The 72,089-nt window shown below is 43.0% G+C and overlaps 1 protein-coding gene across 1 annotated transcript; it reads right to left on the reverse strand.

Annotated features, from left to right (window-relative positions):
- Window positions 1-20,356: 20,356 nt before the first annotated feature.
- On the reverse strand, window positions 20,357-45,833 carry LOC126457667 (uncharacterized). The gene is made up of 2 exons (XM_050094167.1): window positions 45,691-45,833; window positions 20,357-22,250 (listed from the first exon to the last, which is right to left on the reverse strand). Exons 1-2 carry the CDS (start codon window positions 45,800-45,802, stop codon window positions 21,100-21,102), a joined length of 1,263 nt encoding a protein of 420 aa, XP_049950124.1. The 5' UTR covers window positions 45,803-45,833; the 3' UTR covers window positions 20,357-21,099.
- Window positions 45,834-72,089: the final 26,256 nt, after the last annotated feature.

A 72,089-nucleotide genomic window follows, 5' to 3' on the forward strand; every position in this document is an offset into this window, starting at 1 on the left:
GTTAGTTGGTTGGTGCTTATAGGCGCTCAACGGCGAGGTTATCAGCGACCGGTCAGAAATGTACCAGCATTTCACATTTGGAATGGCTTAACTCGCGCTTACATTACCCTGTGACGATGTAATATCAGTCCTTTAAATATGTTACCTAGACAAATCTATTCCTGAAATTTTATTACTGTGCGTTAATTATTTCTTGGTTCTGCGATTTTTTTTTTTCCGTCGACGTATAAATATTAGGTTGGTGCACAAGTTCGAGGCGTTGTTGTTTTGCATGTTGGTATTCCTGCTGCAATGCGTTTATTTACCGATTGTCATTTTTTAATTTCTAGTTCACTGTTGCTATTTGATTTCGCATATTGCCATTTTGTCGTATGGAGATAATAAGTGGAATTGTGGACGTTAGTAAATGTCGTGCCAATTGAAGAAATCGGAACAATTATTGAGATATTCTTCTGTTTGAGTTCGATAGAGACAGGCAGATACATTTGCGCCGTGTATGGCGATAATGGCATTGGACAGAGCACGACAAGAAAATGGTTTTCTCATTTTAGGGAGGATCTTTTTTAAATTAGTGACTCTCCACGTCCAGGGAGACCTGCGGGGTTCGATGTAGGTCGTTTAAATGTATTAATCCACAATGATCCACATCAGTGTACACGGGAATTGGCACACGTGATGAACTGAATGTCTCCATCATCGTGCGACCTTTACATGGAATGGGGAAGGTTCAAAAGTCGGGTGTATATGTACCGCATGTTCTAAACAAAGTCACAAAAAACAACACGTGGTCATGCGTGAATCTGTGCTTGCTCGTTATCAATTGGCTCGTGAACAACACCGACCATTCCTATGCTGCATCGTTACTGGTGACGAGAAATGGTACCCTAGATGACGGAAAAAAGTGGTGGTTGAGCCCAAGCAGCAACTCCCTGTACAAAGACCTGTGCGCCTCTAAAAAAGATAATTTTAAACGTCTGGTAGAACAGCGACGGCGTGACGTTCTATGAATACCTTTCTCGAAATGTAACCATCACTGCTAATATTTATTGTGAACATCTGAGACATCTTGCAGACGCAATCCAAGAACAACGACATGACGCACTTCTCAACAATACAGGGGTCTCTGCATCTACCAATGCCGTTGCGTAGCGCCAGTTCGAGACGAGACGACTGTGGAGCAACGTGAATGTGTCCATCTCCGGTCGGCAAAAGCTTAAGCAAACGGCAAATGGGAGTAGGAACACGGAGCAACGATACCAGTCAGAAGGTAAGTCATCAACAAACATATTAATTCCGCCAATATTTGGCAGCCACAGCACAGGCGTCAAATCGTTTTCACCCTCTTGCCGACGCGTAGCATAAATTATCGTGGGTAAGAACATTTAGTGAATATAGAGACCTTCGACACTGAAGTTATATTCAGGGAATTTGAGTCTGCTAACCAGTCATCTGTTCTGCTTGTTAATGTTTTGAGGTGGGTGAATTTTATAAAATTTGTAGTTACAGGAATATCGGAATACTACAAGTTATGCACTCTCATACGAAGTTCCCTTGCCAACTGATTTTTGTATTCGCTCGTATAAACAACGTTAGACAAGATGCATGTGTAACTATGGTGCTTTGACATGTGCGTATTCTATGCACGGATCAGAAGGCAATAGTTTTTATAAGAAAGTGTAACCATTATAGACGAATTTCAAACGTTCATCCATATTCTTGTCAGAAAAATAATCAGCCTTTTAAATCGAAGTTGTCTTATAATCGGGATGAACTGCAATTTGAAATTATCGCTTCCGATTGTGTGTAACTAAGTGATGTGGGCCAGCTTTCATCTTTGTGCAGGTGCAGTCAAAATCGTCAGTCCTAAGTACAGTGTGCCCAAATTTTCCTGGCGTGTCTTCTCCCACATACTGAATCGATAGAGGGTGCTAGAATTCGAGCCGCTAATATGACGACTGCTCTCGCTGTCAGCTTCAGCGATCGAACGGCAGTAGGTCTGACCGTGGCCTTTGATTTTGGTGCTGAGTAATTTGTACCTCTCACCTTTTGAACTGGCACAGTAAGTGCTAAATGGTCACTTTAAGAAGACTCTCGGAGCAATGGCTGACGAGAGTACTCGTAGGTCTTCGATAGAAGACGAAAGACTATGTACGACTTCGGACCGCTAGCAATCTTAGATTTCAATACTGTGGAGCAAAGAATATCTTCATTGAACGTATCAATAAATTTAAACAATTTTAAATTTCAACTGCACACAACATATCTGTGATCTACCACTCAGCATGTTACATATGTTTTCGTTTACACGTACGGAGGCGCACTGAATACATCATATGCCACCCAAATCTGACTAAATGATCCCCGTATATTTACGTCAGAATGATTTTCAAAACCGACTTCGACTTCGTTAATGTAAGAAACGATTTCCTTTGGCTGATCGATTTTAATAATTTTTCCATTTTATTTTCTCCTTTTTTCGTTTCTATCTTTCGAGTCCAAGGGTCCCATTATACTGAGGTGATGCCCCTGATGTCAGCCTGCAACCGACGAAATTTTTATCTTCAGTAATGAGATGACTGAGAGAGAACTGACACGGGGAAGACTACAAAAATATTTTTTCTGATCACGCTTGTCGTACAATTCTACAATGGAGTAGTGTCGAGAGCTACTGGAGTGACCGCTGTTAAGAAGGTCGTGACCACGGTAACAGGACTCAGTCCCCATTACAAAACGATGTCGAAGACAATGGAAAGGTTCCTCCAAATGCTTTATGAAATTTGACCAAGCCCAAAAGTTCGCAAAAGTGTGACACATTTGTAGGTGACATTGAAGACAGGTAAAAAGCCATGTTGGAAAGAGGCAAACCATGGCAAGAAGTGACCCTCTCGCTGTTCTCGGGATGAATTAGTAAACAAATGGTTCAAATGGCTCTGAGCACTATGGGACTTAACTTCTGAGGTCATCAGTCCCCTAGAACTTAGAACTACTTAAACCTAACCAACCTAAGGACATCACACACATCCATGCCCGAGGCAGGATTCGAAACTGCGACCGTAGCGGTCTCGCGGTTCCAGACTGAAGCGCCTAGAACCGCACGGCCACACCTGCCGACAATTAGTAAACAGAACGAATATTGTTTTTTTTTATGAAATTCAGTTCAAGGATACAGATGTCAGCGCAGTGATTATTTATCATAAACAGTTGTTAAATCTGTTACATAGCCGCCCGCTCATCCCCGAGCTCTGTGCAGTCGTGCAGGGACGAATGGTATGGAACTCTTATTTTGTGCTACAAGGTAGTTCAGTGGTCGTTGAACTTCTTTGCTCCACAACAAATACTGACATTGTGGGGCGCCACCACGGACCGCGTATGTACCGATCTTGTTATTAAAAGGCAGCACTCATAAATTAATATGTTATGAGCCTTCAGTAATCTACACTCCTGGAAATTGAAACAAGAACACCGTGAATTCATTGTACAAGGAAGGGGAAACTTTATTGACACATTCCTGGGGTCAGATACATCACATGATCACACTGACAGTACCACAGGCACATAGACACAGGCAACAGAGCATGCACAATGTCGGCACTAGTACAGTGTATATCCACCTTTCGCAGCAATGCAGGCTGCTATTCTCCCATGGAGACGATCGTAGAGATGCTGGATGTAGTCCTGTGGAACGGCTTGCCATGCCATTTCCACCTGGCGCCTCAGTTGGACCAGCGTTCGTGCTGGACGTGCAGACCGCGTTGGACGACGCTTCATCCAGTCCCAAACATGCTCAATGGGGGACAGATCCGGAGATCTTGCTGGCCAGGGTAGTTGACTTACACCTTCTAGAGCACGTTGGGTGGCACGGGATACATGCGGACGTGCATTGTCCTGTTGGAACAGCAAGTTCCCTTGCCGGTCTAGGAATGGTAGAACGATGGGTTCGATGAGGGTTGGGATGTACCGTGCACTATTCAGTGTCCCCTCGACGATCACCAGTGGTGTACGGCCAGTGTAGGAGATCGCTCCCCACACCATGATGCCGGGTGTTGGCCCTGTGTGCCTCGGACGTATGCAGTCCTGATTGTGGCGCTCACCTGCACGGCGCCAAACACGCATACGACCATCATTGGCACCAAGGCAGAAGCGACTCTCATCGCTGAAGACGACACGTCTCCATTCGTCCCTCCATTCACGCCTGTCGCGACACCACTGGAGGCGGGCTGCACGATGTTGGGGCGTGAGCGGAAGACGGCCTAACGGTGTGCGGGACCGTAGCCCAGCTTCATGGAGACGGTTGCGAATGGTCCTCGCCGATACCCCAGGAGCAACAGTGTCCCTAATTTGCTGGGAAGCGGCGGTGCGGTCCCCTACGGCACTGCGTAGGATCCTACGGTCTTGGCGTGCATCCGTGCGTCGCTGCGGTCCGGTCCCAGGTCGACGGGCACGTGCACCTTCCGCCGACCACTGGCGACAACATCGATGTACTGTGAAGACCTCACGCCCCACGTGTTGAGCAATTCGGCGGTACGTCCAGCCGGCCTCCCGCATGCCCACTATACGCCCTCGCTCAAAGTCCGTCAACTGCACATACGGTTCACGTCCACGCTGTCGCGGCATGCTACCAGTGTTAAAGACTGCGATGGAGCTCCGTATGCCACGGCAAACTGGCTGACACTGACGGCGGCGGTGCACAAATGCTGCGCAGCTAGCGCCATTCGACGGCCAACACCGCGGTTCCTGGTGTGTCCGCTGTGCCGTGCGTGTGATCATTGCTTGTACAGCCCTCTCGCAGTGTCCGGAGCAAGTATGGTGGGTCTGACACACCGGTGTCAATGTGTTCTTTTTTCCATTTCCAGGAGTGTAGTTGTGGTAAGGGAGTGAAAGCTTCGCAGTTGACCTCCATGTACCATGTACTATGGTTGAAAGCTGACATTATTCGAAAGAAACACTTCGATTTGACTGTTCTCTGTTTGAAATTGCTGCCTCCCTCACCGAGCTCAAAATTGTGACACTGTACCAGTCTGACGAAATGTTGTGTTGCCTTTGGGAGCGGATGATTAATTTGTTAACAACAGTGAAAAAAATGAAATGAAATGATCGTATGACATCGGCCGTCGTATTGCAAGTCCATTTTAGTTGACGCTACTTCGGCGACTTGCGAGTCAATAATGACGAAGGACACACAACACCTAGTCCCCTGCCGGGAATCGAACCCGGGCCCCATGCGTGGGAGGCGGTAACGCAACCGCTACGCTGCGGAGGCAGACATTAATAAAAGTAATTGCACCGAGATGTTGTGTGTGTCTCTTTGTTGACGAAGGCTGTGGTCGAAAGCTTTTGTGTCTTTTAATCGTGCCTGTCTGCAACCTGACGTGTTGTCTTTACGGTAAGTAGCAATCTGTCTTTTCCTACAGTGTTGATTATTCCTACCTGGAATTTCCGTTGTTTGGTTTGTGTAATTATACTTACATTTAAATGAATTATGTAATATGCGGCACGGTTACAAATGTATACCATACGTTATGAACGTCATTTTTGTTCTACTTACTGCGTTGTATCGCAATAGCCTTAATGTAATTTCATATTCTTTGCTACAAATTAGTACCTCTGTAACGTGCGTATGCGAATCTATGTTACTTCTGTGTCAAAATGTTTACCGTAGAAGCTGATCGGTACCAGTCGCGCACGTCCGTGAGTTGTCAGTACTGGAACACAATAAAACGTTCAACGATCACAGACGACAAAACAAACAACGATCACAGCTTGCAGCATCGAAAGAATCTACACGATGTGTACACTGACAATATATGCTGTGGCATTAGATGTCTACGCTCAGGTCACGTAATTCGGGTAAATAACGGGGCGCTGATGTGCGTAGACAATGAAGGCACGTGATAGCGATGCAGATGGGTTTCACAGGATTTACATCTGTCGAATTTGGTCGCCGAGACATCAACTTGAGTTCACTATAGTGCTCCTCAAATCTCTGTAGCGATGGTTCTGGCTCCGAGACACGGACAGTTATACTGCTGAAAGAAGACATCGCCGTCGGGGAAGACACTAAGCATGACGGGATGCAGGTGGTCCACAGCTGTCAGTGTGTCTTTGATTGCAACAGGTCCCATGCAAGGACAGGATAACGTCTCCTACTACATAATATAGTTCGAACCAGCCTGCTGACGATGCGTACTGCACGCTTCAAGCCGCCGTTCACCTCGATGACGGCGATGGTGGAGACGACTAGCGACCTATTGTAGCAAAAATGTGATTCGCTCGAAAATCCGCCACGTTTCCATTCATCGACGGTCGTATCCCAATCGTCCCGTGCCCACTGCAATCGTAACTGCCTATGTCGTTGGATTAACATGTGAACACGTAGAGATGGTCTGCTGTGGAGCTCATGGTCAATAATGTACGATGAATGGTGTGCACCGGAACACTTCTGCGTACGCCAGAATTGTGCTTCGTCGACAGAGATGCCACAGAGCACCATCTGTCCTATTTTACAGAGCAGACAGGCATCCGAACCCCATGTCCTGCGACGAGTCGTCACCGTCTAATCATTTAGCGCCTAGTGGTAGTTTCACGTCCTGCTACCTCTTTCCGTACATGCTCACGGCTGTAGCACATGAGCATTCCATCAGCTTCGCCGTTTCCGAGATACTCGTTTACAGTCTCTGCGTAATAATGATCTGCCCTTTTTCAGAGTCTCTTATCTCAATGGATTTGCCCATTTGCAGCCCGTATCTTTGCTGGAGTGATCCATCGTCCGTGTCTACTTTGCTTTCATACTTTTGTTACCGTGTCACGCGCCCCGAACACCACCAGGCGGCATCCGTCACGGTGGGTAGTGCTCATAATGTTTTGGCGTATAACTTTACTGTCGGTGAGGTGCAATGTTCTGAATATCGAGCGCCTATGTCTAAAGGAACATTAGGAAGCAAAAATACATGAGTAACCATTGCAGTTTAATAATGTTTAATAGTGGTAATGTAAAACTTGAGAAATATTTACCATCTTGAAAACAGATATGTAAGAGAAACCAGATTGTTACAACGACCACTGAAGATGCTTTGAAAGGTAGCGAAAGTCGTTTGGTCCAAATAACACTTTATTTACAGTCGAAAAGGATGGAACATAATGTATATTACCTGAATAAAACATTCCCCCTCTCAAATCACCTAACGACTCAGTGGCCACGGTATTTGCCTCTCTGCCCCTGAGGTAAGTGGCCAACCTCACGTAGCCCATGCCCACATTCTCCAAAGCTGATTAAAATTAGAAATAGTTTTATTACTATCTCTGCGAGTATTTTTATTTCTTACTTAGCAGGAAAATCACACTCGTAAGAAGCTCTTAATATTGCTTGACGTTTTTGGGCAATCTTGTTTTCAAATTTTGCTTTGCTGCCTGTCAGACGTTTTGTATCACTGCGTAAGAGATAGAAATTTTTGGATGCAGCATTGTGGATGCCTTTTTGTGCCAAGACAACCTTAATGTGAACTGATGAATCTCATTTCATCTTCTGGCATTCTAATTATGTACATCACCGTTCCTTTTGAAGTGCAATGAATTATTTTCAACGAAATTCATGAGGAAGCAAATATACTGTGAAACAGTAGTCAGAATGCCTAACTCCTTAAACAGACATCTACAAGAAGATCGTGGGTGAGCACCATATCTTATTCTTACAGGATGTTTTTGAGCAATGAAGACTTTCTTTCAAATGGTTCAAATGGCTCTGAGCACTATGGGACTTAACAGCTGAGGTCATCAGTCCACTAGAACTTAGACCTACTTCAATCTACATCTACATCTATATCTACATTTATACTCCGCAAGCCACCCAACGGTGTGTGGCGGAGGGCACGTTACGTGCCACTGTCATTACCTCCCTTTTCTGTTCCAGTCGCGTATGGTTCGCGGGAAGAACGACTGTTTGAAAGCCTCCGTGCGCGCTCGAATCTCTCTAATTTTACATTCGTGATCTCCTCGGGAGGTATAAGTAGGGGGAAGCAATATATTCGATACCTCATCCAGAAACGCACCCTCTCGAAACCTGGCCAGCAAGCTACACCGCGATGCAGAGCGCCTCTCTTGCAGAGTCTGCCACTTGAGTTTGCTAAACATCTCCGTAACGCTATCACGGTTACCAAATAACCCTGTGACGAAACGCGCCGCTCTTCTTTGGATCTTCTCTACCTCCTCCGTCAACCCGATCTGGTACGGATCCCACACTGTTGAGAAATACTCAAGTATAGGTCGAACGAGTGTTTTGTAAGCCACCTCCTTTGTTGATGGACTACATTTTCTTAAGACTCTCCCAATGAATCTCAACCTGGTACCCGCCTTACCAACAATTAATTTTATATGATCATTCCACTTCAAATCGTTCCGCACGCATACTCCCAGATATTTTACAGAAGTAACTGCTACCAGTGTTTGTTCCGCTATCATATAATCATACAATAAAGGACATTACACACATCCATGCACGAGGCAGGATTCGAACCTGCGACCGTAGCGGTCGCGCGGTTCCAGACTGAAGCGACTAGAACCGCTAGGCCACCGCGGCCGGCAGACTTTCTTTATTAAAGATGAGTTACCGCAGAATATCATTCCCAATCACATAATTGAATGAAAATATGCAGAATATGTGAACTTACTGACTTGTCTCACCTAAAGGTTTGCAATGATTCTAAGCGTAAATCTGGCTGAATTAAGTTCTTTTATGAGTTAAAAAATGTGCTTCTTGCCGCTTAAATTCTCAGTAAGATGGACACCTAAAATATTTCATATTTGTATCGTATTTATTACTTCCTCACTACGTGTTACACTTACCATTGGCGTAGTACTTCTAGTTGTATAGAACTGAATATGTTCATAGGTTAAAAAGAGTTAAGATGTCGACGAACTGCTTGTTGGCTTTCGTGTGGGGATTTGACATTTCGCCAGGTGGCACTGTCAGTTATTCTCCTCCATTGCTGGTCGTGCCACGAATAGCAAAAGGCAGTATGTCAACAGTGACAGCGAAAACCTAAACAATTTTCAATTAGGAAATAGTAATGTATTATTCGATTAAACTACTTCAAGGGTATTTTCGTTGTTTGTATTAAGGCTTCAGTTACAATCTGTTCTTAAACAATTTCTTTGTGTTGTTAAGAGGTATGGATGGTGTCTTTAAGAACGACGCTGGCCCCCCATTTTGGCATTCTGACAGGAAAGTGTAAGCTGAACTTTCCCTTATATAGCCCGGTCAACAAAAGTGGCAAGAAAAAGACTAATGAGATCTGTTTTGTCGTTTGTGCTAAAAATTGCTCCCCCCCCCCCCCCCCCCCCCCCGCGCCATCCCACCATGAATCATGGACCTTGACATTGGTGGGGAAGTTTGCGTGCCTCAGCGATACAGATTGCCATACTGTAAGTGCAACCACAACGGAGGGGTATCTGTTGAGAGGCCAGTCAGACGTGTGGATCCTGAAGACCGGCAGCAGCCTTTTCAGTAGTTGTAGGGGCAACAGTCTGGATGATTGACTGATCTGGCCTTGTAACATTAACCAAAACGGCCTTGCTGTGCCGGTACTGCAAACGGCTGAAAGCGAGGGGAAACTACAGCCGTAATTTGTCCCGAGGGCATGCAGCTTTACTGTATGGTCAAATGATGATGGCGTCCTCTTGGGTAAAACATTCCAGATGAAATAGCCCCCATTCGGATCTCCGGGTGGGGACTACCCAGGAGGACGTAGGTATCAGGAGAAAGACAACTGTCGTTCTACGGATCGGAGCGTGGAATGTCAGATCCCTTAATCGGTCAGGTAGGCTAGAGAATTTAAAAAGGGAAACGTATAGGTTAAAGTTAGATATAGTGGGAATTAGTGAAGTTCGGTGGCAGGAGGAACAAGACTTCTGCTCAGGTGAATACAGTGTTATAAATACAAAATCAAATAGGGTAATGCAGGAGTAGATTTTATAATGAATAAAAAATAGGAATGCGGGTAAGCTACTAAAAACAGCATAGTTGAACGCATTATTGTGGCCAAGATAGACACGAAGCCCACGCCTACCACAGTAGTACAAGCTTATATGCCAACTAGCTCCGCAGATGACGAGGAGATTGATGAAATGTATCATGAGATCTAATAAATTATTCACATACTGAAGGGAGACGAAAATTTAATAGTTTTGGGTGACTGGAATTCGATAGTAGGAAAAGGAAGAGAAGGAAACGTAGTAGGTGAATATGGAATGGGGGTAAGGAATGAAACAGGAAACCTCCTGGTAGACTTTTACACAGAGCATAACTTAATCATAGCTAACACTTGGTTTAAGAATCATGAAAGAGGGTTATATTCGTGGAAGACGTCTGGAGACGCTGGAAGGTTTCAGATAGATTATATAATGGCAAGACAGAGATGTAGGAACCAGGTATTAAATTGTAAGTTATTTCCAGGGGCAGATGTGGACTCTGACCGCAATCTACTGGTTATGAACTGTAGATGAAAATTGAAGAAAGTGCAAAAAGGTGGGAATTTAAGGAGATGGGATCTGGATAGACTGAAGGAACCAGCGGTGGTAAAGAGTTTCAGAGAGAGCATTAGGGAACGACTGACAAGAACAGGGGAAAGAAATACAGTAGTAGAAGAATGGGTAGCTTTGAGAGATGAAATAGTGAAGGCAGGAGAGGATCATGTAGGTAAAAAGAACAAGTCTTGCAGACAGCCAGAGCGAGAGCACCAGCAGCAGCGAGTACTGTTTGTATAAAGCGTTTATTTTGCATTTTGTTTACGACCTTCCACGAAGGAAGGGATTCTATTTGTGTTTATCTGCTCTGCATAGTAACTAACAGTTCTTGATAAAACTTTACGTAGTTTTCGTGTTAGATTTCTTAGTGTTTTCTTGATCGTTTAGAACAGAAAGCGCCCTAAAACCGTCTTTTGTTTGTTTCGCGGCCGTTAGCCACTAGTCACTTGAATCAGCAGTTGTCTTGTGACAGCCAGAGCGAGAGCACCAGCAGCAGCGAGTACTGTTTGTATAAAGCGTTTTTGTACTTATTTGCTGCGCTTAGCTTTTAAATAGTTTTTCTGGGAAAACCTAGCGTAGTTTTCGCGTCTCGTATTTCAGTGAGTGTTTCTTGATTATCAGAGTAGCTCATCAGAAGATTATCTTGGGAATTTGTCACCGTATAGAGTAGGATAAACATAGTCATGTGTAGGGACTGTGGTTGTTGTGAGCGGACGCAAGGAGAATTGGCCACTCTTCGGGGGCAGGTGGAGGCTTTGTCTGTTAGGCTCATCGAGCTCGAGGCGCAGGCGTCGGCTCGTAGTGGCGTTGGGGCAACTGTGGTGAGACCTATGCCTACTTCGGTGGCCTTGGAATCACATGGAACCCCTGATGTCGCTGCGTCTTCCGGCAGTGAGCATCTTACCGGTCAGCCATCACTCCAGGGTGAATGGCGGACAGTGGTGGGCTCGCGCGTGCCTGGCCGAAAGGCGAAGGTGGGATCTGGCCGCGTGGCGGCTGCCTTGCCCCTTTCCAACAGGTACGGGGTGCTTCCTAGTGGTGATGACATCGTTTCCGAGCCACCACAGGATGCCTCGCCTGTTGGGCCAGTGGCCGATTCTCCGGCAAGGTCCCGACAGTCACAGAGGGCGGGCCTATTAGTTATAGGGAGCTCCAACGTTAGGCGGGTTATGGAGCCCCTCAGGAAAATAGCGGGTAGGTCGGGGAAGAATGCCAGTGTGCACTCGGTGTGCTTGCCGGGGGGTCTCGTCCGTAATGTGGAGGAGGCCCTTCCGGCAGCTATTGAACGCACTGGGTGCAGATAGTAGCACATGTCGGAACGAATGACGCCTGCCGCTTGGGTTCTGAGGCCATCCTTGGTTCCTTCCGGCGGCTGGCTGATTTGGTGAAGACAACCAGCATCGCACGCGGAGTGCAAGCTGAGCTTAATACCTGCAGCATAGTGCCCAGAGTCGATCGCGGTCCTCTGGTTTGGAGCCGTGTGGAGGGTCTAAACCAGAGGCTCAGACGACTCTGCGACTATAATGGTTGCAAATTCATCGACCTCCGTTATTGGGTGGAGAACTGTAGGGCCCCCCTAGACAGGTCAGGCGTGCACTACACACCGGAAGCAGCTACTAGGGTAGCAGAGTACGTGTGGCGTGCACACGGGGGTTTTTTAGGTTAGAGGGACCCCCCCTTGGGCGAAACGATAAAATACCTGACGGCTTACCAGAGAGGACTTTATCATCGTTGATAAAGAACGTCCGTCCTCAGAGACCAAAAACAGGAAAAGTTAACGTAATATTGGTAAACTGCAGGAGTATCCAGGGCAAGGTCCCTGAATTAGTATCTCTTATTGAAGGAAATAGTGCGCATATAGTATTAGGAACGGAAAGTTGGTTAAAACCGGAAGTGAACAGTAACGAAATCCTAGACACAGAATGGAATATATACCGCAAGGATAGGATAAACGCCAATGGTGGAGGAGTATTTATAGCAGTAAAGAATTCAATAATATCCAGTGAAGTTATTAGCGAATGCGAATGTGAAATAATCTGGGTTAAGTTAAGTATCAAAGGTGGGTCAGATATGATAGTCGGATGCTTCTATAGACCACCTGCATCAGCAACCGTAGTAGTTGAGCGCCTCAGAGAGAACCTGCAGAACGTCGTGAAGAAGTTTCGTGATCATACTATTGTAATAGGGGGAGACTTCAATCTACCAGGTATAGAATGGGAAAGTCACACAATCAGAACTGGAGCCAGGGACAGAGACTCTTGTGACATTATCCTGACTGCCTTGTCCGAGAATTACTTCGAGCAGATAGTTAGAGAACCAACTCGTGAAGCTAACGTTTTAGACCTCATAGCAACAAATAGACCGGAACTTTTCGACTCCGTGAATGTAGAAGAGGGTATCAGTGATCATAAGTCAGTGGTTGCATCAATGACTACAAGTGTAATAAGAAATGCCAAGAAAGGAAGGAAAATATATTTGCTTAACAAGAGTGATAGGGCACAAATCGCAGAATATCTGAGTGACCACCATCAAACGTTCATTTCTGAGGAAGAGGATGTGGAACAAAAATGGAAAAAATTCAGAAACATCGTCCAGTACGCCTTAGATAAGTTCGTACCGACTAAGGTCCAAAGCGAGGGGAAAGATCCACCGTGCTATAACAATCATGTACGAAAGGTACTACGGAAACAAAGAAAGCTTCATCATAGGTTTAAGAGTAGTCGAATCATAGCTGATAAGGAAAAGCTGAACGAAGCGAAAAAGAGTGTAAAGAGAGCAATGAGAGAAGCATTCAACGAATTCGAACATAAAACATTGGCAAACAATCTAAACAAGAACCCTAAAAAGTTTTGGTCATATGTAAAATCGGTAAGCGGATCTAAATCCCCTATTCAGTCACTCGTTGACCACGATGGCACCGAAACAGAGGACAACCGAAGAAAGGTAGAAATACTGAATTCAGTGTTCCGAAACTGTTTCACTGCGGAAAATCGTAACACGGTCCCTGACTTCAGCCGTCGCACGGACGCCAAAATGGAAAATATTGAAATAAACGATATCGGAATTGAAAAACAACTGCTATCACTTAGTAGCGGAAAAGCATCCGGACCAGACGAGATACCCTTAAGATTCTACAGTGATTATGCTAAAGAACTTGCCCCCTTTCTATCAGCAATTTATCGTAGATCGCTGGAAGAACGTAAAGTACCTAGCGACTGGAAGAAAGCGCAGGTCGTTCCCATTTTCAAGAAGGGTCATAAATCAGATGCGAATAATTATAGGCCTATTTCGCTTACGTCAATCTGTTGTAGAATAATGGAACATGTTTTGTGTTCTCGTATTATGACGTTCTTAGATAATACAAATCTCCTTCATCATAACCAACATGGATTCCGCAAACAGAGATCATGTGAAACTCAGCTCGCCCTATTTGCCCAAGAAATTCACAGTGCCGTAGACACTGGCGAGCAGATTGATGCCGTATTCCTGGACTTCAGGAAGGCATTTGATACGGTTCCGCACTTACGTTTAGTGAAAAAAATACGAGCTTACGGAATATCGGACCAGGTTTGTGATTGGATTCAGGATTTCCTAGAAGAAAGAACACAACATGTCATTCTTAACGGTTCAAAATCTGCAGATGTAGAGGTAATTTCGGGAGTACCGCAGGGAAGCGTGATAGGACCTTTATTGTTTACAATATACATAAATGACTTAGTTGACAACATCGGTAGCTCCGTGAGGCTATTTGCAGATGACACGGTTGTCTACAAGAAAGTAGCAACATCAGAAGACTCGTACGTACTCCAGGAGGACCTGCAGAGGATTAATGCATGGTGCGACAGCTGGCAGCTTTCCCTAAACGTAGATAAATGTAATATAATGCGCATACATAGGGGCAGAAATCCATTCCAGTACGATTATGCCATAGGTGGTAAATCATTGGAAGCGGTAACGACCGTAAAATACTTAGGAGTTACTATACGGAGCGATCTGAAGTGGAATGATCACATAAAACAAATAGTGGGAAAAACAGGCGCCAGGTTGAGATTCATGGGAAGAATTCTAAGAAAATGTGACTCATCGATGAAAGAAGTAGCTTACAAAACGCTTGTTCGTCCGATTCTTGAGTATTGCTCATCAGTATGGGACCCTTACCAGGTTGGATTAATAGAAGAGATAGACATGATCCAGCGAAAAGCAGCGCGATTCGTCATGGGGACATTTAGTCAGCGCGAGAGCGTTACGGAGATGCTGAACAAGCTCCAGTGGCGGACACTTCAAGAAAGCCGTTACGCAATACGGAGAGGTTTATTATCGAAATTACGAGAGAGCACATTCCGGGAAGACATGGGCAACATATTACTACCGCCCACATATATCTCGCGTAATGATCACAACGAAAAGATCCGAGAAATTAGAGCAAATACGGAGACTTACAAGCAGTCGTTCTTCCCACGCACAATTCGTGAATGGAACAGGGAAGGGGGGATCAGATAGTGGTACAATAAGTACCCTCCGCCACACACCGTAAGGTGGCTCGCGGAGTATAGATGTAGATGTAGAATCCTTGGGTAACAAAAGTGATGATGAATTTAATTGATGAAAGGAGAAATATAAAAACGCAGTAAATGAAGCAGGCAAAAAGGAATACATACGTCTCAAAAATGAGATCGACAGGAAGTGCAAAATGGCGAAGCGGGGATGGCTAGAAGACAAATGTAAGGATGTACAGGTTTATCTCACTAGGGGTAAGATAGATATTGCCTACAGGAAAATTAAAGAGACCTATGGAGAAAAGAGAACCACTTGTATGAATATCAAGAGCTCAGATGGAAACCCAGTTCTAAGCAAAGAAGGGAAAGCAGAAACGTGGAAGGGGTACATCGAGGGTCTGTACAAGGGCGATGTACTCGAGGGCAGTATCATGGAAATAGAAGAGCACGTAGGTGAAGATGAAATGGGAGATATGATACCGCGTGAAAATTTGACACTGAAGTGAAAGACCTAAGTCGAAACAAGCCCCCGGGAGTAGACAACATTCCATTAGAACTACTGATAGCCTTGGAAGAGCCAGCACTGACAAAACTCTTCCATCTGTTGAGCAAGACGTATGAGGCAGGCAAAATACCCTCAGACTTCAAGGAAGAATATAATAATTCGAATCCCAAAGAAAGAACGTGTTGACAGGTGTGAAAATTACCGAACTCTCAGTTTCAAAAGTCACGGCTGCAAAATGCTCACACGAATACTTCACAGACGAATGGAAAACTGGTGAAAGCCGACCTTGGGGGAGATCAGTTTGGATTCCATAGAAATGTTGGAATACACGAGGCAGTACTGACCTTACAACTTATGTTAGAAGATAGATTAAGGAAAGGCAAACCTACGTTTCCACCATTGGTAGACTTAGACTGGACTTGACTGGAATACTCTCTTTCAAGTACTTAAAGTGGCAGTGGTCAAATACAGGGATCGAAAGGCTATTTACAATTTATACAAAAACTATACAGCAGTTATAAGAGTCGAGGGGTATGAAAGGGAAGCAGTCGTTGGGAAGGGAGTGAGACAATGTTGTAGTCTATCCCCGGTGATATTCAACCTATATATTTAGCGAGCAGTAAAGGAACCAAATGAAAAATTCGGAGTAGGAATTAAAATCCATGGAGAAGAAATAAAAACTCTGAGGTTCGCCGATGACATTGTAATTCTGTCAGAGATAGCAAAGGACCTGGAAGGGCAGATGAACGGAATGAACAATGTCTACAAAGGAGAATATAAGATGAACATCAACCAAAGAAAAACGGGGATAATGGAATGTAGTCTAATTAAATCAGGTGATACTGTGGGAATTAGATTAGAAAATGAGACACTGAAAGTAGTAGATGGCTTTTGCTATTTAGGGAAAAAAATAACTGATGATGGTGGAAGTAGAGAGGATATGAAATGTGGACTGGCAATGGAAAGAAAGCGCTTTTGAAGAAGAGAAATTTATAAACATCGAGTACAGATTTAAGTGACAGGAAGTCTTTACTAAACGCATTTGTATGAAGCGTAGCCATGTATGGAGGTGCAACATGGACGATTAATAGTTTAGACTAGAAGAGAATAGAAGCTTTCGAAATGTGGTGCTACAGAAGAATGTTGAAGATTAGATGGTTATATCACGTAACTAATGTGGAGATACTGAACAGAATTGAGGAGAAGAGGAATGTGGCACAACTTGACTAGAAGATGGGATCGGTTGGTAGGACATGTTCTTAGGCATCAGGGATCACCAAGTTAGTATCGGAGGGCAGCGTGGAGGGTAAAAATCGTAGAGGGAGACCAAGAGATGAATATACTAAGCAGATCCAGAAGGATGGAGGGTGCAGCAATTACTTGGAGATGAAGAGGCTTGCACAGGATAGAGCAGCATGGAGAGCAGCATCAATCCAGTCTATGGACTGATGTCGCTCGGAGTGTCCTCGCGGTTAGTGGCGCCATGTCACGGATTGCGCGTCTGCTCCCGCCGGGGGTTCGAGTCCTCCCTCGGGCATGGGTGTGTGTGTTGTTTTTAGCGTAAGATAGTTTAAGTTAGTTTAAGAAGATGTAAATCTAGGGAACGATGACCTCAGCAGTTTGGTCCCTTACGAATTCACACACATTTGAGCATTTTCCTGGACAGAAGATCACAACAATAACACTAAAAACTGCCGATCTAATGTGACACAGATCAACGTTTGAATGTGTCACATAATCAAAGCTCGAATTTAAATTTAAAGGTCTGCAGTCAGTCGCAAAAGTCCGCAATTTATTGCAGCAGATCTAGATTTAGGCTACACAGTAATCATTGTGACGACTACGTTTTAGTCTAAGTCTAGATCTGCTGCAACAAATTGCTGATTTTTGGACTGCTGTCCTCCTTTAAATTTAAATACTCATCGGTCACTGCACACACGGGCATCCAGTGGATTCCAGTTTACTTACAGTTCGAATTGTTCATTAACGGTAGGTCATCGGTTCTGAGATGGTGCAGAAACTGTTGTGATGTAAAATCGACTATTAAAAATTTTGGTAAATACGTAACTGTGATCAAGAAATGAAGTAAATGAACTGCAAAGTTGCGGTGTAGTTGGTACTTCTGTCCCAAGGTCAGTCAGCCATCGTTCGCGAAGCCGAGTAGTTCCCCAGACGTACCGGGATTGGAGAAATATGGAAACACCGAGAGAAATTTATGCTTGTACATAAATTCCGCAACGCGGAGTGGCCGCGCGGTTTGAGGCGCCATGTCACGGATTGCGCGGCCCCTCCCACCGGAGGTTCGAGTCCTCCCTCGGACATGGGTGTGTGTGTGTTGTTCTTAGCATAAGTTAGTTTAAGTAATGTGTTATTCTAGGGACCGATGGTCTCTGTAGTTTGGTCCCTTAGCAATTCACACACAGACACATAAATTCAGGTTGCTCTGTTGTATTTGGCCATAAACGACGTCTGTACAATTTCCTCAATATGTCGCAAGTATCAGTCGTCGTCAGAACAATTATTTCGGTGTAGGTGTGAGTGCTTTACGCCGGAGATAAGTGATTTCGAACATGGGAAATCTGTTGATGCTCGAATGGTGGGTGCTTCTGTAGCCGATTGGAGCCGAAGTGTTTCAAGAGGCTCCACCGAAGGTTAATACCGAGTACAGGGTAAGAGGGAAAACGTTATCCGCTAACTCACAGCGCGGATGGAGATGTGTGACTGAAGAAGATTGTTACGAAAAATGAGAACACGACAGTTGCAGAAGTCATTGCCGAACTGAATGTCGTACTCTCGAACTCTCTCAGTACCAGAAAGACACGAAGGTAGCTCTCCATAAGCAGGCGGTTGTAGGGCGATCTGGAATCGTAAAACCACCCACGTGTAACGCAAATGCCCGTTAGAGGAAAACTCGTTGTCCAAGCCACAAAACGTGGGCTGTGGATGGTCGGGTGAGTCTCATTTCACACTTGATGATGCTGTGTTCCAGGACGATAGGGCTCTTGTTCACACGACTGGCATCGCCCAGGACTTGTTTTGTGAGCACCACGATGAACTGTAGCATCTCTCGTGCCCACCGTGATCACCAGATCCCAATATTATTGAGACTTTGTGGCGTGCTTTGGAGAGAAGGGTGCGTAATCGCTATCCACCTCCATCACCGTTACCTAAAGTTGCAACTACTTTGCTCGAAAACCGTAGAGGACCTATACTTATCCATTATGAGACGAATGGAAGGTGTTTTGAGTGCTAATGGTATTGTGTTGTATTTTTGGTGTTTCCATATTTTTATCCAGTCCCTGCAATAGCCGCTGTGTACGCATTATAGAACTCAGACGTTGTTACGGACGAAATGGCGCAATCCACGAACGTGAATCAGTGCTTCAGACTTGGGCGAAATGGAAAGGCGTGTCACGAGAAGCTGCCCCAGGCGTATGAAAATAGTACTTTTATCTGAAAAGAGTGTATATGCCTCTCAAAATCATTTCCGAGACGGTCAGGACAGCATGGAAGACGTGTAAAAAACAGGAAGACACACGATGACAAGTTGGTCAAGCGTTAAATGTAATTACGGTTGATGCCTTACGACCTGACTTCTAAACAGCAACAAAATACGATGAAAGAATTTTTGGAGACTTACCGACATGGTGTGTAGTGATACCGCGTTGCTTCTACAGACCGTTCCGGGCGACAATTTGTGGTAACTCAAGTACGACACAGAATCGAAAAGGTAAAGCCGAGGGAGCGCATCTAAAACGTTAGTGTTCGAGAAGTCACGGGTACTTTCGTGCTGCAGATACCATGACCAGAAGCCATTACGCTGAATGCGCCCACCGACGATATGTAGGACCGCCTCCTTCAGAATGGCAGACGCGTGTGGTCACAGTACACACGAACTGTACTCTGGCGTCGGATGGAGAGTAATGACGACGCAGTACTGCCATAGCCGTGCAGCACCTCCTGTGATATAAGGGGGGTATTTTGCCTCGTAACCTTCTTCATTCACTGCATGATGCCGCTGTCGATTTTTTTCTTTTCCTTCTATTTAAGAAATACTTAAAAAGGCATCGTAAATGTGAACTTTGAACTCATACGCAGCCTCGCCCGATGCGTACGACAAATCTATAACGCCTTCGGTCAACACTTCTGACCTCGGAGACCGTAATAGACGTGTAGCAACATTTTATCCGCATCTACGGGTGACATCTTCAGAGATAAATCGGCAGCTACATCGAAATTTCAAGCAGTTACCGATTTATTTTTGAAGATGGCTCCCGAAGATGGGGACGAAACGTTCTTGAATAATTTCATACATTGACCGCGACCTGTCAGCTCGGAAGTTTTTGAAGTCAATGAAGGTCGTGAAATCCTCCATTGTGTTATGAACACAGTTTGTTAGAAAAGATCACCCTTGTAAAGCCATTGTTTCGGAGGAAAAAAGCAGTGTTTCTACGGAACGTGTATCACGTTTCCTGCAGATAAATCAGTCATCGCACCTACCGATCGCTGGTTGAACATACATCGCTGCAAATCCTACCTGAGTGAGTGTTGTATTCTTATTGCTAAAACTAGCAGTAATCCTGAAGCGGAAGAGGACGTGCACGCTCCTTGGCAGCATCTAGCCTGCGGCTAACTCGCTAGACGAAATAAACGATCGAGAGTGGAGAGGCGAGTGCACGGTCGCGTAATTGCGACAACTTGACGGCATCACCCGCTGTTTCGCAAGCAGTGTTGTGATGTACGTTTCCTAGACCTTCAAGTTAAGTTTTGAAACAGCATGGCGGAAAATAAATGCATATTGTGAAAGGAAGGAAATACAATGACTTCAAGGTCTGTGTTTATTTTATGAAGTTTTATTGCAAAATATTAACATTTACTCAGTACACGCTATGTTGCATTTTCTTAAAGATGAAGATACATCTTGGAGTATTTGGCTGTTGTAAACCATCTTATGGCACTAAACAGAATTAAAACGCTCTATTGCTGCTTCAAGGACGGAATCAGGCATATGTTGCATATAAATGTTCTAACGTCTTTGTTAACTGAATTGTTTTACTGACTTCATTACATTCTTGTAGGAAATCATGCAAAGTAGAACTATGGTCTTACAAGGGATGGATGTGTGTATTTGTAAATACTTGTTAATTCAGTTTGACAAAGGAAAAACATAACAACCGTTCTTCGACGCATGAAGTCAACCCTTATGGAGTAATACGGTCTTGTTACCATAGATAAGAGAACTATGTAATATGAAACTCAAAAGGGATCTCACTACTCTTTCGAAGTAGTAACGGGAAATTATGCGTGACATCTCCAACGCATTGTATGGACAGTTTCCAGTCTGAGTATAGAACATTTTACTCATCACAACGTAATTTTTGGCTGCCACTGGTCCTTCATTATTGATTCGTCACGTGCAACGTCGGTAGGAGCTGCCTTAATTGCAATGCCCAGGAGAAACTGCTTCGTCGTAGCTTTCAAGCAAACAGGACAGCATTGGTTTGCTGGAAACTAACATACTGATCTTCCGACCCAAATGGAGGTTGAAAACAGTGATTTTGTTGCGAAGCCAAAGCTACTCTAAGTGAAAACAGGTGGTTTGTCAGATGCTGCAGAAGCACTTTTTCCTGAAGGTGCAGCGCCGAAGACTTCCTGAATGGCTAAGTCGACAGGATCTGGCGTCGCAGCTGCTGCGCTTCCGTTGTGGTCATAGTCGGGGGTGGATCTCTTTGCCTCAGAACCTTCTCCACCACTTCCTGCTCCTCCATTTCCGAACACTTCCTGGATACCAATGTCGACCGGACTAGGCGTACTGACTCCATGAGTGCCAGTACCAGCGGTGCTCTCACTATTGGCTTGGCTGGAACCACCGCTAGCAAACTGTCCTCCACTTCCAGCTCCAGGTCCAAAAACGTCGTGAATTCCTTCGTCGACAGGACTAGGAGAGTGGTCTCCAACAGTACCGCTGTTAGCGGCACTCTCACTATTGCTCTGGCTAGCACTATTACCACCAAACTGCCCTCCATTTCCTGGGCCAGGTCCAAAAACGTCGAGAATGCCTTCATCGATAGGACTAGGAGCATGTCCTCCAACATTACCGCTACTAGTAGCACTCTCACTATTGGCCTGGCTGGAGCTTCCTGGTGCTGGTCCAAAGACTTCCTGAATGCCAGTGTCCACAGGATTTGGTCCGTTGCCTTCGACTGTGCCACTATTTGCAGCACTTTCGCTGTTGGCCTGGCTTGAACTACCTGTACCAGACTGTCCACCACCTCCTGATGGTCGGATGATTTCCTGAATTCCTGCGTCGGTAGCAGGTGGCCTGCTGCCTCCGTGGGCACCGCTCCCTGCAACACTTCCACTCTCTGCCTGGCTGGACGAGGAGCTGCTGCCACCGTTACCAACTACAGCGTGGCCTCCTTCGTGGCCAAAACCTCCTCCAGCGTTGGAGTTGCTTCCCCCTTGACCATCGCTGATACCATGGCTGTCTCCACCAAATGGAACTTCACCCGCGCCTCCTTGCCCAACAGGAATGCCTTGTCCTCCAGCGTTGGCGTTGGATGTGGACCCTGTAAACCCGACCGATATGCCGAACGGCAGCGTGGCGCCAGCGCCAAAACTGTTGCTGGAGGAACTCGACCCCCCATTGCCGAGCACGTTCAGAGGCTTCAGAACCTTGTTCACGGTAGAGTTGAGTATTCCTGACAATAAGCCTCCTCCTTGGGACCGACCTGCAACAGAAACAAGAAAAATTGTACAAATATGAAGGCTTCCGCGGCCAGAGTCAGCTAACGCGAAATTCTTCTGGGTATGGTAACGCGTTATTGACCACTACGAGGTCTAGTTTAGCAAAACCATATATAAATGCTTGAAAGTAGTCAGGGCAGTTAATAAAATCTCAGTGACCTGCGGGAAAATTGAAATATTTCGCGAATGGCTGCTACTAGCTTGTAGACGAAGTATCAAAAAGTTAATTTCTTCGAGGCCCCTCTACGTTGCGTACGAAAAGTAAAATTGGTGTGATAGTTAACAGCTAAAAAGGTTTCCTTCGAATAAATTTCTAAATTCGGACATTTCGAGAATAGTAGATACTAGGAAACCAAATGAATTCTCAATAAGATCAAGCATTCTGAAGAAAACTTGAAAATAAAAAAAAAATATTTTCATACAATAGGCCAAATCTTTTGTGACATGATTTATCTAAAAGTAAGAAATAAAATAGATTAGGAAAAAAATTTGATGCGACTTTGGACGATGCTCGAAATTATCTACAACAAATGAGGCGTGTCCAATGTTTCTATAATCATTTTTATTTCTTTCTGTTAGACAAATACGCTCCTGGAAATTTAAATAAGAACACCGTGAATTCATTGTCCCAGGAAGGGGAAACTTTATTGACACATTCCTGGGGTCAGATACATCACATGATCACACTGACAGAACCACAGGCACATAGACACAGGCAACAGAGCATGCACAATGTCGGCACTAGTACAGTGTATATCCACCTTTCGCAGCAATGCAGGCTGCTATTCTCCCATGGAGACGATCGTAGAGATGCTGGATGTAGTCCTGTGGAACGGCTTGCCATGCCATTTCCACCTGGCGCCTCAGTTGGACCAGCGTTCGTGCTGGACGTGCAGACCGCGTGAGACGACGCTTCATCCAGTCCCAAACATGCTCAATGGGGGACAGATCCGGAGATCTTGCTGGCCAGGCTAGTTGACTTACACCTTCTAGAGCACGTTGGGTGGCACGGGATACATGCGGACGTGCATTGTCCTGTTGGAACAGCAAGTTCCCTTGCCGGTCTAGGAATGGTAGAACGATGGGTTCGATGACGGTTTGCATGTACCGTGCACTATTCAGTGTCCCCTCGACGATCACCAGTGGTGTACGGCCAGTGTAGGAGATCGCTCCCCACACCATGATGCCGGGTATTGGCCCTGTGTGCCTCGGTCGTATGCAGTCCTGATTGTGGCGCTCACCTGCACGGCGCCAAACACGCATACGACCATCATTGGCACCAAGGCAGAAGCGACTCTCATCGCTGAAGACGACACGTCTCCATTCGTCCCTCCATTCACGCCTGTCGCGACACCACTGGAGGCGGGCTGCACGATGTTGGGGCGTGAGCGGAAGACGGCCTAACGGTGTGCGGGACCGTAGCCCAGCTTCATGGAGACGGTTGCGAATGGTCCTCGCCGATACCCCAGGAGCAACAGTGTCCCTAATTTGCTAGGAAGTGACGGTGTGGTCCCCTACGGCACTGCGTAGGATCCTACGGTCTTGGCGTGCATCCGTGCGTCGCTGCGGTCCGGTCCCAGGTCGACGGGCACGTGCACCTTCCGCCGACCACTGGCGACAACATCGATGTACTGTGGAGACCTCACGCCCCACGTGTTGAGCAATTCGGCGGTACGTCCACCCGGCCTCCCGCATGCCCACTATACGCCCTCGCTCAAAGTCCGTCAACTGCACATACGGTTCACGTGCACGCTGTCGCGGCATGCTACCAGTGTTAAAGACTGCGAAGGAGCTCCGTATGCCACGGCAAGCTGGCTGACACTGACGGCGGCGGTGCACAAATGCTGCGCAGCTAGCGCCATTCGACGGCCAACACGGCGGTTCCTGATGTGTCCGCTGCGCCGTGCGTGTGATCATTGCTTGTACAGCCCTCTCGCAGTGTCCGGAGCAAGTATGGTGGGTCTGACACACCGGTGTCAATGTGTTCTTTTTTCCATTTCCAGGAGTGTAACTTCACTATACATTTTACCGATTTTTTGAAATTTGTTTTGTTTTGATTGTCTTTCTTTCGTTCATTTCTACGAGCCCAAAATTAGTAGTAAAGAACGAAACATAAACAGATAAAATAAGACCATGTAGCTATGGAACCTATTTCTAAAAACAGATATTCGTTCACGTACACAAAAAAATTTAAAATTGTTACCACAAAAATACTAGTTTAGTGTTTACAGAATGTTTCCAAGAGATTTGAGTATCCCACATGGAAGTAGCCACAGCTACTAACGGAGTTAAAAAAAAATCATAAATCTTGCAGTATACGAAACACCTTTTCTCATAATTAAACTCCTCAATAAATTCTTGACTTCGCTTTTATGATTCGCGTAGTTTGTCCGAGATGGCAACGTTTTCCGCCTTCGGTTGTAATTATTATTTGGTTTCCTCTATTGACTGCTCACCTTGTCGTTTTAGGCAATGTGAAGCCACTTTCAAGCGATAGTTGACGTGAATTGTGTACACGTCACCGGACTGTCGAGCAACCGGCTTATGGCACGCACAAGAAACACCGTTTGGAAGTGGCGTAACAACAAAAATTGTCAATACATATTCTAAAGGCTAATACCTAGGTGATGCAACCACTCTATTTCGTCAGTTGTTGTTCATTTATGTTCCATTTAATTGTCATATCCTGTCCTCTGTCTTCCTTTCTTTACCTTCATGAGTAATAATAATAGTAATAATAATAATGTCATATGGCTCACTGGCCCGATGCAAGTTTTTAAACTGGACGTCACTTTGGTGACTTGCGTGTCCCTAGCTTACCCCAGTTATTTAACTGGAGAAAGGGGACCTATAGTTCAATGTGGAATCCCAACCATGTGCCGTTTCTGACGACTCCTCACATCCTTAAGAATTGAAGTCTAGGTTAAAACACAAACTGAAAAATCCAATATCTGACCGGAATTCAACCCCACGACCTCTGCTTTCCAGTCAAGCGCTTTAATGCTGAAGTTGTTATATTTGATTACATATCCAATGAATTGTATTTTTCTGTTTTTGACTTCTTAATGATCTTCTCTCTTTGTTCAATTCCTTCAAGACTTCCAGGTTGGTTATTCTTTCCCTCCAGCTCGTTCTTGTCATTTTCCGCCATGTTCACATTTCAGCAACATCAAGTCGAATTCTTTGAAATTTATCAAGGATCCAACTTTCTCTTCTATAGAGTAGTATACACCATACAAACGATTTTGCAAAAGATTTTCTGGCATCTGTAGTTACATGTACATTGATTAAAATGTTTTTCTTCGTCATAAATGCATTTTTTTTAACAATACAGTCCTCCTCATCACTTCCATTAAGTATATATTGTCCTTTGTGAATGTACTAAAGCGAAACAAAACTGTTTTATCATACAGTGTAGGCTTTCACGGCGGATATTGTCTTCACTTAAAATTTCCGGGTTGATAGGCCGTGGTTGATGTGTAAAACTCTCCCCAGGCGTTTCGTCTCCGATTGACGGAGACATCCTCCGAGGTACAGCGGCGAACTGCAAAGGGAACTCGAGGAAGCGCTGATTATGTAGGTAGTGCAGAGGGCGCCACTGTCCATCACGTAGCGTCGGATAAGAGACTGTCTCTGGTAATCCCAACATTCTCGATTGAAATTAATCGATCGTCACGCTTCCGGTGCAACGCTGACATACAAATTTTATCCATTTCAACAGCTTCCTCTTTCCTGTTAAAATTATTACGCTGTTTATCAATCTCGATAGCCTCACTATACATGTGCACATAATAATGAGAGGTTTTAGATATGACGCTCGTCTAACTGAATTTTATTTCAAGATTACCTTCCTGGAAAACATGTTCTGCTACGGCCGATTCATCCGTGTGACCCAAGCGGCAATTCGTAGTATGTTCAACAAGACGGGTGTAAACACTTCTCTTTGTGGTACCGATATAAACCTGTCCACAACTACACGGAATTTTATATACCCCCGGTGTATCCAAAGGATGTCGTACATCTTTTGTCTATTTTAAATATTCTTTTATTTTCCTGATGGGTGAGAAAATGGTTCTCACCCCATATTTGCTTAACACTTTCCCAATGCGATCTGTGACCTTGCTAATGAACGGAAGAAAATCCCTGCCGGTGGGCGGCTCCTGTTCGTCATTGTTCCTGATTCTCTGCCTAGAGCGCAGTGCTCGATGTATCTCCTTTCTAGAATAGCCATTCTTCACGAAGGTCGACCGTAGGTGTTAAGTTTCGTCTTTTAAATTAACAGGTTCACAGTTTTTGTACGCCCTGTCTACCAAGGTTTTTGCTCGTATTACACCTCTTTTTCGTCAAGGGTGGTGGTTTTAATCTTTATGCAGATGACAATTAGTATGCATCGCCTATCTATACACTTTATGGCCAAACGTTCCGTCCCGACGTTTAATCACAGACACATCCAGAAAATTCAGTTGCCTATTACTCTCCGTCTCCATAGTAAACTGGATTTTTGGATTAATGCTGTTTAAATGTTTCAGGAAGGGATCCAAGTCCGCTGCTCCGTGTGTACATACTACGAAAGTGTCACGTACATAGCGATACCATCTGGCTACCTCTTGCTGGCAGTCTGCAACGCCCGTTGTGGTGAAGAGGATGTTTCGCTCGGCTCAGGCTCATTGTATTTACAATCGTATGGAATCTGCGATGTTACGGGAGAGGATTCATCAGACGCGGCCAGCACTGACGGAAACTAGCAGTAAGCTTTTTCATCTCCACTTGGTTATTAGTAATGCTTTCCGCCCTGATAACTGAATGTTCAGCGTGACGGACTGCCGTCCTAAGGGGCTTGGGTTCGATTCCCGGCTGGGTCGGGGATTTTCTCCGCTCAGGGTCTGGGTGTTTTGTTGTCTTCATCATCATATCATCCCCATCCGGCACGCAGGTCGCCCAATGTGGCGTCGAATATAATAAGACCTGCACCAAGGCAGCCGGACCTTCCCCGTAAGGAGCCTCCGGGCTAATGATGCCAAACGCTCATTTCAATTTCCATTAGTAATGACTGGAATAAGATTGAAGGTCTGACATTCAAAACTATGGAAGTTAATGTAGAAATATCAGTAAATAGACAGAAGTACTTCGATAACTTAAAGAAGAACATTTCGGGAGGTTCAGTTGAGGACAATTCTGGAACTCTTATTAACCTGCCTGATAAAGATTTGTCAGAAGCCGAAATGGTCAACAGTACGGAAAGTTTTGTAGTCTATTCTACATTGGTATCTGATCAAGATCCAGACGGTGCAGCAACTGAAATCTCACAAACAGCAGCAGCGTTCTGAATTTGCTCATCGATTTCTGTCATGGCTCGAAGTTGACAACACGTGCCCGGGCAATATTCTATGGAATGACGAAGCACGTTTTACACTGCAGGGTGCAGTGAGTATACAGAACTGCCGAATTTGGGGTACTATTACACAGCATGTTATGCGCGTATGTGAGAGTGTGGCTAAATGACTCTAAGCACTATGGGACTTAACTTCTAAGGTCAGCAGTCCCCTAGAACTTAGAACTACTTAAACCTAACTAAGGACAGCACACACATCCATGCCCGAGGCAGGATTCGAACCTGCGACCGTAGCGGTCGCGCGGCTCCAGACTGTAGCGCCTAGAACCGATCGGCCACTCTGGCCGGCGTGAGAGTTCTCGGAATGTTGCTCTCTGAAGAGGACACAGCGAGAGGCCTGTCAGCTGTACCGTGACGTCTGCACGTTATCGAGACTTTATGTACAACATGTGATCCTGCTTTGGAAGAGCGCAACCGTGTGGAAACCACTGTTTTCATGCAGGCTGGGGCACACCTCATGTCTCTCGCCAAGTTTAAAGTTCTGCTTAATGCATCATTCCATAAACGTGCTGCATGTGGAGGTTTTCCAGACGCAAGGCCTTTGAGATCACTTTATCTGAATCTTTGTGACTTTTGGTTCTAGAGATAGTTAACAGAATACGTTTATAAGGGACTGTTCGTCCTCTATCTGATCTCAATGCTAGTATACAGGAACACTTTGCTCAGATTCCACTGGAACTGTTGATTTTGGTGTTTTACGGATGCAGCATCTCGTCGGCGTCTCTAGTGTTCATGTTGAACAAATTGTGTAAAGGACTGTTTGTAATAAAATCAACAAGGTATCTTTCTCACCCCCCCTCCCTCCTCCCATGAACCATGGACCTTGCCGTTGGTGGGGAGGCTTGCGTGCCTCAGCGATACAGATAGTCGTACCGTAGGTACAACCACAACGGAGGGGTATCTGTTGAGAGGCCAGACAAACGTGTGGTTCCTGAAGAGGGGCAGCAGCCTTTTCAGTAGTTGCAAGGGCAACAGTCTGGATGATTGACTGATCTGGCCTTGTAACAATAACCAAAACGGCCTCGCTGTGCTGGTACTGCGAACGGCTGAAAGCAAGGGGAAACTACGGCCGTAATTTTTCCCGAGGGCATGCAGCTTTACTGTATGATTATATGACGATTGCGTCCTCTTGGGTAAAATATTCCGGTGGTAAAATAGTCCCCCATTCGGATCTCCGGGCGGGGACTACTCAAGAGGACGTTGTTATCAGGAGAAAGAAAACTGGCGTTCTACGGATCGGAGCGTGGAATGTCAGATCCCTTAATCGGGCAGGTAGGTTAGAAAATTTAAAAAGGGAAATGTATAGGTTAAAGTTAGATATAGTGGGAATTAGTGAAGTTCGGTGGCAGAAGGAACAAGACTTCTGGTCAGGTGACTACAGGGTTATAAACACAAAGTCAAGTAGGGGTAATGCAGGAGTAGGTTTAATAATGAATAGGAAAATAGGAATGCAGGTAAGCTACTACAAACAGCATAGTGAACGCATTATTGTGGCCAAGATAGATACGAAGCCCACACCTACTACAGTAGTACAAGTTTATATGACAACTAGCTCTGCAGATGACGAAGAAATTGAAGAAATGTATGATGAAATAAAAGAAATTATTCAGATAGCGAAGGGAGCCGAAAATTTAATAGTCGTGGGTGACTGGAATTCGAGTGTAGGAAAAGGGAGAGAAGGAAACGTAGTAGGTGAATATGGATTGGGGCTAAGAAATGAAAGAGGAAGCCGCCTGGTAGAATTTTGTACAGAGCACAACTTAATCATAGCTAACACGTGGTTTAAGAATCAGGATAGAAGGTTGTATACATGGAATAACCCTGGAGATACTAAAAGGTATCAGATAGATTATATAATGGTAAGACAGAGATTTAGGAACCAGGTTTTAAATTGTAAGACATTTCCAGGGGCAGATGTGGACTCTGACCACAATCTATTGGTTATGAACTGTAGATTAAAACTGAAGAAACTGCAAAAAGGTGGGAATTTAAGGAGATGGGACCTGGATAAATTGAAAGAACCAGAGGTTGTACAGAATTTCAGGGAGAGCATAATGGAACAATTGACAGGAATGGGGGAAAGAAATGCAGTAGAAGAAGAATGGGTAGCTTTGAGGGATGAAGTAGTGAAGGCAGACATTTCCAGGGGCAGATGTGGACTCTGACCACAATCTATTGGTTATGAACTGTAGATTAAAACTGAAGAAACTGCAAAAAGGTGGGAATTTAAGGAGATGGGACCTGGATAAATTGAAAGAACCAGAGGTTGTACAGAGTTTCAGGGAGAGCATAATGGAACAATTGACAGGAATGGGGGAAAGAAATACAGTAGAAGAAGAATGGGTAGCTTTGAGGGATGAAGTAGTGAAGGCAGCAGAGGACCAAGTACGTAAAAAGACGAGGGCTAGTAGAAATCCTTGGGTAACAGAAGAAATATTGAATTTAATTGATGAAAGGACAAAATATAAAAATGCAGTAAATGAAGCAGGCAAAAAGGAATACAAATGTCTCAAAAATGAGATCGACAGGAAGTGCAAAATGGCTAAGCAGGCATGGGTAGAGGACAAATGTAAGGATGTAGAGGCTTATCTCACTAGGGGTAAGATAGATACTGCCTACAGGAAAATTAAAGAGACCTTTAGAGATAAGAGAACCACTTGTATGAACATCAAGAGCTCAGATGGAAATCCAGTTATAAGCAAAGAAGGGAAAGCAGAAAGGGGGAAGGAGTATATAGAGGGTCTATACAAGGGCGTTGTACTTGAGGACAATATTATGGAAATGAAAGAGGCTGTAGGTGAAGATGAAATGGGAGATACGATACTGCGTGAAGAGTTTGACAGAGCACTGAAAGACCTGAGTCGAAACAAGGTCCCCGCAGTAGACAACATTCCTTTGGAACTACTGATGGCCTTGGGAGAGCCAGTCCTGACAAAACTCTACCATCTGGTGAGCAGGATGTATGAAACAGGCGAAATACCCTCAGACTTCAAGAAGAATATAATAATTCCAATCCCAAAGAAAGCAGGTGTTGACAGATGTGAAAATTACCGAACAATCAGTTTAATAAGTCACAGCTGGAAAATACTAACACGAGTTCTTTACAGACGAATGGAAAAACTAGTAGAAGCCGACCTCGGGGAAGATCAGTTTGGATTCCATAGAAATACTGGAACACGTGAGGCAATACTGACCTTACGATTTATCTTAGAAGAAAGATTAAGGAAAGGTAAACCTACGTTTCTAGCATTTGTAGACTTAGAGAAAGCTTTTGACAATGTTGACTGGAATACTCGCTTTCAAATTCTAAAGGTGGCAGGGGTAAAATACAGGGAGCGAAAGGCTATATACAATTTGTACAGAAACCAGATGGCAGTTATAAGAGTCGAGGGACATGAAAGGGAAGCAGTGGTTGGGAAGGGAGTAAGACAGGGTTGTAGCCTCTCCCCGATGTTATTCAATCTGTGTATTGAGCAAGCAGTAAAGGAAACAAAAGAAAAATTTGGAGTAGGTATTAAAATCCATGGGGAACAAATAAAAACTTTGAGGTTCGCCGATGACATTGCAATTCTGTCAGAGACAGCAAAGGACTTGGAAGAGCAGTTGAACGGAATGGATGGTGTCTTGAAGGGAGGATATAAGATGAACATCAACAAAAGCAAAACGAGGATAATGGAATGTAGTCGAATTAAGTCGGGTGATGTTGAGGGTATTAGATTAGGAAATGAGACACTTAAATTAGTAAAGGAGTTTTGCTATTTGGGGAGCAAAATAACTGATGATGGTCGAAGTAGAGAGGATATAAAATGTAGACTGGCAATGGCAAGGAAAGCGTTTCTGAAGAAGAGAAATTTGTTAACATCGAGTATAGATTTAAGTGACAGGAAGACATTTCTAAAAGTATTTGTATGGAGTGTAGCCATGTATGGAAGTGAAACATGGACAGTAAATAGTTTGGACAAGAAGAGAATAGAAGCTTTCGAAATGTGGTGCTACAGAAGAATGCTGAAGATTAGATGGGTAGATCACATAACTAATGAGGAAGTATTGAATAGGATTGGGGAGAAGAGATGTTTGTGGCACAACTTGACCAGAAGAAGGGATCGGTTGGTAGGACATGTTCTGAGGCATCAAGGGATCACCAATTTAGTATTGGAGGGCAGCGTGGAGGGTAAAAATCGTAGGGGGAGACCAAGAGATGAATACACTAAGCAGATTCAGAAGGATGTAGGTTGCAGTAGGTACTGGGAGATGAAGAAGCTTGCACAGGATAGAGTAGCATGGAGAGCTGCATCAAACCAGTCTCAGGACTGAAGACCACAACAACAACAACAACTTTCTCACTTGTTTCACCCTTTGTCTTCAACTCCAATTCCTAAGCCATTATATATAGAAATATTTTGTTCGTCTTTTTTGCTTTCACAGTACGAGATTTGCATCTGGTGGCCAAAATTTGAACTAATTCTTCCAGCATAAATCAGTTCCACATTAACACATTAGAATATCTACCTACTTTCGATGTCATACGATAACCTGAGCAACTGCACTTTAATTATAACTATGGTAATGGCCAGATTCATGCTGAAAATATCTGTCGCTTGGTGCATCGATTCGGACAGACATTCTAGACAATGGCAGATTTTCCCTCACCATGCTATTATTTCATTACATTTATTGTAATTTGATTTACAGTTATATCATCACTTACTTAGTGAAAATTCACACTCTAGAATAAATACCCCCAAGTTTCGTATTCATAGCGTACGAAGACGCACGCTACCGGCTCCACGCAAGTCTGGTATTTCAAATATATTATTTTACTTACCGTACATACTCTGCTACAATAATTTTCTTTAAGTAAAGTGAAGAAATGACCCAGCAAGAAATAAGGCATCGACTGGGCTGACCTGCTTAATCAATAACAAATCACAGAAATAAAACTCCTTTCGGTTATTTGATAAAAATTTCAGACTTTTACCACGAATTTATCCAAGGGCCAGTGTACTTGAAGCAGTCAATTAGTAGACAACAGTTTACATGTACACACACACACACACACACACACACACACACACACACACACATGCATACACCGAAGATACTTATTAAACATTTTTGTTACTTCTTAGCGTTAAGTGCTGCTAACTCTTTTATTGTATGTTAATTTGTAGCCTAACGCTTAATACTTTGTTTCGCACAAATTGAAAATACTAAGTATATTTTTGCCATGTTAGCATCGTAAGCGGCGTGTAGCCACAAAGCAGCTTGTGCAGGTATGAACAGTAAACAGACTCAGAGTTCCACTTGATATTTAAGCCATTGGCATTATTCTGTGGGTCATGCACTAGCACCATTCTGCTACGTGTGTCTGTCAACAATATTTCTGGATGAACGTTGAAGACTGATGTTGATTTCCGTGATAGTGTTCGTATGACGACTATTTAATAACGTAATACTTATCACTGTTGACTTTAAATAAATAGCAAATCTGACATTAAAGAATGTGGTGTTACCATTAACTTGTTAACTCTGAGGGACTGTTCATATATTTCAGACGCTACGTGGTTTTCGACGTCTTTCTAACTATGCAGGCAAGTTTCTGTGAAAATATTTTGGTTATTTGAAAACTAAAAATTTAGCTTTAATTGAAAACGGTGGGAAATTACTATTGATGTGATGGAGACGTCTTAATCGGTAGTGTAAGAACTTAAGTACACTTGTAGAATGTTTTCATAATAATTCATGATATTATTTTCTTGAAAGACTATAGACAACGGTGTGGTTCAGGTTATTTTCCTTGGTCGTGTTTCTTTTTCACGTAAATAAGTAGTCTGCTCAGTTTCGTATGCGTTATAGGTATAAATAAAGTCTATTACAATGTGCCGCTTAGATCTTTAGGAGACTAGATACAAGCTTATGGTAACCATCCCAAAAATTGCTGTCACTTGGGTGACAGTATACTACGTACTCTCTGCCTTATTCATGGTGGGACGCATGTGATACGGAAGACTGCTAAATAGCAGTACGCATGTGGGCTACATGCTAGTATGTAGTCAGTATGCATACTAGTTGTGTTGATCAAATGCTCTAAGTCTTAGAATCACATGGCCAGAGTTTATACAGTTGCAGCACTGGCAGGACTCACGTGGACTTTGCCGCAACACTCGAGCTACAGGACGTCGGCATTCTGAACCGGATGAAGGAATATTGAGAGTGAAGAAATGAAAAACTCGGAAATTACTTTAGGACACAGAGTACGGCCAGGTAAATTTTCGACGAAGACGTTTCGTAGAAAATCGTTGCATCTACTGCTCTACATTAGGTGTCAAAAAATGCAGAATCCGAGGGTCCGATGATGGCTAATGTAGTTGTAAGGGGAACTGAAAAATACCGAATGGAGTGTGGTGAGGTTATCAGAAGAATGGCGAAACAGCGATGATTTAATGCAATCGGGACATGAATTTTATTGCAGAGGAACAGTGTAAGGAAGAAATCCAGGTGTAGCTTTTATTATAACTAAGAAAATTAGAACCATTATTATAAATACTGGGAATCTCAAACAGAGAAGCGTGACTTGTTTTAAAAATAAAACTGTACTATGGAAATCATTCAAGACCATACACCAACTTCTTCACATTCTGATGATGGGGCAAAAGATCTCTTCGGAGACTGTAGAAACAGATAAATAACAGGTAATGTCACTTTAAAAATATATGAGAGAATTTTCATGTGAGAGTAGGTCAATAAATAAAGTTTCTTGGCGCAATAGCAAAGTTAAAAGAATCGAATCTAAACTGACAGAAGCGAACCTTTAGAAAACAACAACTCCCAGAGGAATAAGAAATGGATTTCTCAAGTACCAAATGCATCTATAAATGACGCTGTGTAGGTCCTAAGTCACTTTATAATCGTAAGTGATCATTACTTCATATGATGCAGAGTAAAAATAGACACAAATACTGAAAGAAACAGGAACATGACGCAACAAGTCAGAATAGTAGATTATGAGAATTTTTTTAAAAACAGGATGGTGTACCAATATAAATTACGCTAGAAGTTTAATATTTTACGCAATAAAGCTTCTAAACACACACAAAGGAGCAAACAGCGAAATAGTTTGCCATTATAAGGAAGATAATACAGGGTATTTCCGTAAGAGTGTGCAAAAATATAACAGGACGTAGAGAATGCTCCATTGAACAATTTGAGGTAGGGAACCTGGGGTCGAAGAAGGTGGCTTAAGGAGGTATTGAAGTAAACTTGTCAACAACTTTGTCTAGCATTACTGTTTTCCAGATTATTTCACCTAACATAAGTACAAGTTTATTCGTACTGTGCTGTTTATTTACGTGTACATTCTGTAAGGAAACAAGGAGGACGAGTCTAATTACTAGGAAGTCATGATGCAGATTTGTTTACTTTCCTTGTCCATAAGGTGTGTCTGTTGTATCGTATTTACAATCTCTCTTTGGCTGTTCGTAGGAGCATGTGGGTACAACATGACGGTGCACCGTCTCACTTCAGTGTGGATGTCCGCAACAATCTCAGTGTTGTATTTCCTGGTTGTTAGATTGGAAGGGGCCTGCGAGATCCCCTTGATTATTTCCTATGGGGATATCTAAAGTCACTTGTGTATGAGATCGCAGTGGGTATGGTGATGGAATTAGTTACCAGAACTGTAGTTGCCTGTGATGTGATTCCAAAAACATCAGGGTGCGTCAGAATCTTGCTCGTCACGCTTGCATTGAGGTTGATAGCCGTCAGTTTCAGCACATTTTGTAAGATAAAGTACAATGGTTCGTTCATTGCGTCAATGATGGTATTTGCAGTCAACTGCAACTAATGTAAATTAAAAAGTGCACAGTAATGTTACTTTATTCCTATTATCTGCTTAGCGGGCATCTCCGACCCAGGTTTCCTACCTCAAATTGTTTAGTGGATCATCCTTTATGTCCTGTTAAATTTTTGCACGCTCTTACGGAAACACCGTGTGTAAACGAAAATGTAAAACTGAATAAGTTAAGAGGAAATGGAAGGCGAAAATTAATATGAACATAACAATATATTTCTAACTAAATAACTATATTCCAAGAATTTATCGAAGAAATATCAGAAGATATGGTGAAAGTTTAGCAGGAGAAACTATTGAAAACAATGACATTACTTAGGAAACGAAACAGATATTTACGTTAGGTAGACATCACATTACATTAGTTAAGATGGCCTATGATAAAGAAAGTAATAACAAAAGAAAATTATACAAGCATTCGAAGATTGATATCGTATGAAAAAAGGAAAAAAATGATTCTAATCAGGAAATGACCAGACTTGCCTTACATGTGGCTATACACAAACGTCAACAGCAAATGGCAGGAACTAATAAAGTTTGAAAGCAGGTCTGAAAATTAACTATGATAGGACTAAAGTAATGTATAGGCAACACGTCTAAAGGGGAATAGTAAAATTAATAACAAAGTCACAGGTCTAGTAGATAAGATTTTTTTAAGGCAATTTGAATAGACGATTGGATGGAAAGGAAAAGACAGTAACACGAGTAAAATGGCAAGCAATATTTCTGATAAAATAAATAGCATTTTCAAAATAAGTATTACACTTGTCGGAGAAAGAAAGTTCAGTGTGTATTGCCATTTTAGATTTATAACAGTGCGACATTGTCTTTTAATGCGGAAAACATTCAGAAACTGACTGTTCTCCAGTAATCAATAAAGACAAGCTTGTTGGGAATTACTAGGAAGGACAGGAAATAGACCAATGGATCAAGGAACAGGGCAGCTGAAATGACGTAATTACGACTGAAATGAAAATAAAAAGAAAATGGCTTTACCTCTAGACAGCAGGATATATGTTCGATGGAACAAGGAAATTGTTTGATGGATTCCAAGAGATAAGAAAACACCAAGAACACTTTCTAACGAAAGGTCGCTAATTACGTTACACGTAATAACAGCGCTTGTTCGGATCACTGACGACCACAATACGTAGAAAAGTCAAGGAGAGGCCTTCATCCTATAGCGGATGGATGATGTGTTGCATTTTAGTGCAGTGTGTGCTATCAAATAGGGACGCCGAGACGGAGCGCTGGCTCACTTAATAAATGACTGAAGGAAAAAGTTGCCTTGCCAATGTCAGAGAAACCGTCCTGGCGTTCGTGCGAAGGAACTGAGGGAAAACCACGAAGCACTTAACACAATGGGTTTGCACTCATACTCTGCAATTCCCTATGAAATGTATGACAGAGTACTTCGCACTCTACCGCGGCTTCTTCCAATTCTATGCACGTATGGAGCGCGGGAAGAAGCCCCACCGTTCTTACTGCAGATAGGCCAATCGGGACCGACCGAACGTCGTGTCATCCTTAGCCAATGGCGCCATGTGGAGGGGCGTGGCGTCAGCACAACGCTCTCCCGTAAGGGAATGGATTGTTTGGGAGAAGAGACCAAACAGCGAGGTCATCGGTCTCATCGGATTAGGGAAGGACGGGGAAGGAAGTCGGCCGTGCCCTTTCAAAGGAACCATCCCGGCATTTGCCTGGAATGATTTTGGGAAATCACGGAAAACCTAAATCAAGACGCTCTCCCGGCCGTTGTCTGTTTTGCAGACCTTGGAGCCACTACTTCTCATTCAAATAGCTTCTCGATTGGCATCATGAGTCCCGTCCCAGTCCTTCCAACAAGGAAAAATCCCTGGTAGTACCGGGAATTGAACCTAGGTCCAACGCATGACAGTCAGCCACAATAACGATTCTTTTCGTCTTCTTTTTTCTTTCTAGCAGTTTCTTCGTCGGTTTTCTTCAGTATTTCTGTGCGGATATCTTTCATATTTTATCAGTTTTCATCGATGAGAACTTTACTCACTACCATCTGTACAACCCTTCTTTGTACACCTTCAATACCACATATTAATCATATTTGGTATGGGTCCCACTCATTTCAGTAATATTTTATGAAAGCTTTCACGAATGTGAATGAGCACTGTTCTTGTTTACTGACCGCTTTTTTCAGTTTCCTGCCGTTGTCGAGACGTCTGCCATCTACTAATCTCCACGTGATCATTCGATTTCATATTTTCATAAACTGCTACACCATGGTGTCTGTATGAGCTGACTCACTGATATTTAATCCGCAGGATTCTACGTTGATGTGTTTTATGAGCTGCACAATATTATATTTCTGAACGTTTCGAACATGTTGTCAGTCTTCGTAGCGCTTTGAAATCATATAAGGATTTCGTCGAATATTTGTGCTTCTTTTTTCTGATAACATCATTGCAGATAAGTGCTTCATCAGTAAAAAGTATTAGGTTACTATTCACATTGTCCACCAAGTCGCTAATTCTTTTTCGCAGGTTTGTACCCCATTTCTTGCGAACAGGAGTCCACTGCCTTAACTTCTGGCTCACTAGACGTGGATCGTATGGCTACGACTCTAATAAAAAAAAAGAAACTGATATACTCGTGGAATATGTGACAAATTGTTAGATACGGGTACAGAGCCATCCGAAACAGTCTCAGCGTCGGCAGTCATCTCGGTTAACTGAGGGTAGATAGAGTCATTAATATTAGTATGTATGAATCTCCTTTCAGGATTGTTTTCCTTCTGTGCGTGTTCTACTAATTATTTGATCATGCCACATGACATTTTACCTAATCTCTTCTTTATTTGTACAGAGCAAGGTGACGCAGAGCTTAAGGAATGCCTTACACAATGAGGTAGTGGGATTACAATCCATGTCCCGGCATCCACATTTCAGTTTTTGGTGGTTTCCCTAAATAGATTAAGTATAATGCCGGAATGGTCTCTTTTTCAAAGTACTCAGCCGATCTCCGTCTCTGTCTTCTTCATTCAAGACTTGTACTTCGTCTCTAACGATCTCGTTATCGGCAAGACAATAAATCCGCGTCTTCCATCCTTGCTTCGTAAGGTGTTTTCGTAAGGTTACCTTAATTTCTCAGATCATGGTAATTATTTTTTTCCTTACGTGATTAGGATGTAGTATCTCGTGCTTTTCAGTACGGGGCAAAAAAGAAAAAAAAAGTTTACGGATTCGAGGCACTCGTAAGATAAATGTATTGTTTGGAAGAATGTGTTACACACAAGTACGAACGTGTAACAAAGCAAAATAGAGAATCTTATTTCCATGGAAATATCATTAATAATTCCACTTTTTAGGAAAAGGTCATCTTGCCTATTGAAAAAAGTTTCTCGTATTAATTATACAATTCTTTTTATTTCTTATAGATATAATCCCACATCATGCATTTCATCGTGACAGATTCTGACCATAAATTGATTGACTTCAGAAAGCTTAAGGCCGCCTAACAAAGACCGTGAGGACGGTTCTGCAGTCTTCCATTTTGTTCGTACTTACAGAATTTGAACGTCAGTGTCCGGACATCAGTTTGCTAAGCCAATAAGAAATCTTCAAACGAACTGGGAAAAAAAATCACCTTTATAGATTAGAAAATTTTCGAACGTCTTTAATTACAAAAAATTTGCAGCGCGTTAAAAGATTCATTGGTAGCTGAATGCATTGTATTTTATTGTATTTCGCTTAAGTAAAATATTTAGTTAAAAAAATTGCGTACGTACTATCCTTGTGATGAAGACGTCACAAAGTCGATCCTCGACAGCAGTAAATGTTTAACTTTTATTTTAGAAAACCGATCTTAAGAAACACGATTCCTAATTAAAAATAGTGAATCATATTTTTAATAAGAATGAAATCCTCTAATTTTTAATTATTAATTGCTTGAAAATGCAAGTATTCGAGATCGATTAAAATTTGGTACAAAAAAGCGAAACATGAAATATCTGTATCAGATTTTAATTTATTTTATATGTTAATTCACATTTCCATTTGACAGTAAATCTAGAATATAAATGAAAATAAAAGAATTTGCTACTAGCGAGAAGCGAACCAATGACATCGCAGTCACTAAACCTGTAAGGTTGGCATTCAGAAACCGACAAATGTTTAAGTAAAATGTAATTTTTTCCTACTTAATAGCTCTCAAAAATTTTCTAACCTACAAAGGCGATTTCTTTGGACTTTTTTGTGAATTGCGCCGTACTGTTTTAGGAAATTGATGTAAGTATGAAGCAACTCGTAGAGGGCTAATCCGGAAGATGCCCTTGTAATACTTAGAGCTTCTGAAGATGACCAGTGTGTGACCGAAACCGAAACGATAAAAAGCGTATTTAGCGATCATGTTTAGTAGAAATAAAAGTAAATACATATTTCTTCGAGGTCGAATTTCTATCAAACTGTTGTTGGCAGCTCAAAAAGGTATATGTTAAAATCATTGTCACCTGAAGTATTAAATTATTGTAACTTTTAGTTCACTGGCAAGACTCTGAACTACAATGCAATTATGTTGCACTGGACTTGTATGTGTTACTTTTCATTTTCTAAGAGAGTTATTACGGTGAGCTGTTTGATGTACAGCCCACAATCCTTTCTGTGCTTCATTGGTGTATCACTCCTTCGTCCCAGTGGGGAATAGTACTCCCCTCCTCAGACAAAAGAGTCGTAAATATACAAAAGTGGTAATAACTTTTAAAAGAATGAAACATGCACAGATGGTTTAAGATACACGAAAGGAGTTTAAGATACATGAAAGGACACATTTCATTGATAATATTTAAAAATTGCACTCAAGAAGACATTGTACAGTATTTAAAAACAATGAGATGCGAGAAAGTAGAAACGAACGCTCCGCTATATAACACTTCACTACCACTTGATGAGAGAGACTTGTATTTAGGAGAAGTAAGAAGAACAGGGATGGATTGCTCCATTGGGGTAATTAATGTGCTTATGGCGCTACTAGGTTTGTGAAGGTTTGGTTCTTGGGATAGGTATAATGAGGGAAGATGTCTGGTAGGAAAACATAGGGTTTGGGAGAACATAGCTAGTATGGGAACCAGGCCAGGATCAAGAGGACGAAAGAAAAGGGAGGAATACGGAAAGGGGAAAACCCTGAAGTCGAAAAGGCATATGGAAGATTGGCCTGAATCTGACGGGAGGGATAAATGTCAGGGCAGATTTCGTTAAGATTGAGTTGAAATCAGCTAAAAGTGCGCTGAGAGGGAATAGAAAGAGTATAGAGTGGGTTGGACGTGTTGATATGGATGGCAGTACACCAGGATTTGTGATCATGGGGGAGGGGAGGAAATACGTTTTTGGTGTCTAGTTTGTGGGAAGTATAAGATATACTGAAGTGTTCAAAGGGGGCAAGGATGAGGAGAAATCCTGGTAAAGGATTCTTGTTGGGGATGGTAAGCGGATTCGGAAACCATGACGTTCAGATACGCATCATCTGGAGAGACTGATAGAATGTTGGTAGGATAGTCCATGTAGAGTTCGGCTTTTTTCAGCCAAATCCCAGCGATTTAGGAATGGGCTAAAGCAGTAACAAACCGGTAAAATTTATGAGTGATTTTAAGGTCCTGCATTTGCTTTGACTTGAAATAAATAAATGAATAAATTTATAGAGGTTGTAGATGTTTTTTATTTCTTTCTGGGAGCAAATAAATATATGAACGCCTAATGTGGATATGTATTTGTTAGTGTGTGTAACACAGTGAAGTCTTTGACTTGCTAGATATGTGCTGCAATCTACCTTCTCTCCCTGGATTATTTCTCTTACTTAAAATAGATTCACATTCAAGAAAAAAAGAATAACATGACACACTTGATCTCTAGCGAATGTTTACGATCGTTAACACTGCCGTATTCCCTTTTCTTCGGCTTATAGGCAACGCTTTGCCTTGGTGCCTATTTTGAAAAAAGCCAAGATAGTAATACTACGTTTGAGAGCTGTTCGTATGATCTTCTCCAAAGGATAGTTGAACTTCGTCCCTGGAACACCTCTGTTTGCTTGGAAGACACCAACAGTGTTTTAGTTTGAATCATACGCTATGTGATCAAAACTATCCGGACACCTGCCTGAAAATGACTTACAAGTTCGTGGCGCACTCCATCGGTAATGCTGGAATTCAGTATGGTGTTGGCCGACCCTTAGCCTTGATGACAGCTTCCACTCTTGCAGGCATACGTTCCGTCACCTGCTGGAAGGTTCCTTACATACTGGCAGCTCATTCTTCACGTAGTGCTGCACTAAAGAGAGGTATCAACGTCGGTAGTTGAGGCCAGGCACGAAGTATGCGTTCCAAAACATCCCAAAGGTATTCTATAGGATTCATGTCAGGACTCCGTGCAGGCAAGTCCAATACAAGGATGTAACCACTCCTTCCATTATGAACATGCCCTCGATCGTGTTGAAATTTCCAATCGCCATCCCCGAATTGCTCTTCAACAGTGGGAAGCAAGAAGGTGCTAAAAACATCAATGCAGGTCTGTGCTCTGATGGTGCCACGCAAACCAACAAACAATTTTCCATGAAAAATACGACCACACCATAACACCATCACCTCCGAATTTTAGTGTTGGGACTACACACGCTGGCAGATGACGTTCACCGGGCATTCGACATACCCACACCATGCTATCGGACCGCCACATTGTGTACCGTGATTCGTCACTCCACACAACGTTTTTCCACTGTTCAATCGTCCAATGTTTACGCTTTTGCACCAAGCGAAGCGTTGTTTGGCATTTAACGGCGCGATGTGTGGCTTATGAGCAGCTGCTCGACCAGGAAATCCAAGTTTTCGCACCTCCCGCCTAAGTCTCACAGTACTTGCAGTGGATCCTGATGCAATGTGGAATTCCTGTGTGATGGTCTGGATATATGTCTGCCTGCCTATTACACATTACGAGCCTCTTCAACAGTCGGCGGTCTCTGTCAGTCAACAGACGAGGTCGACCTATACGCTTTTGTGCTGTACGTGTTCCTTCGCGATTCCACTTCACTATCACATCGGAAACAGTGGTCCTAGGGATGACTAGGAGTGTGGAAATCTCGCGTACAGACGTATGACACAAGTAACACCCAATCACCTGAGCATGTTCGAAGTCAGTGAGTTCCGCTGAGTGCCCCATTCTGCTCTCTCATGATGTCTAATGACTACTGAGGACGCTGATACGGAGTACCTGGCAGTATGTGGCAGCACAATGCATCTAATATGAAAAATGTCTGTTTTTGGTGGTGTCCGTATACTTTTGATCACATAGTGTAATTCGAATAGTATGTACACACAGTTTTTGTTAGGTGAACGGGGTGTCGGAGGAAGGAAACGACACAATGCATCCAAAAGAAGCGAGCTTACAAAAGGAACACATTCTTCAAATCAATGTTCAGGTTAAGGATCACTCTCCTAAACATTAGTGGACAGTTAGTCCCTCTTTAAGAATGGGCGTAACGAAATAATACGGTAAGAATGATAAGTACGTATATTGCAGTGTTTGCAGGTATTTAGCTTCAGGTTGGGGGGGCTTTAAGTGGATGGTGGAAAAATCGGAAAATAAGAGAATCAGATCCTTTATGATGTGGTGTTACAGAAGGCTGCTGAAACTTAAGTGGCCTAGGAAGATAAACGAGAAGGTATTCCAAAAACTGGCGAATAAAGGACCGTATGTTGAAATGCGCGACTAAAAGAAGGGTCAGGTTGAAAGGCAGAGTGTGAAGCCACTAGGAAATGACATCCAGGGGGCAAAAACTTTAGCCCAAGACAGAGACTGAAATAATATAATAAATAATCAAGGTCTAGAGTCTAGATGCAACTTTGTGATGAAGAGAAATCGTGGCGGGCGGCGCCAAACCAGAAAGATAAAGAAAAAAATTACATCAATGTCGACGTGTTTTTCTATTTCAATGGGGGCGCAGATTTCTTCAGCATTCGATTCTCATGTGGCTAAATATTTCGCTGTCGTGATGTGGCTAAAACATTTTAGCGCAAATAGATTATTATTTCAAAGTTTTTAAGTATGGTATGTAGTCATACTGTGTATAGCACGCCTATGGTAACTATCAGTATTTCGGTATTTTCAAGCGTTAATGCAGTACATTATTTTTACTAGAGGTATTTTAAATACTATGTTATTTTCTGTTGACGCAGTATTACGTATTTTTAAAGTTATAATTTTTTCCAAGTTGTTCTTATAAGAGTTACTTTCTGGGACCTGTCATTATTACCCCATTTACAGAAGTTCTTACTTTTGCATAATTCTGAAATACATTTGAGGTGTAGTATTAGATATTATTGTGATATCACGAGGAACTAAAATGACAAGGTTTCAGTTAGTTCCGTTAACAATATCATAACCAAAACAGTTTTGAAGGACAAGCGCTTTCTCAATAGTACGACTAACTTTTTGAACAAACTATCTTTTCCTTTAAAGACTCCTTTTTCAGCTTCGCGTTATACATATGAACTTCCTGTCGTTTGTAGTTTGCACGTCTCAAAATTTTCATAACTTCAATAGAAAGAATGTGGGGTAATAGGAACAAATTTTTCTGTAGAAGACAGCGGTGCAGCTACAAGAGAAACATGTCAAGTGAATATACTGTAGTGATATGTTATGTGGTCTTCTAACAGAAGCAAAGAAATTGTCAGTCATCGTAATTTTGATTTTGGGTTTCCGAGAAACTGAAATATAAGCAGGAAATAGTACCCGATGAAGCAGTTTTGAGACTGAGGTGTATAGTTTCTTAGCGTGTAGAGCTAGTTCGCCTGGAAGTTCTTATAGACAGAAAGCAATGTAGTTCTACTTTTGTAAGATAGCGCTGGGTATACAGTGGTTCTATACTGTAACTAAAAAACAGAGCGTGATTTTCAGACTACCGAAGAGTAATATGCGCTGTGCTTATATGGGGTAGTATTTTTACTACACTTATTCCGGAAGCTGGTTTTAATTTTAGAACTAAAATAGAATGTTGTTGCCTATGAACGCAATATTTCAAGGAAATAACGTGGCCCCATCAAGTACCTAACACAGCTGGATTCCATATAAAAGTTCAAATGGTTCAAATGGGTCTGAGCACTATGGGACTCAACATCTGAGGTCATCAGTCCCCTAGAACTTAGAACTACTTAAACCTAACTAACCTAAGGACATCACACACATTCATGCCTGAGGCAGGATTCGAAACTGCGACCGTAGCGGTCGCGCGGTTCCGGACTGAAGCGCCTAGAACCGCTCGGCCACCGCGGCCGGCTCATATAAAAGTCACAGATTAATGGTGTAGTAAACTAGTTTTTCAAACTGAGGCCTTCTATGGATGGTACGTTTCGATGACATTAATGCGTGAACGGTAAATAATGTGAAACACTATCCAAACCGAAGAGTGTGAATTCAACTCCATGGTGCATTACAAGCCACGGCCCTGTCCTTTTGCAGGTAAGGTGGCCTTGGCATCAACTGACGTTTACACCTGGCCAGACCTGCGGAGATCTACATATTAACGAGGAAGGGGGCCTAAAATGCTGCACTTTTTTCTTACAAGGCATCATCAACAGATAAACGGCAGTAACAATCAGAAAAGAAGTCCTGATACCGTATGGGGTTAGAACTAAAATAGTCTCGCTGCCACTAACGCTACGTGTTCGAAACAGCTCTTAATGCAATAGTTCTTGTGTCGAATTTCTAACGGTTTCATAATTACTTGGCGGGTTACGACCTGTTTGCATAGTAAGAATACAGCAGAACCCTCTGCCGTTTCTGTCAATTATTATGCAGGGTTTAGGTGTTAGGGATTTACGTGTTTACACCAATCTGTATGTTACCATAGGTAATCTAACGTTAATGTAGACTCACAACTGACAAATGAAAGATAAATACATTCGTGTGTAATGTATAGCCCAGGATACATTCCAAGCCTAATATTCAGATCTATTTTATATCAAAGTAAGTAATATCATTCTGCAGGCGAAGATAATGCAAAAAATAAACAATTCTGTTGGATATAAGACAGTCTAGAGAATGCTGAATAATTGAAAGAAAATTTGTCGTCTTACACCAGCACAGAGCCAACAGAAACAATGGGAGGAGAACAGATTGCAAATGACAGTGTTTACGCACAGAAGGAAGCAGGCTAATGCGAAACTTACCTCCGAAGAGTCCGCCTCCTCCGCCCAGCAGGTGCAGAGAGGGTTGTGGGAAGCTGTGAGCCTCGCGGCCGGCCGCCAGCAGCAGAAGCAGACACGCGAATGTGCTGGCCATGCCGCAGCCGGTAAGCGTCTGCCAACTTCGCCTTCCCGAGCCGCGTATAAGAGATGGGCGTCGCGTCCGCCCGGTGACGTCATGGACCCACCGAACAGCCGCTCAGACCTGACCCTCGCGGTTAGCGGAATTCCTCCGGAGCAGGAAGCCACCTACTTGCCTGCGTGACACGCTTCCTGCGACGAGCATTTCACACATAAACACAGGTTCCGCGAATTGCCCGATCTGTGGACATTAAAGGCCGTTAGCACGCGGGTGACCTCAGTCGCACAACCGTTTCTTTGCTGACAGGAGAAGTGACTGTTGCAGTAGGCACCACAACGAACAACGATGTATTGGAAGTCTTGTGGAGCGGCGGGTTAATAACAGGAAATAAGAAATATTATTCGCCGTCTTCTACGAGCAACTGAAACAATTTTTTTCGTCAGCCAGAAAGCGATGGAGAACATACTAACCACAGTTTCCTGTCTTTAAGTCCACATTCTTTTATTCGTTGGCTGAAAGAAATGTTTGTATACTATGTTTATTCAGTAGGATCAGGAATTATAATTATAAATAAAAGTTTTGAATCCTAGATGATTCAATTATATTTAAGAAAATTTCACATGCACAACACAGTAATATTCCTGATAATAATAATAATAATAATAACAATAATGCCGGCCGTTGTGGCCGAGCGGTTCTAGGCGCTTCAGCCCGGAATTGCGCTGCTGCTACGGTCACAAGTTCGAATCGTGCCTCGGGCATGGATGTGTGTGCTGTTTTTAGGTTAGTCAGGTTTAAGTAGTTTAAGTCTATGGGACTGACGACCTCAGATATTAAGTCCCATAGTGCTCAGAGCCATTTGAACCAATAACAATAACAATACCAATATTAATAATGTCTCTCTCATAAAAACCACAATGAGCAGTTCAGAGGCGACCTCTGCGGTAAGTTCTCAACAACTGGTCTTTCGTCCTGAATTCTAATAATCTAAGTTAATCGCTCGCCAAAAGTGTGGAAAATAATGTCACCATTTGCCACGCGGTTTTGGTGTACGGGCGGCAAGCAAACAGTTACTTCCGCGAAATCCACGCGATCCAGAACAGTGTACAGTCCTCGCGAGTTCACTTCCTATTTGTACCGAAAACATGCGTTCAGTTGCAGTCTGTCTGTGACGTCACCCGAGGCAGCGCGTAAGCCGGCGTTTGACTGACGCGGACCCATCGATAGCTGGATGCGAAATAAAGTCCAGTCGTTGCCTCTCAGTCCGTATTTATATATGGGCGCAGCGGGCGAACGAAGGGAACGTCTGCTGCCATCCGCTCTATACCCTGGTAGTAGCCTCTAAGTGGCCGCTTTCTTGGTCACATCGTATTTTATAACACTGTTGTGTATTAATTTAGAATCTTCGTAATTTTTGTATGAAAAGAATCAAGTTGGCTATAATCTCAGAAAAAGATTTAGCTTGCCTGCATTTAAACTTTGCCGTCTAGAATTTTTAGAATAGAACTGACTGTGGTGTCACCGCCAGACACCACACTTGCTAGGTGGTAGCCTTTAAATCGGCCGCGGTCCATTAGTATACGTAGGACCCGCGTGTCGCCACTGTCAGTGATAGCAGACCGAGCGCCACCATACGGCAGGTCTAGAGAGGCTTACTAGCACTCGCCCCAGTTGTACAGCCGACTTTGCTAGCGAAGCTACACTGACAGAGACGCTCTCATTTGCCGAGACGATAGTTAGCATAGCCTTCAGCTACGTCATTTGCTACGACCTAGCAAGGCGCCGTATTCAATTGATATTTATTATGTGAAGCATGTATCATCAAGAGAGATGTTCTACAATTGTGGATTAAAGTTAAGTATTACATCATCTACGTACTTTATTTGTAATTCTCAAGATATTCTCCTGTTCCAGACCTCACGCCAGTCAGCGTGTAATTAAACGCGTGCATTTCGGCCTCCTCTAGCAACACAGTGTTGGCGCTTCTGCCAACACTACACTGACAGTAGAACATGATCTCTGAACTACAACTTTGAGAGACCTTTTATTTGCCGCGGGGAGTGGCCGCTGGGTTAGAGGCCCCGTGTGACGTACTGCGAGGCCCCTACTGCCGGAAGTTCGAGTCCTCCCTTCGGCATGCGTGTGTGTGTGTGTGTGTGTGTGTGTGTGTGTGTGTGTGTGTTGTTCTTAGCATAAGTTAGATTAATTAGTGTGTATGTCTAGGGACCGATGACTTCAGCAGTTTGGTCCCTTACAAATTCACTCACACAGCTGAACAGACGTTCTATTGTTATTTACATCAGAGTCTTGAAACTTATTATAGCTCTATTACTTAATGCGTTTCATCAGGTACTATGATGAAAGCTTTCTATCGATATAAAGGATATTTAATCTACTACAAATAAGGACGTTTTTGTTTCAAATTTAGTTTTCGGTAAATTACTAGAAATCTATTAGAGGTAGCTTAATGGGGTCACACAGTTACTTTGTTACTGAAGCTTCATACAAATTTTCATATTTCTCAATTTAATATTCAGCGCCTTAAATTTTTCTTAAAAAAGCCGATTTTGACCAAAATTTTGTTCTGGTCTAGTTAAAATTAGTAACAGCTGATTATGACATACATTCTTACATCCTGACCAATTTTTGGCTTTCTATCTTTATTATTTAGCACCACTTATTTTTTTCTTAAAATGGTGTATTTAGTGAAATATATTAATGTGATCACTCTGAGATCTAACAATTTAAACATTAATGCACTGAAGCATATGTTACAGAGTTTGCAAAAGCTTCTTTAATTTCATTCTTAAATTATGGCGCAATACTTGTATGCTACGCACTGTCGCAGTATGGTGACGTGGCGCTGGTAGCAGTAAACTGTGGTACAGTATTTGCACACCCTCTCGCCTCTGTATCTCTCAAATGATACAGCGCTTGTTTCACCATACGCTGTCGTCGCTTTTGGAATAGAAATTGTAAGAAACGGTAGCAAGGAAAAACGAAATAGCAAGAATGAACAAGATACTGAAAGTGTAACATGACATGAAATTTAAATTAAAGAAGACCTTAAGTCTGATTTTCAACCGGCAACATATCGCAGTAGATTCCAGAGTTAATGATATATCATTCAGACAACTTAGGAAGTAAAATAGCCTTAAATGGCAAAAGCTTAGTCGACATAAATAGCAGCATTTTACAGGTGAAGGCAGCCTGTTACAAGGAAAAGTTGCTGCTTACATCATGGAAACTAAATGTAGAGACCAAAAAAAGGATTTCTTAAGAGCTTTGTCGGCAAGCCTTGTACGGCTGGAAGAGCTAGACTGTTGATGCGTACGACGAGAGACGTCTGTTCAAATAGTTCAAATGGCTCTGAGCACTATGGGACTTAACTTCTGAGGTCATCAGTCCCCTAGAACATAAAACTACTTAAACCTAACTAACTTAAGGACATCACACACATCCATGCCCGAGGCAGGATTCGAGCCTGCGACCGTAGCGGTCGTGCGGTTCCAGACTGTAGCGCCTAGAACCGCTCGGTCACACGGGCCGGCGAGAAACGTCTGTGTTCATTTGAAATGTGATACTGCAAGATAATGGAAAACTCGTGGACGACAAAACCCACAAACGAAGAAGTTCTGGGAAGAATAGATGAAAAAGTGCTGTGCTACCAACAGGACGGGAAAGGATAAACCAGTTAATCTATCACCTTTAATTAATTTTATTGAAGGAATAACTCAAGAAAGGAAGCTACAAACTACTCCAGAAGGATAGTAAATGTTGTAGGAGCAGCGTCAGTGAATTACCAACAATTCCGTTATTTTAGTGTTCCGTTGCTCACAGATATGTACAAAAACACAGTAGCTTAAAGTATTCGGTCAGAGATTTCGAGAACTTGGTCAGAAAAACGGGGTGACACACGGAGGACGGGCGATTTTCAACTGCGTAGTACTGAGAGTACGGTGGCGGAAAAAAATCGTGGTGGGGTAGTTCTTCTCCACACATCTCGCCATTTAATTCATAATGTCGCAGTGGCACTTGCAACACCGTTTGTTAATCTATGAAACCTGCGTGAGAAGTGGTGAATCTTTTACAGCTATGCAGCGAGCGTTTCGTGTGCAATTCAATCCCTGTCGACACAGAGTTGTTCCGAGCTGTAACACAATCCTCAAATGGGTGGAACCCTGAAGATCAACTGGGAACATGATGGATAAGGAGAGTGCAGGCCGGAGATGCAGTGTAACGACGCCAGAAAGCTCTGCTAGAATAAGGGAAGCGATAGTCAGAAGCCCAGGACGATTGTGAGCGTGTGAGTGCTATTCTGTCATTCTGCGCGACGGATTAATCTGAGATGTACCCTTTACCCTGGGGCTCCTGCAAGATGCAATTTCCACCCCCACACTACTACAGAAGTCAGACAGACGCTCTAAAGAGAAATGCTTGAAAAACTTTCAGCAATAAATATCTTCTTGAGTCGTCTGCTGTAAGGAAATGACACAAAAATTCACAAAATTTCTTAAGTAACTAGTGGAATACTTGGGTACTGGAGTAGTGCTAGTTAGTGTAAGAAAAACATGAAACTAACGAAAATTATTATTTATTTTGCAAAAATTCTGAGAAATCTCAATGGCACTTTTAGTTATGAACTGAGCAAGTTATTTCTGGGTTCTTTTCGGAATGTGAAGTTACCTCTTAAGGATAGGATTCGCTAATGAAATTTCTATACAAAGTTTAAGATTGTTATTGACTTGGCAGAATGACTGAGAGCCGCGCCTACTCAACTCGAATAATTATCTGTTAGAATGTTGCTAGGTATGGTCGAGGCTGTCGCATGTGAAATGCAGTGAAGTGTACTGTTGTGGAGGAAATATGGGGCCTGCAAGAGCAGGAGCGCACAATACCTTAAGCTGCGATGACTGCTGTCTGCGCCGCTCGCTGCTGACAAAAAAGATAACTCTCGTTCTATCTGGATTGACCTTCGCCAATCAAACTCTCCCTACGCCTTGATGAATCCAAGGACTCCTATTCGCCCCTAGTCTAACTATTGGCTTGGTTCACCGGTCAGATAACCAGTCCACCGCGATGCCACTCAAAAATTCGCTCGCAGGCGTTTAACTACAACTCTGTCTGTTCACACTACAGAATAAGTGTGGTGGCCAGCTCAGTGAACAACGCTTAATCACAAGGACTGAATATAGAGTCGTATTCCGATTTGCTCTCGACAGAGGTGCTCTCCCAGTGAAGTACTGAGGAGAGACTTGTCCCTTGCTCTTTGAGTACACGTATGAGCGCACACGCTCTCGTTACGTAATCTCGCTCCACGAGCGACAACGGAACGGCCCCTCTCCACGCCAGACGTGAAGGGGTATATCTTTCGGTCTCTTCCATTACTACTTCAGCTCAAGGCGTCAGGAATATCGTCTGTCAATCAGCATTGCTCTTCTAAAACGGGAGAATGACGTTTCGTTTAAGGCGACCAATCTGGAAATCTGTAATTTTGGCGTTTGGCGTTTGCTGTCTCCCAGTGAAAACCTCTGAAACTGCATGCTGTTTGTAAAGAATGCGTAGGCTAGGCGCTCCCACACAATGTAGCGGGATTTTCTTATAAGCCGAACACAGGGTCCTTCTTCCTTTCACTCAGGCAAACGTTGTCTGCTCTATGGGCGGTCGCTGGCCGACGTAGATAGGTTAACTTGTCCTCTGAAGGAACTGCCTCCCCCCCCCCCCCCCCCCCCCCCCAGCATGCGGTTTGCCTTCCCGAACTAAAAGCCCCTGTGACCGTCGTGTCTTGAATGTGTGTGTGTGTATGCCAGCCTCGAGTATTTCAATTTCGATGCACACTTACGATTTACTAGTTATTTGCATATCATTTACATGAATTCATACAACATTGACTTTATCTTATCGAGTTTGGGTTCGAATGAAGCGTCTTGATGCGCGGAATATGGTTGTGAGGGCGGAATATGTAAGCAATGAAGGTCAGGATACCACGACGTCTTCCACGGTCAGCTAGACTGCATGTTAGTGAGCTAGCAATCAGTCGTGAATAGATTAAACGAATTTTGAATGTATTAAAATTTTATCCGTACAAACTTATCGTTGTGTAACCATCTAAGTCAACTGCTTTTGCTGTCCATGCAGACTTTGCCTGTAGAAAGTAAGTGATTTTGAATGATAATGTGATTTTATTGATGAGCGACAGAGCTCACTTTCATTTAAAAACGGCCATCAATAAACAAAACCGGCGGCACCTGGCTCCGCAGCATCCACGCCCCAGTCTGGTGTGCCCTTTCGGCGTTATTTAGCCGCGTTTTTTCGGAGAAAACGGGGTCACAGTCAATGTCAATTCACCTCGATACATTCATATTCTTGAAACGTTCTTGAAACCAGAAATGAGAAGACGAAGCATCCCTTTCAAACATGTTTGGTTCCAGCAGGATGGCGCTATATAACACACCGTGAATGCTTCAGTGGCAGTTCTTCGACGTATGTCTCCTGTATCGATTATCTCAAGTTTGACGAAGTTCCTTGGCTTACCGGTTCGCCAGACTTACTGGTATGTGATTTTATTCTGTGGCGTTCTCAAGAGCAGTGACTTAACAACAAACCGCGCAATCTGGATCAATTGAAGAGTTCAATTATTCAAGGAATTGCTGCCATCCCTGTAGAGACTTTTGTATTTTCATGGAGGATTTGGGGGAGAGACCTGAATCGTGCATTCAGAATGATGAACAGCACCTCACCGACATTATTACTCACAAATAAGTCTGGCCTACATTAAATGGCAAATAATGAGCTTTGATGTAATGTCAACAAATATATATTAATTTTAAAACTGGAGTATTCTGTATTTAAAAACCATTCGTCTCCTGTGAGTCACCCTTTATCTCTCAGCTGAGGTTCAATCCATAGATATTGTGTTTGTATTGTGTTACATAAAAAGATACAGTTTTCCGCAGAGTTAAGGCATATGATTCAGCCAGTACAGTGGGCTGTATGGGTCTAAATGCCTTCCTTCTTTTGTTTTAACTATTTTCCTACTGTATTTGTGTGTGAGTGTGCGTGCCCCTGTGTGTGTGTGTGTGTGTGTGTTTAAAAACTATCTGCAGTTATTTTTTGCATTTAAGAATCGATCTGCACATTGTACTACACTACTGGACATTAAAATTGCTACACCAAGAAGAAGTGCAGATGATAAACGGGCATTCATTGGACACATATATTATACTAGAACTGACATGTGATTACATTTTCACGCAATTTGGGTGCATAGATCCTGAGAAATCAGTACCCAGAACAACCACCTCTGGCCGTAATAACGGCCTTGATACGCCTAGGAATTTAGTCAAACAGAGCTTGGATGGCGTGTACAGGTACAGCTGCCCATGCAGCTTCAACACGATACCACAGATCATCAAGAGTAGTGACTGGCGTATTGTGACGAGCCAGTTGCTGGCCACCGTTGGCCAGACGTTTTCAGTTGGTGAGAGATCTGGAGAATGTGCTGGCCAGGGCAGCAGTGGAATATTTTCTGTATCCAGAAAGGCCCGTACAGGACCAGCCCCATGCGTTCGTGCATTATCCTGCTGAAATGTAGCGTTTCGCAGAGATCGAATCTAGGGTAGAGCCACGGGTCGTAACACATCTGAAATGTAACGTCCACTGTTCAAAGCGCTGTCAGTGCGGACAAGAGTTGAGCGAGACGTGAAACCAATGGCACCCCATACCATCACACCGAGTGATACTCCAGTATGGCGATGACAAATAGACGCTTCCAATGTGCGTTCAGCGCGATGTCGCCAAACACGAATGTGACCATCATGATGCTGTAAACAGAACCTGAATTCATCCGAAAAAATGACGTTTTGCCATTCGTGCACCCAGGTTCGTCGTTGAGTACACCATCGCAGGCGCTCCTGTCTGTGATGCAGCGTCAAGGGTAACCGCAGCCGTGGTCTCCGAGCTGATAGTCCATGCTGCTGCAAACGTCGTCGAACTGTTCGTGCAGATGGTTGTTGTCTTGCAAACATCCCCATCTGTTGACTCAGGGATCGAGACGTGGCTGCACGATCCGTTACAGCCATGCGGATAAGATGCCTGTCATCTCGACTGCTAGTGATACGAGGCCGTTGGGATCCAGCACGGCGTTCCGTATTACCCTCTTGAACCCACCGATTCCATATTCTGCTGAGAGTCATTGGATCTCTATCAACGCGAGCAGCAATGTTGCGTTACTTTAAACCGCAATCGCGATAGGCTACAATCCGACCTTTATCAAAGTCGGAAACGTGATGGTAGGCACTTCTCCTCCTTATACGAGGCATTACAATAACGTTTCACCAGGCAACGCCGGTCAACTGCTGTTCGTGTATGAGAAATCGGTTGGAAACTTTCCTCATGTCAGCACGTTGTAGGTGTCGCCACCGGCGCCAACCTTGTGTGAATGCTCTGAAAAGGTAATCATTTGTATATCACAGCATCTTCTTCCTGTCGGCTAAAGTTTGCGTCTGTAGCACGTCATCTTCGTGGTGTAGCAATTTTAATGGCCAGCAGTGTAGAATGTTATCTTACTATCCGCTGACTCGTTTCACATTTTATATCAAAGTATCATCAGTGGTCTACTGCAAATTTTATAGAGAACTAGTCTAGTCTTAACATAAATCGATAGTTCATGAAAGCATTCATCGTTTGTTTAATGAATGTGCGAGGACCACATTTTTCTGCTCGTCAATTCGATTTTCTCATGTCTGCCACTGTTTCCAGCTGGACAGCGACGAATATATAGTCGTTTTATGGCTTATTGTCATTTTTGTTTATTTACTGATTCCCAGGTATGCTGCTTCATAATGGTAGTCTGCAACTGCATAATATCGAGGAAAATTCGATAAATTTTTATTTTGTCTGTCTCGGTTGGATGGATGTAGAATTTATTGCTGCCATTTGTTTGTGTATTAAATTTTAGGAAGGTGTCACACTTAGTGATATTTGTTAGTATAATATCTGTAGTCATACACTGGCACCATTCAATAAGTAATGCAACTCACTTTTTCTGAAAGTAGTTTGCTTTTATTTACTATTACAACACACCACATTATTCCCCACTCTTTTAGCTACAAAATCCTATTTTTCAACGTAAACTCCGATCAATGCGACGGCTTTACGCCATCTTACTGGGGGCGCCTGTATGCCCACATGGTACCAACCTACTGGACGATGTCAGAGCCAACGTGTTACTGCATCAATAACCTCCCCATTACCCACGTTCTACTTCCCGCTGAGTGATATTTCGTTGGGCAAAACACATGGTGTGTGATCCCGCCCACTTGTCTCTTACAGCGTGCCTAAAGGATACTGCCTGCACGGACAGCTATACAACAAATCAATCAAATCACATTAACAGTTTTTATTGCAATTAAGAAGACTGAAAATACATAACTCTGGATTTACAGCGAGTTGTCGCAAGCGATGGGCGACATGCAAACAGTCAGTGTCCTTTGCTATAAACAATGCTCATGCAGGTTTTTCACACAATTTGTGGATCTCTAATAACGGCTATCGCAGTGCTCTCTTCAAAGGCGTGGTTTCTGCTAGTGTCTGTCTTCTACTGTCTCTTTACTGTCCGGCCGGGGCTGGCAGGAGCGGCGCTTATCTTCCCTTCTTGTAGAGGCCGCTCCTGTCGTGATGCGATCCTAGTTAGCGGGCTATTGGCTGACGTTGTCTCACAGCATTCTCTGCTCTTGCGTTCTTCATCTTCGTGCAGGCACTTTCGCTACCCTGGAACAGTGTGAGATGTGGAATAGGGGTGGTGAGGAAGAACGGTCCAATCACGTTTTGTAAGCTCCTCTCGGGTGCGCAGAATTGTGTGAGGTCTTGCGTTGTCACAGAGATTGTAACTGCTCCTTCAATTGAAAATGTTCGTTGATGAAGTTCGTGCTCCGACCAGCTAGAGGTAGAATGTCTGTATGCTGTCCGATAAGGAACGTTACAAAAGAAGTCTGTCCTCCTGCACCATATTCACGCCGAGTGCGTATTAATTGTGCTGACCAGCTCAAATAATCGTATGCTCCCTCCCTGACGTGTACGAGCACAGTTACACGTAGATGCTTACAAACTGCACTGCTATTGTTGCACTAATCATGGTTACAGTCTATATACAACAATAGTTTCTCCACTACAGTTTTCAGTTTACGTAAGCTAAATAGTCTGAATTACACACACACACACACACACACACATATATATATATATATGTGTGTGTGTGTGTGTGTGTGTGTGCTGCGCTCTGTGTTCCGCTGATAAAATGTTCCGTAAGCACGTAATATTGTTTGGTTTGAAATAAATGTCAAACACAGTAAATTCACGTTAAGCTGGTTTATTATAGTCTAAGCACATCCTATCATTGTCTTAAAGAAGTAAGCTTTCACTAAGCTGGGTGGAATTAGTTACGTAAATTTCAGTCAAAGAGTTTGCAATAACATCCAGATTTAACCAGTTGTTTTAACGATATCTCAGTATTTTCTCACAATTCGATACCAATATTTACATCCTTTTTCGTTAAATTACTGACAGTCTATCACTTTGGGACAAAGTTCAGGCTTCCATTGATAATAATCAGTTTAAGATAAATTTCAGTTCTTTTCCTATCTTGACTTTACGTAATGATATATTCAGAGTTGCTGATCTACCTGTTTTGAGCTTAATGATTTCTAGCAGTTCGCAAATTTCCAAAACGTAAAAACAATCTCGTATCGCCTACGTACAAAAGCACTCGTTAAGTTACGACACGATCAAGCAACAGCTAGAAGCACATTAACAATGTATAGCTTTATCTCCTGTATACCGCGGTGTCCTCAAAGAGTACTCACAAGGGGTATTCTTTGAGGTCACTTGTTCTACTCCGTGTTCTATATGTACACTACTTTGCGATCTACTTTTACTTTAATTTGATACAAAATGGATTGTATTTTACTTTCTTTTGCAAATATACTAGGTTGCTTTATACTGGATTTGTTTTCTATTGCTTTTTACATTGTTTCGCTTCAGTATACTTGCTACTATTCAAGTGACGCTATCACAGTGGGATTTTTTTTTCTTTTTTTATGAAATTAGGATCTTGGGTTTGGGGCTTGTATTGGGGTTTGGGTACAATTTTCCCGTTTTCATCTTTGCGTCCAAAGGAAGCGGCGTTACAAGATGGAGAAGTCCGTTTGTGGCGACGACCACGCTTGAACTGTTTCTTCAGTATCCTGAGGGTAGCACTTCAGATTTGATTGTTGCACCATGAGGGAGGACATCAAACGTTAAAACTTCTCCAGAGTCCCAGAAGACCGTCGCTGAGGCTGCGGCTTTGAATTTTTTCTTCGGAGGAGAGGTGGGAGGTGGTGTGGCGCCACTCCATGGACTGTCATTTCGTTTCCGGTTCGCAGTGACAAATTCATGTTTCATCGCCTGTGATGATATCCAACCAAAAACTGTCATGGTCAGCCCTCGTAACGCAAAAGCAGTTCAGCACAGATTGCCCTTCGTTGCTCTTCATGGTCCTCTGTTAGACGGTGAGAAACCCAGAAGGCACTCGACTTTGAGTACCTCAACTAGTGGACGAGTGTGTCAACACTAGCAACCTACACGCCCAGTTGTGCTGCGAGGTATTTGATTGTCAGCCGTAGATCACCTCAAAAGAGATTGTCCGCATGTTCCGCGAAATTGCAGGAGTCACAGCTGTGTTCGGCAGGCCGTCACGTGGAAGGTGGGACAGGTTTGTGAGACATTGTCACGATGGTGACGGACACCTCGTCGAACGACTAACCGCGCTTTTGTTCACTGCCAGTTCTGCGTAGACATTCTGCAAGCGCCTATGAATATCTGCGAGGCTCTGGTTTTCTGCCAAAAGAAACTCAATGACAGCTCTCTGCTTGTAACGCACCTCCGTTACAGACGAAATTTTGAAAGCTACATAGAGCGCCGTCACCTATCCGAGCGCCACGAAACTATGGGCCGAGAAGAAAATGTGCTGCATTACTTATTGAACGCCCCTCATCGAGAAGAAAATGTGCTGCATTACCTACTGAACGCCTCGTATTTTGTAAGTGAAATCATTATCTCCAAACCAAGAGCTAATCTGTCACTTTTATGGTGATTTTTTAATTCATCATGTGGAAATGTATAGGAATGAACTATTTTTCAGCCGGAAACATTTTCATTGTTGGCCAGTGTAGTCGGGGGAGAATTAATAATGTGGTAAGAATATCAGTGTTATTAACAGTATGCAGGATGTCAGACATTTAGTAGAATAATAATAATAGTAATAACTAGTGTAGTCTATGGTCGAGATTCGACCAACTGAATCAGTGGATCTGATCTCTGATGAAAAATGTCATCTATTCGAAAGTCAGTCGTTCCACGTAAAACAGTGAAATTTTAGCCATAGAACAGGCCCGTAGCAAACGCTGCATTGCGGCTACGAGTATCTTGCAATAGTTCTTTGATTTCTTTTTAACTGTTTCACCATTTGAAGTGAGTCCCCGATACAGTGCGTTTAAAAATAAATTTTGTGTTAACGGCGGAAAATTAACTCACGCCAACACAATGTGAATGCGGTTGTACAGCGTAAAAAAACGTCAGATGTGAAATGATTTGCATTACAAAATCTGGACTGCAAATTCGTCAGACTGCAATTATAACCTTCAAGATTATTTGGAGTTACGTTCAGTGCATATTTAAATATATATTTCGAAACAACAGTAGGCGTCCACATTAGTCCTATTACTTTGTCTACGCAGAAATTATGTCCCTCTAACTCTTAGTGTTTCGGTCCGAACCGTTAGTGCTCTTCTTCGAGGCATAGCCTAAAACATATACAGTTCCCATGTAAAAAGGGAAATCGTAGCTATTCAGAATGAAGAAATGGAAAATTAGGAACACGTCAGATTTTGTGGCGACCGCGGCAAACGAACACAGAGTTAGTTCTGTTTTCTCTTAAACGAAAGTAAGGGAAGAAACGACACTAATAAATAGCATTTGTTGCGCCCGACGACTTGGTTACGACATTTCATTTTCCAGTGCTGAGAATATCAACGAAGTAACAGTTGCGGCATTGCAACTGGCCGTTAAACACGCGTTACTGCAAATGAACTATCTGCTACATTAAAATATGGGCGTCCCTAGAGTGTGATTTCACGAAGCGTTGTTACTTTCGTGCGTCATTTGTACCATAGCACCTGACTTGTACGCTTGGCAAAAGTTGGTAGCAATGTGAGGGACAGAGGAGAAATTTTTTATCGTTTCTTATTTGTGTATGACTACTTGACTACTTCTTTTTACGTCTCTTAATGGCTTTGTACATAAATAATATTTTTATGCACGTCTACGGCAAACTACCTTTCGAATTATATAAGTTTCATTGGCATCCTTGGAGAATTAATTTTAAAAATCGGTACTTCAATTTTCGAAGTTCACATATTAATATTACTATCGTTTACTAAAACGATGAATTATAATTGGGAATGTTCGCATTACTCTTGCTTTCTCTACGCATAAATTAAGTCTGTCTAGCTCCGTGTAGCCACGCGGGGTAGCCGCGCGGTCTAGGGCGTCTTGTTACGGTCCGCGCGGCTCCTCCCGTCGGAGGTTCGAGTCCTCCCTCGGGCATGGGTGTGTGTGTTGTCCATAGCGTAAGTTAGATTAAGTAGTGTGTAAGCTTAGGACCGATGATCTAAGCGGTTTGGTCCTATAAAAACTTATCACAAATTTAGAAATTTTTTCTAGCTTCGTGTGTTTCATTCCGACCTGTTAGCGCTGGCCTTCTAGTCATAGCTTCAAACGAGCATAGCTTCCATATAATAAGTCATAAATCATTCAGAATGAAGAAATTAAAAATTACGAACTTGCTTCAAATTTTTTGATAACGGCGGGAAATAACAACGTTACTCTTACAGAAAAGTACGCGAAATAACGACGCCAATATACGACGTTAATTACAGGCTCGTTACTTCGATATTGTGACTGCCGTTGCTGACAACATCATAGACCTAGCAGTTGTCGCATTGTAGCTTCCTGGTATGTATCTAGTACTGAAAATGAAGCAGTTAAACATGAACGTCACTACAATGTGACTCCAGGAAACTTTGTTACTTCCGTGTGGTATTTCCACCATAGCACCTGATCGGTATGCAGGGCAGAAGTTGACATCACTTCAGTTGTCCATGTTCACGAATTGGAGATTTAAATGCATCAGACATACGGATACAGAAAAATCTACTTCCTTTTACCGCTCTTAACGGCTACGTACACACATCATTTTGTCTTTGTGCCCATCTATAGCAAAGTGCCTTCCGAATTACGTAAGTTTCATTGGCCTACTAGCATAATTAATATTAAAAATCGGTACTTCAATTTTCTTGTTCACGCCTTACTATTAAGCTAATAATAATAACAAGAATGCCTACACGTGTTGCAACGGCCTTGCAACAGTGAATACACCGGTTCCCGTGAGATCACCGAAGTTAAGCGCTGTCGGGCGTGGCTGGCACTTGGATGGGTGACCATCCAGCCGCCATGCGCTGTTGCCATTTTTTCGGGGTGCACTCAGCCTCGTGATGCCAATTGAGGAGCTGCTCGACCGAATGGTAGCGGCTCTGGTCACAGAAAACCGTCGTAACGACCGGGAGAGCGGTGTGCTGACCACACGCCACTCCTATTCGCATCCTCAACTGAGGATGACACGGCGGTCGATGGTCCTCATGGGCCGCTTGTGGCCTGAAGACGGAGTGCTACACGTGTTACAAGGCAGTATCAGTACTCTAAATAAGAGGAAAGTAATAATAGGGCTTAACACCTCATCAACGGCAGGATCGTTAGACTCTAACCACAAGCTCGGATCGGACCTCGGGTGGGAAGGAATCGCCCACGTCATTTTCAGAGGAATTTTTGCGACATTCGTCTTAACTGACTTAGTAAAAACGCAGGATACCTAGTTCTATATGTGCGAATATGTATTCGAACTCCATTACTCTTGAATGCGAGTCGGTGCCTTAACTGGTGCACCACGTCATCGGTAGAGTTTTATAGTCGGCACCAATTAGTGTAAGATGCGGTCGTACAGTTGTACAAGCTAGTAATTTTGAGCGGCTTCATGGGTGCTCATTCAGAACAGCGCAATTTTGGGTTCCATGAGAACCAAAGGACTATTGGACGTGTTGTCAAATGTATGTCTGAAAAATTGTTGTACTGTACACAAAAAGTTACGCAATCTTACCAAACGTGCACCTACAACTTTTGACGTAGATCTTGGGTCTATGCATCAAGTTAAACAATTATACGGAATTTACAGTGTCCAGACTACGCGTCCTCGGTCCCGTTCCTTTAACTTGAGGGCACATTTTAAGGTCATAACTAGTAGTGATTCTGCTGCATAAAGACGCAGCTGTACATCATTTACACATAACGTTCTCGAGCTTATCATCTTGGCACAGTACACAAGCGAGATGGTAGCAAGAGCAGTGCAACAATCACTTGATCTCGCCCCTATTAAATCGTCTCGAACATCGACTCCAACTCCCTGTCGATTTTCTGAATACTGAAAGTCAGTTACAACTGCTAATTATACTACTAGTGACACGATTCAAAGTGTTTATCTAGACCTTTACTGAAGAGGGACATAGGGCATTTCAGTACTGCCAGCCGACACTGTCCATATGATGTGAGTAGTAGTGTCATTCAAGATTCTCTTCAGCGCGTATAGCGTCATTTCGCTTCAGCTGTGCGTGCTGGATGCTTACGCTTTTTGTCAGCCGGTGTATTCGAAGAACACTCGATTTCGAGTGCCCCTCGTCCTTCAGTCGGTATGACAAAGAAAGTGCCAGGCAGGCAGAAGCTCCTCTCGCAAAGACTTCGTTGGCAGCTCAACAGACTAATTCGATTACAGGGGAACTAAATGTCTGATTTCAAAGTTTTTAGCACAAAAATCAAAGTTTGTGAGCTAAAAGCACATAATTTTTTCTGCTCTAAGGTATCTTGCATTGAAAGTAAGACTCGTATAAATGATGTTGTTTGATGAAACTTAGGTAAATAATAACGGAGTTTGGTTTTGAGCTTAGAAGAAAGAAACAAAGAAATACAAACGCTGCTCACATAATGTTTGCTAATGTTCTAGATTTGGTAGATTGACGTGTGCGATGTTCATAACGATGCGTTCTTCAGAAGCGATGATTGTTTTTGGTAATGAGTTGTGTGGGACGATTTAGGATACCGCGACACATAAATTCAGTAATGTGACGTAGGTCACATATTCATGTAGATTACAGCGCAGATGTACAACTGACAACCGTACGACCTTCAAAACCCGAAGATGCTCAGAGTAATCGAGTTCGTATTTCGTGTGGAATTTATGAGCTAGTTCGTTCATTAAAATGCTAACTCTAAGTCTCTCTCTCTCTCTCTCTCTCTCTCTCTCTCTCTCTATGTCTCTCTCTCTCTCTCTCTCTCTCACACACACACACACACACACACATATATATATATATATATATATATATATATATATATATATATATATATCCGCAGCTCGTTGTCATGCGGTAGTGTACTCGCTTCCTGCACACGGGGTCCCGACTTCGATTCCCGGCGGGGTCAGGGATTTTCCCTGCCTCGAGATGACTGGGTGTTGTTGTGTTGTCTTCATCATCATCATTCATCCCCATTATGGTCGGAGGAAGGCAATGGCAAACCACCTCCGCTACGACCTTGCGTAGTCGGCGGTACGGGTCTCCCGGAATATGGGACCTCATCATATATATATATATATATATATATATATATATATATATCACTATGAGAGATCACATACGATTGTTGTTAGATCTGATCAATAAACGTTTTCGATGAACATTTAGGATGGAATGATTGGTCATCTGTTTCAGGGTCAACAGGTGCAACTCGAGCGCCTTACTATCAGTTTTTGCACACCATAACACTTACGGCACTGCTGGATAAAGCGCTGCTTGCTCAGTGAAGCATGATGGCGCCAATTTAACTATATGCGTGTTCCATGGATTGTAATTGCTACCTCCTGGTGTGATACCTAACGGTTCAATTTGACAGTTGTAGTAGACCTCCTCAACATAAAATACAGTAATATACAGCACCGCATCACAAATTTCGACTTTGCAGAACTTTGGGTAGATCAAGAGCACCTGCCCAGTTCGTTAACATAGTCCTGCACGCCTTTATTTTAAATTTTTTGGTATATTCAAGATAGTGCTGCACATGACTCCCGTATTCATAAGACCTGATATAACTGCCTGAATCAATAACGTGTTTGACAACATGATTCAGAATTCTGCTACGTTCGACAGAGTTGGACGGTCATTGTCGCAAAGATATTAATCATATAATGAGGCTCGCGACGACGGAATATCTTTTACTGTTTTATTCTAATGTGTTTATGAACAGTTGAACTCATCCAACGAACTACGCGAACGTCACAAAGGACCAATTAAAAATGAATATGAAACATGGCAATGTGCTGTGCAACGCTTCAGATACACAATACTTTTAAGAAATTCATGTGATACCTAAGAATATGAGGTGGCTTCAGAAAGAGGCTCGGTTGTTGTACGGGCAATAAAACTAAAGTTCTGGTCTTTTTAATTAAGCGAGCGCCGATTACAATGCAGCGGGATGGCAGACAGACAGACGGCCAGAGCGCAGGTAGCGTGCCGAAGGGTTACGATAAGAGCCGAGACGGGTGCGGTAGGCCAGCACGGTGACTTACAGGAACATGAAGGCGGAAGGACACAGAAAAGCCAGGGGTAGCTTAGAAATACGACGCAGCATCCACACGCGGCCACGCCTTGGGAATGGAGAAAGTGGACTGGTCCGACCAGAGGCTGCAAAGGGTAAAAAAGTAGTTCGTTTCAAAAACCTTAAATTAGAGCAGAGAGCCAGAGTAAAATTTGCAGAATAGTGTAAATCAAAAGCGTATTTGCGCAGAAAGCAACAGGGAAAGTGTAAGATAAAATGTGTCTGTTTTAAGGGCCGAGATTGTGGCTGTCGTCACAATCGGTTTAGAGGGGGAGAAGGAGCGCACAGCTCGCCGGTGTTGTGGACTAGCGGTTAGACCGGGGAGCAGTACGGATGGACGGCAGTTGTGCTCCGCAAGATTACCAACTAAGCTCTGCATTTTGGATAAATCTGCATAAGACCGTGACAAAGGAACGTTCGAGTAGGCGGTGAAGTTATTTTGACTGTGAATGAATGTTTACCTTAATATGTGACAATTACTGACGTATAGACGGAAATAGTTAATTGAGCGAAGCTTAGTGCATGCAACAAAACGACAGTAATTGAACACGGTAAGCCAGCTGCTGTGCTCGCTCCTGCTGTTGCAATTCTGTTTTTGTTTTCTGCCAATGATCATTGTGACCAATTGGTTATGATCATGTTTATTGTTATGTGAGGTATCAAGTGCAAGTAAAGACTGAATTCCGTGGCATCCGGTAATACAAGATCTTGGCCTTGTGCACTAAAAGACCCGCATCGCTGCTGAGTGAATGATATAACACGATCACAATTGGGCTTAGCCTGATTGAGACAACAACCAAAGGCAATCGGTATCCGACAGTGGTCTTAAACCCACTTAGATGGACATATCCATCTGTTCGCTATCTAGCTGAATTCTGGCGTGCAAACTACGATTTTGCAACTTGTTTGTAATAAGTTGTATCAAAGGATTTTGAGGCCAACGAGGCTCTACAACATAACTGATTTTATCAGAGCTGCATTGCATTATTTAGTAGCACCGGAATTCCTCTCTAAAACCTTAGTTCAACGTATTTACTAAGTCTAGAATCCACAGGGTGCCGAATAACATACTAGCGGCTGAACTGCAGATAAGACTACAGGACGAGAAAGTGCGGAGGCTGACAACGCTACCACCGCACCGGTAAGTCACAAAGAGGACCTGCTACGCCCCCAGGTAAATCTACCGCTAGCCGTACCAGACAGTCCAAGGGGTCCAGTAAGTTTTAAGTTTGGGTTTGTCATTCCGCAGAGAGGATGTTACAAATACCTATCCTCTAGGTTTGTCAGTGAGTTTCCGAAGCACAACATTATCCGAAAATTACGTGAGATTCATAGGTAATTCGGGGAGCTGCCGCTGTGTATAGCACAGTGGATTCACATTTCAGATTAATGGAGTTCGAATCGTCATCCGCAATCCGGATTCACATAACTCTAAACCGATAGACAGGATTGCTACGATTGATATTTTCGAAAGCACTCGATTAATTTCCTTCTGCATCGTTATTCTGTTCGAGTATGCACTCCGACTCTAACGACCTTATCTTTCTACTTTCATTTTTATGTTACTGTTTCACTTTGGTAGAACGATAACTCGGAACAATGTGAAGGAAACCGATTGAATCAATAGACGAATTAAGAATATCTGAAGTGGGTTATTTTGTTTCAAGTACTCAGAACTGCCCATCATTTACATACCAAATGATATAAAAAATCCGTGTCGAAATGGTGCACATAGCAAAATCTTAGAAAACAAAATCAAAAATAGCTATAGATCGGACGTGTCTGGCGCGCTTAGTAGTCAGAAACAGGTATGCTGAATGGGTTTTTCCGACTGTGATTAATGGTCATCATTTTGAGCAGTCAACACTTCGTTGTCTACATCTATATCCACATCCATACTCTGCACTCACTGTGAAGCGCATGGCAAAAGACACTTTCCATTGTACCAGTTATTAGAGGTTCTTCCCGTTCCCATCACGCATGGAAGGTGGGGAAAATGTTTGTTTAAATGCCCCTGTAATTAGGATAACCTTTTCTTCGCTACCCCACAGGAGCGATTCTTAGGGGGTACTAGTATGTTCTTATATTCATCAATAAAGCTCGTCCTTGAAACTTTGTAACTAGGCTTTCTCAGGGTCGTTTATGTCTGTCTTAAAGTCTACCAATTCAGATTTTTCGGAACCTCCGTGACGCTCTCACACTGGTCGGACCAGCTGTCACAATTCCTGTTGCAATTCTTTCTGTCCGTTCACTATCTCCTGTTGAACCAATTGATACAGTTCCCAAGCATTTGAGCGATATTCTAGAATGGGTCGCACGAGTGTTTTGTAAGAAATCTCTTTTGTAGACTGTTTCCATTTTTCCAAGTGTTCTGCCAATAAACCGAAGTCTGCCACCTATTTTACCGACGACTAAGCTTATGTGATCATTCCATGTCTTGTCCCTACAAATTATTACAACCAGGAAATTTGTGTGAGTTCAACGATTGCAGTTCTGGCTTGTTGATGTATTCTGTTTTGTTTTGTGAAGTGCACAAAATTGATGACATTTAGAGTTGTCAACCTTTGCAACCTTCTGAAGCTTTACCAACTGAATATTTGTGCAGCTTTCTACAGTATTCCATTTGAATCAAAACTGTTTTATTTGCTACAGTTAGCTACAACACCCAGTTACTTATTTCCATAGTTGCCGATCCAACTCAGACGTTTGTCGTAGCGTTGTACCAACTTTCCAATACCCTCGTTATAGAAGGCAGCTGCCAGTGCTTTCCGCCAATTCTCTACGCTGGTCTACAGCTCGTTGTCTGTGTCAAAATGTTGTCTTCATAGCCAGCGGTTCATGTGAGCAGAGGTGAAATTCAGAGGGAGATAATTACGGACTGTATTGTGGACAATCAAACATTTCCAATTGAAAACGATGCAGGAGCATCTCCATTGCCCCTGCAGAATGTGCTTGAGAATTATCTTGAAGAAGAAAACGCACAACATTTATGTAATGTTGGTTGCATACCTTTAGGCGAAATTTCTCAGCAGGGCCTCGTACTTGGCGGGAGACACTATTGTTCTAGGTATCTTTATGTGCTCCCTGTGTGTTCAGAACTAAAACGAATGAAGTAACGCGATCGACGGGCATTTAGGGACACTGCCCAACACACCTGTGCAAAACTTCTTCGGATTTTTACTGTGGTTTCCATTTCGCGGCCGATCGTTACTTACTTTCCGAATAACCCTCGTAGCTTTTATTGAATGGTGCACTACACTTCAAAGTGACAGAGATTAGTGATACTGTTTTTCAACATGGTCACCAAGTCTATGTAAATAACGATTGGAACATTGTACCACTTGTTTAATTCCTTGACGATAGAAATCCACTCCTTCGGCACGGAGTCATTCGAGAACTGTCATGTGTACGTCCTCGTAGTCGGAAAATATATGATTACTAAGAATCAGTTTATCGATTGCCTGGACACGTCGTCTGGCACCGATGTCTATGACCTTTCTTCCTGATCAGCATCGTCCCCGTCCGTGCGGCCTTCGTTGGCATCATTTCGCTAAGGCTAGGTGCGACATTGCATTTGGCCCACATACAGCAAGAATTTCATGGTGAATGTATGCAGTTTAGACGTTTTCCGTCACTGGGATCTATTGTCTTGTGTACTTTATCCCCATGCTGTGATTAATCAATTACCTGCTCCGTAGCAGAACTGTATCTGTAGAAAAACGCCAGAAGGTTTTACTCTCTTCTGACATTGCGCTATTCTTTTTGTAACTTACCTTTGTAAGTTCCTTCGTTTTTTCACATCCGTATATGGCTACTCTTCCAATATTCGAAGGGCGTTCAGTAGGTATTGTAATACATTTTTCTCTCGGCCAATTTCCGTTGAAAAAAATGCAGAATTTTTTGTGATACGTCGTGGAATATTTCTTCTTCAGCCCCTATGTTGCATGAAGTTCCGATGGGCGGCGGCCCTTCGAAATGGCGTCTGTAACGGAGGTGCGTTTCAAGCAGAGAGGTGCTCCTGGCGGTGAACGAGAATATCGCTGGTGATTCGACCTGTTGTTCTGACATTCATGAACAGCATTCCGGGGGTGTTTTCTAACAGGATAACGCTCGCCCACGTATCACTACCGTAACCCAACATGCTCTACAGACTGTCGACATGTTGCCTTGTCCCGCTCGATCAGCAGGTCAATTTCCAATCGAGCAAATATGGAACATCATCGAATGCCAACTGCAGCGTCATCCACAGAGAGTATTAACGGTCCCTGTATTGACCGACCAAGTGCAACAGGCATGGAACTTCAGCCCACAAACTGACATCCGGCACCTACACAACACAATGCATGCACGTTTGCGTGGTTTCATTCAATATTCTGGAGGTTACGCTGGTTATTAATGTACTAGCATTTCACATTTGCAATGGCTTATCTCGCGTTTACCTAATCTCTGATCTTGCAATGTTAATCACTTCTATACGTAATTACATTACTGTACACTGATAATTTTTTGGTGTTGCGATTTTTTCCCGTCAGTGCATCTGTTGCAGTGGAATACATGTACCGGTATTGTTGTTGCTAATGTAGTAGAGTAGGCAATGTCAGAGGTGGTAGAATGGACTAAAACAAGAAAAAGAATCTAGTAAACATGGACTGTAAAATGTATACCTTAAGAGCTATGAGCACTTATTCACCTTCGAAACTGAGAAAAAAAATCATATTTTTCAAGCTCTTTATTTTCCATATTTTGGAGGAGGTAGTATGGACAAAAAAAAATCCAATATGGGCTTTAAAATGCATATGCATATTTTACTATACGGGAGTAGTTCTTCATGTTCACTACTTCTGAAGGAATGGCCATTGGTCTTAAGAATTGTAGTTTAGAGCCCATATTTACCTGGAATTTTTTTCTTGGTTTGGTCCATTCTACATTTTCAAACAAAAGAGGAAAGCAAAGAGTTTACAGTAGAAGAAATTTGTCTTACAGAATCAAAGATGATGAAGTGCTCGTAGCTCTTAACCTATGCGTTTTAGAATCATACCACCACGTCTGGAAGTTGCCTACCCTAAAATCTTAGCAACAACAGCTCCGATGAATGTGCATTGTGAATATTGCGTAATGAAGGTACACTGTGAATGTATACCCTAAGCTTAACTCAATGGGAGAGTGTTCAGTCTACTCCAACAATGTTGCATTCTTGACGACGTTACTGTAGGCACAAAATGCTACTGAAAGTATAGTGTATGTCATACACAGCTCTGAGGCACAGCTATATAAATTTCATGAATACTCCCCATCTAATGTGAAATAAGCAATTTCGATTATTTGATTAAAATTGTGTAGCAGCCACAAGCAACATAAAATTTACCTTCATTGATATGTTTCATTCGTCAGACGTGAGCATCATCAGAAACTGAGTAGCCAATGGCCACCCGAAAGAAAGGAGGTAGACAGAGAACTTCACAAACTAAGGAAGTCAGTAACGCGTTGGTCCACCTCTGGCCCTTCTGCAAGCAATTATTTGGCTTGACATTAATTGACAGATTTGTTGGATGTCCCCCTGTGGGATGTCGTGCCAAATACTGTCCAAGTGGAGAGTTATATCGTCAAAATCCCGAGCCAGTTGAAGGGCCATGCAATCCTCCGAACGTTCTCAGTTGGGGAGAGATCCTGCGATCATCTGGCCAAGGTAGGGTTTGGCAAGCACGAAGACAAGCAATAGAAACTCTCGCCGTGTGTGGGCTGGCATTATCTTGCTGAAATGTAAGCCCAGGATAGTTTGCCATGAAGGACAACAACACTGGGCGTAGAATATAATTGACGTACCTTTGAGCTACAAGGGCGTCGCGGATAACAACCAAAGCTATAGAAAGACGTGGCTCCCCAGACCATCGCACCTGGTTGTCGGGTTGTGTGGCGGGTGACAGTCAGACTGGTATTCCACCGCTGTCCAGGACGTCTCCATACACGTCTTCTCTGGTCATCGGGGCTGAGTTCGAAGCGGATCTCATCAGTGCAGACAATTCGACTCCTGTCAGTGAGATTCCATGCCGAAGACGCGGACAGCGGTGAGTGTACAGCACAGTATTGTATACGATACAGTGTGAAGAATAAATTATTACATTTACACACAAATGAAATGAAATGTCGTGTGGCTAGGACCTGCTGTCGAGTAGATAGGTGATTTTGGGGTATACGTGGCGCGAATTTAAAACACCGAGAAGCCACCTCTGGCAGTAACAATGACTCTAGTCTGGCTAGGCCACGACTCGAACTGAGCATGGACGACAGAAGCGTGTAACTTCGTCAATGCAATTTAACCTGTATGCCCGAGTTCACCAATCGTAGTGACTGACGAGTGTTGGTATGCCGGTATTTCGGTGAACCGTAACTAAATGTTATCAGTGGGTGACGGAACTGGAGAACGTCCTGTAATACTCAAACATTCCTTGTATCAAGAGACCGATGACCTCAGTAGTTTGGTCCCACAGTCCTTACCACAAATTTCCAAATTTCCTTGTATCAAGGCAGCCCGTGAAGACTTGGGCAACATGCCGTTTTGCGCTGTCTTGTAGAAAGATGTCACGTAGATCTCTATGGTAGTACCAACAGCCACTGGCCTTTACATCTCAGAAATGTAACGCCTGCTGTTGAGACTGCCTGGTATGGGAAGTATACCTGATAGTGTTGTGTACCCAGTGGAAATATACGCCATTACGCTAGGTGCTTAACCATTACAGCTGCTGTGGATTTCAGTCCAGAGACTGGTTTGATACAGCCCTCCATGCTACTCCATCCTGTGCAAGCCTGTTCGTATCCGAATAACTACTGCAACTTACATCCTTCTGAATCTGCTCGCGTATTCATCTCAGGATCTTCCTCTACGATTTTTGGCGTCCTCGCTACCCTCCAGTAGTAAATTAGTGATCCCTTCATGTCTCAGAACGTGTCCTATCAACCGATTCCTTCTTCTTGTCAAGTTGTGCCACAAATTTCTCTTGTCCCCAATCCTATTCAGTACCACCTCATTAGTTACATGACCTACCATCTGATCTTGAGCATTCTTCCGTAACACCACATTTCGAAAACTTCTAGACTCTTCTTGCCTAAACTGTTTATCGTCCACGGTTCACTTCCATACATGGAAACACTCTGTACAAATACTTTCAGAAAAGACTTCCTGAAACTTAAATCTATACTCGATGTTAATAAATTTCTCTTCTTCAGAAAGACTGTCTTCCCATTGCTAGTCTACATTCCATATCATCTCTACTCCGACCATCATCAGTTATTTTGCTCCTCAAACCACAAAACTCATTTATTACTTTAAGTATCTCATTTCCTAATCTAGTACCCTCAGCATCACCTGAACTTATTCGACTACATTCCATTATCCTCGTTTTGCTTTTGTTGATGTTCATCTTATATCCTTTTTCAAGACACTGTCCATTCCCTTCAGCTGCTCTTCCATGTCCTTTGCTGTCTCTGACAGAATTAGAATGTCTTCGGCAAACCTCAAAGTTTTTATTTCTTCTCCATGGATTTTAATTCCTACTCCTAATTTTTCTTCTGTTTCCTTTACTGCTTGCTCAGTACACAGACTGAATAACATCGGGGATAGGCTATAACCCTGTCTCACTCTCTTCTCAACCACTGCTTTCCTTTCATGACCCTCAACTTTTATGACTGCCATCTGGTTTCTGTACAAATTGTAAATAGTTTTTCATTCCCTGTATTATACCCCTGCCACACCCAGAATCTGAACGAGTATTCCAGTCAACGTTGTCAAAAGCTTTCTCTAAGTCTACAAATGCTAGAAACGTAGGTTTGCCTTTCCTTAATCTTTCTTCTAAGATAAGTCATAGGGTCAGTATTGCCTCACGTGTTCCAATATTTCTACGGAATCCAAACTGATCTTCCCCGAGGTCGGCTTCTACTAGTTTTTCCATTCGTCTGTAAAGAATTCGCGTTAGTATTTTGCAGCCGTGACTTATTAAACTGATAGTTCGGTAATTTTCACATCTGTCAACACCTGCTTTCTTTGGGATTGGAATTATTATATTCTTCTTGAAGTCTGAGGGTATTTCGCCTGTCTCATACATCTTGCTCACCAGATGGTAGAGTTTTGTCAGGACTGGCTCTCCCAAGGCTGTCAGTAGTTCTAATGGAATGTTGTCTACTCCCGGGGCCTTGTTTCGACTCAGGTCTTTCAGTGCTCTGTCAAACTCTTCACGCAGTATCATATCTCCCATTTCATCTTCATATGCATCCTCTTCCATTTCCATAATATTGTCCTCAAGTATATCGCCCTTGTATAGACCCTCTATATACTCCTTCCACCTTTCTACTTTCCCTTCTTTGCTTAGAACTGGGTTTCCATCTGAGCTCTTGATATTCATACAAGTGGTTCTCTTTTTTCCAAAGGTCTCTTTAATTTTCCTGTAGGCAGTATCTATCTTACCCCTGGTGAGACAAGCCTCTACATCCTTACATTTATCCTCTAGCCATC

Source organism: Schistocerca serialis, chromosome 1 (assembly GCF_023864345.2).
Source record: "Schistocerca serialis cubense isolate TAMUIC-IGC-003099 chromosome 1, iqSchSeri2.2, whole genome shotgun sequence".
Lineage (NCBI taxonomy): Eukaryota > Metazoa > Arthropoda > Insecta > Orthoptera > Acrididae > Schistocerca > Schistocerca serialis.

Excerpts from the sequence above, each read along its gene's own strand:
- LOC126457667 (XM_050094167.1), bottom strand. The coding sequence starts at position 45,802 with ATGGCCAGCACATTCGCGTGTCTGCTTCTGCTGCTGGCGGCCGGCCGC. Across the intron at positions 22,251-45,690 it reads AGGAGGCGGACTCTTCGGAG|GTCGGTCCCAAGGAGGAGGC; the intron begins GTAAGTTTCGCA and ends TTTCTGTTGCAG.